Source organism: Procambarus clarkii, chromosome 31, assembly GCF_040958095.1.
Source record: "Procambarus clarkii isolate CNS0578487 chromosome 31, FALCON_Pclarkii_2.0, whole genome shotgun sequence".
Classification (NCBI taxonomy): Eukaryota; Metazoa; Arthropoda; class Malacostraca; order Decapoda; family Cambaridae; genus Procambarus; species Procambarus clarkii.
In genome coordinates, this window is record NC_091180.1 from 22,950,620 (window position 1) to 23,022,708 (window position 72,089).

The 72,089-nt window shown below is 41.6% G+C and overlaps 3 protein-coding genes across 12 annotated transcripts in view; 2 read left to right on the forward strand and 1 right to left on the reverse strand.

Moving 5' to 3' along the window:
• Positions 1–5,903: 5,903 nt before the first annotated feature.
• LOC123758732 (tyrosine-protein kinase FRK) lies at positions 5,904–17,015 on the forward strand. Of its 2 annotated transcripts, none has more exons than XR_011230084.1 (11): positions 5,904–6,681; positions 7,547–7,751; positions 9,336–9,355; positions 9,728–9,941; positions 10,247–10,368; positions 11,106–11,263; positions 11,655–11,814; positions 12,544–12,717; positions 13,482–13,660; positions 14,789–14,970; positions 15,575–17,015. XR_011230084.1 is itself a non-coding variant. In XM_045743349.2 (11 exons), the coding sequence occupies exons 1-11, from the start codon at positions 6,651–6,653 to the stop codon at positions 15,751–15,753; spliced, it is 1,599 nt and encodes a 532-aa protein (XP_045599305.2). In that variant the 5' UTR covers positions 5,905–6,650; the 3' UTR covers positions 15,754–17,015. The 2 variants fall into 2 exon arrangements, 1 of the variants encoding a protein (XP_045599305.2); XM_045743349.2 differs by having other exon boundaries at positions 5,905–6,681; positions 14,814–14,970.
• A 108-nt stretch (positions 17,016–17,123) lies between these two features.
• On the reverse strand, positions 17,124–29,001 carry LOC123758733 (tyrosine-protein kinase Src42A). Of its 5 annotated transcripts, none has more exons than XM_045743354.2 (12): positions 28,857–29,001; positions 27,162–27,352; positions 26,841–27,015; positions 25,437–25,453; positions 24,724–24,982; positions 24,448–24,566; positions 23,967–24,133; positions 22,191–22,467; positions 21,691–21,864; positions 19,410–19,588; positions 19,076–19,232; positions 17,124–18,199 (listed from the first exon to the last, which is right to left on the reverse strand). In XM_045743354.2, the coding sequence occupies exons 2-12, from the start codon at positions 27,199–27,201 to the stop codon at positions 18,015–18,017; spliced, it is 1,749 nt and encodes a 582-aa protein (XP_045599310.2). In that variant the 5' UTR covers positions 27,202–27,352; positions 28,857–29,001; the 3' UTR covers positions 17,124–18,014. The 5 variants fall into 5 exon arrangements, with proteins under 5 accessions (XP_045599310.2, XP_045599306.2, XP_045599308.2 ...); XM_045743350.2 differs by having other exon boundaries at positions 26,841–27,051; XM_045743352.2 differs by having other exon boundaries at positions 26,841–27,051; positions 27,162–27,298; positions 28,857–28,982.
• A 13,665-nt stretch (positions 29,002–42,666) lies between these two features.
• Positions 42,667–72,089, forward strand: part of LOC123758734 (broad-complex core protein isoforms 1/2/3/4/5) — a 133,679-nt gene continuing 104,256 nt past the window's right edge. The window contains exons 1-4 of one of the 5 annotated variants that reach the window (XM_045743356.2): positions 42,667–42,817; positions 46,852–46,940; positions 48,199–48,900; positions 69,421–69,510. In XM_045743356.2, coding sequence (XP_045599312.1) covers positions 46,860–46,940; positions 48,199–48,900; positions 69,421–69,510 — 873 coding nt within the window. In that variant the 5' untranslated portion in view covers positions 42,667–42,817; positions 46,852–46,859. The other 4 variants (XM_069334544.1, XM_045743355.2, XM_045743358.2 and 1 more) reach the window with 4 other exon arrangements.

The following is a 72,089-nucleotide window of genomic DNA, read 5'->3' on the forward strand; positions in this document are numbered from 1 at the left end:
TAAACTAATCATCACTGTGCAAACATCCATTCAGTCTCAATCATTCGAAATCCGTCTTGCACGAAGCTAGTGCCTCTCTCTCTCTCTCTCTCTCTCCTTCACAACACCCTTCAGCGGCTGCCAATATATGTAAATAAACTCAAATATACCAGACTGTTTCTTCCTTAGGTGGGGTTGTTTGGAGTAAAGCCTATCAACCTCTGGAGGAATATCAAGGCCGTGACAATAGCTTCTTTGACGACCAATTAGCAACTATGTTTTAGTCCTGAACAGAGTTTAAGACTAGAGTAAACTCTTAGTGTATATACACCGAGAAGCGAGGTACACTTCTCTTCCTTGAAGCTAGGCTACACCTTATACCGTCCCCGAGAAATCCCAAAAAATATTTAAATGTTCTTCCCGCGTCCTCCACTGTTTTTTGAATGTGTAAATATAGTTAGATATACGTGGATATAACCTGAATATATATATATATATATATATATATATATATATATATATATATATATATATATATATATATATATATATATATATATATACCTACCCTTCAGCGGCTGCCAATCCAGATAGCCCTAAAATGTTCTTAGATTTAAATTCTGTCACATTCGTTGCTGCTTGGTGTAAATATGCCATCCGCCATTCTTGTCCATGATGAATAACTCCACTATCATGGAAGAACTGTTGGTGTGTAACTCATACATGTCCAAGATGAGTAACTCTCCTCACTACCGCGTTCGAGAGAACAGTCTCAGTTCTCTCCAACATCAAGTGGGGGGGAAAAATAATTCGACTAACCTCAATACAATAGCCTCACAATAATAAAATTGGACATTCTTATTGGTCTATGAGGATAACGTTAAACCAGTGGACTATAAACAATAAGTCAAAGTTTGGTGTCACTGAAGCCAACTAGAGTTACTAGGATATACCTGAAACAGCAGTCTTTGAAAACACATGTTTCCATGGTAGAGCGCTTATGTTCTTCATATGTTCATTTTGTCTATAGTTCATCAACTTACATGAACCCTTTTTTTATCATACTTATGTAATAATATGTGCATAATAATTTATCGTTCGGTTCTTATACTTTAGTCAAATACATTGTCCAGGACCTAAAGTTAAACTCAAGTCAGAAGTTGGGTACAATTTTCATTCCCTGTAACCTCACTTACCTGTAACTCCCTCCTTTCCCTCATACCCCTAATCCTTTTCAAGTTTTCCTACATCCTCCCCCATTCTTCTCTTCCCGACTTACTAGTCTTGTGGTCTTGAAACTGCGAAACTGCTTCCTACTGCCTGATTGGTTTGGTGTTAGGTTTAACGCCTGTCAACCACGGGATACGTAACATCGGCACCACAATTGCTTACTGATCAATCAGAAAGCTTTAGTCACGAGAAGTATATCGCATTTTTCGATGTATATACACTGAGAGTTTACAGAGTATATACACTGAAAGTTTACAGAGTATATACACTGAGAGTTTACAGAGTATATACACTGAGAGTTTACAGAGTATATACATTGAGAGTTTACAGAGTATATACACTGAGAATTTACAGAGTATAAACACTGAGTTTATAGATTATATACACAAAGTTGTGGACTATGTTCAGGACCACGATTACTAAAGTAAACTGTGTATATACACCGAAAAATAGGGTATACTTCTCGGTATATATATATTCCTGTGGTCCTACACATTTAAAAATAGTTTGAATATTTCAAACGACTGGTGAAAAAAATGTATACATTCAATGACTATGCAATATCTTTCTTTTGTAATATTATCAATAATTTTGACCATCATAATAATATTAACTTTGTAAGCTGTTTATTATATAATTTTCCTTGTTACTGTTGAGTTACAATAGCGTGTATTCCTTCATGACAAAATGTATCAATTACCGTTTGTTCATCCTCTAACACGGCTTTTTTATGCAAACAAGTTTCAGAACTGATTCAGAATGCTTCACAAAATCAGTCGAAGTCTGGACAAATCGTATACAACGTTAGCCGGCACGTCAGCCGGCTATCAGCTTAGGTTAGACTACGTTAGGCTCAGTTGTGTTAGATTAGGCTAGGTTGGGTAAGGTTAGATAGGTTTTAAAATCGATTGGTAAACCGTCTAATTTACGATGACTTGTATCCACTCAGTCACTCCTGGTAGGGGAATGAATGGCCTGTGTTGTTACATAAACACTTGGTGGCGCTATCATTAATGGCTTTTATACTAAGACCCTGCACTAAAGTTTCAAGATCAAATAATCGGTATTAGAATCAGAAGATCAGTATTAGATTCAGAAGATTAATATTAGATTCAGAAGATCAGTATTAGATTCAAAATATTAGTATTGCATTCAGAAAAATAATATTAGATTCAGACCAGAATTAGATTTAGATTAGTATTAGGTTCAGAAGATCGGTATTAGATCTCAATGGTTCTGGCTCACGTATCTTTTGTATCACAAGGAATGAAAAGATATTTGTTACTTGCGTTTGTGTTAATAAGATCGCCATGTTTCTGATTTCTTCAAGTAAGGAAATAAGTAATGTTAATGCAGAATGATATGTCTAAATAAGTTTCGTCCTGTGACGTAGTGGTCCAGCGTCCTCAACCCCACTCTCCTAGCAACGACCAGAGTTCGAACCCTCAGTAGGGCGCGATGCCTGGCCACACTCTGTTCACTCAGTAGTAATTGAGGATCTAAGGCTAAAGAGATTATCGGATCACGTTATGGGTTAAATAAGGCAATGAATAGCTTAATCGGTCCCTGGCTTCAGGCTTAAATGCTAACATAAAAAATTTAATATATAATTTTATTTTCTCCAGGTCTCTCGAGGCATCTACCATGTAATCTTCCTCTACCGGCGTCTCCCAATTCTGGGTTTCTGTTATAATGTATTTACTATAGTTAGCCTCATTGCATTACCACTTACAATTAGTTCAATTTATTACTTTTTCATTGATTTATCCCATTTCGTGAAAGCTTCTGTGTGATCTTTTTTCTGCCATTTTTAATTACTTTGTTTAATAAACCATCTCATAATTTACGCTATCTTTCATAAGGATCTTTGCTGTTGATATTGCGTTATCTTTTATTTCCGTCCTATTATATTCTATTTATTATATATTACACGTATTCGTTGGTACAGACATAATTTGAAACCTAAAATTAAGTATATGTTTAAGACCAGAAATTATTAATCAAGAGAATAGCTAGGGAGAAATTGGTGATATTAGTTCATGTTTTTTTTTTGTTGTTGGCGTCTGTGTGTGTGATTTGTTGTGTACTTCAGGCCTGGGAGGGCTGAAGGTGGGGCTGGTTAGAGATCTCTGCCAAACTCTCTCTCTCTCTCTCTCTTTTAACTAAGACTAGGGTTCATAAAAGCTGAGATAAATGACTGTCTCTCTCTCTCTTTCCCTCCCCGTCTGAATCTCTCCCTCTCTCTGTCTATCTTTCTCACTCTGTCTCTTTCTCGCCCTCTCTCTCTCTCTTTCTCTAAAAAAATTGTATTATATATAAAATATTAAATATTGTTGTTTGTTGCTAACAATAAATGCCTCGTTTGTTCAGAGGCAAAAATGTACGGCAGTTTGCAATAAAGGTTTAAAAGCGCCATTGAAAGTGTTTGAAATCCTTATCAAACCCGACAGTACCGTAAGTCCATAGCCCGTGCTACTTGGAACTTAAGTTCTGACTTGTTGAATCTAAAACAACAACAACAACGTATTAATATCTGAATCAGAGTCACAAGATTAAATATTAGTCTTGGAAAATTCTTAATAACATTTCTCGTTGTTCTATAAATCTATCCAGCTCCGAGCCACAATCTCTTGCAAGGCATGTGTAACTCATTAAAGAACTTACAAGTTTCTCCTTCAAATTATCTTGATTCTGCATGTATGATGCAGAAAAATATAAATTTGCTAAATTTAGCAAATTTAGTCTCTTGCTAAATAGTCTTATGGTGTTGAACACCTTCTTTTGACGATTACTTATAAACAAAACAAAATCCATCTTAATGAATACACTTTTATAACTGTTACGTCTTCGTGTGGGGTATAATGGTATATTATCGTCAAGGAATTAAACTGCTAGAGTTTAATGAAATCTAGCAACTTGCCCACACATCAGTTCACACTAAAATAGTGGAAAGAGCTCTCCAATGGTACTAGTTGGAATATGAGTCCCCCACCCTGGTGGGTGCCGGCTAGGCTCCAGAATGATACCTCACAAATCTACCTGTAATTCTAAGAATGATGGCAGCCTCACCAGGCCCACAGTATAATAATTAGTAATTTAACAATAACTATTTTATTTACAAATACCGCACCCTTGTAATAAAGTTCCGACTCTCGAAGGTAACTTCATTGTCCTCTACGCCCCTTGTAATAGGAACATGGACTTACATAAGGCAATTAAATAATATTACACTGGTGCCCAACTGACCGTTACACTCTTGCAAAGCCTTTTAGAAGACACTAAATGGGTTTGCAAGTTGCATTAACAAGTACCAAAGTATATATACATAGAAAAGGTGGCAGTACTAATAGAAAAAAAAGACTTACTGACCATTAAGGTTGCAGCTCAAAGTACTGCACCTCCCACTGACCCATCTCAACTCCAATTGAGTATTTTCCCTGCTGCCCGGCAGTTTCACAAAAAAACTCTCATACTGCAAACGTCCTATTCTTTAAGTAAACTTTGCCAATTATAATATAAATATCATATAAATTAATAATCCTACTGGTAATGTAATATTTAATTACTTAACAACTATAAAGTCTAAAACATAGCCAGTAGTTCACATACTCACAAATAATCATGTTCCCGGCAGCGCCGTAACACCCAGAAGTCGCTCAACGGACAGATGAAATATTAATTTAATAGTCTCTGTTAAGGTCTGATAAAGACCTCTTGTGTCCTCTGTAATTTTATTTGCGCTACTGCCCACAGGATGAGTATGGGGTGCACAATAAACTAGCCGCCTCCGGCAACAACAATAAAAAACAATAAGTCTAAGACCCTAAAGCTAACTTACGTTAACCCTAAGAGGGTTAACCTACAAGAATAGGCCAATGGAACTAAACCTCATAACCCTAGAGTTTACAAAGAACAGAGTCGATATGATCACAACATACAAGGTAATGAGTGGAATAGATAAGGTGAACAAGGATAGCCTCTTCAAATTGAAAGAATAAGACAAGAGGACAAAGAGGAAGCTGGAAACGTAAGTAAGTGGAAGGAATGTAAGGAAGTACTCATACCCCGTATGGGTGGTCAAGTGGAATGCACTGAAAGAAGAAGTTGTGGAAACCACCTCCAGCCACAAGTTCAAGTACGTTTAATGAGACAATAAAATAAGTCTCAAAGAGATAGAGTAGCTTAGGCTATTTCTACCCTCCTCCATCCACCAATAGTTAAGTTGTAACGTAACAGGTACAACTGGGCTAATAGGCGAGGCATAAAGAGCTAGACCTCACTGCATTTTGTCAAGGAAGTGAACAAGCAAAACAAACAAATAAAGTTGGGCAGAATATTTCATAGACAGAACAAAATATACATATTACAGAACCCAAGAGTGTGGCGAAGAAGTGCACCAGCCGATATAAACTAGTGCCAGGACCCAGGAGCCGAAGCTAAGCCCCCATAAACACATATACACGAGTGCACACACGCTAGAGGTTTCAATAGAAAATTACCGTACCATCAAGTAGGCCATCTCTGTTATCTGTTCAACATTACTGATAAAAGAACCATTTAAATTCCTATGGTATTTAATATTGCCGCATATGATTCTTTTACATAAAACTACATGTTCCATGTGTTGTGGAGGCTTGTTATCGGTCTCCTTATCTTCTTATCTTAACCGATAAGGCAACCAATCACCTATGCTGGCATCGTGTCACTGCCAGACACTCTTTACAATTCGACACAGTTATTGAGTGGCCCTAGTCCCAACAGAAGGAGTTGTGTGCAGTATTTGTAGCAGTAAGAGGAAGTCAGCACACGAGGCTGAAGGCTAGCGAGTGTGGAAGGTGTTCGTGGAGGAGGACTAGGCTAGAAGGGAGCGGTGTTTCTGGAACACGGAAAACCAGGTCCCCAGGAAAGAATTTAATGACAAAAACGAATCTACAGAGTGGTGGACTTTTGTCAAGTAAAGACAGCTTAAAAGTAAGGATCAGTTGCGCAGCTGTGAGAGCTAGGCTTCGGGAATACGAACATTAGACGAATGGCAACAAAAGGAACGAAGAGGGAATTTGTTGAAGCAAAGATAGTGCTCGGAATTTAAGAACGTTCGAAGTAATAAGAGTGATTAACATTTAAGAACTCTTGAAATAATAAAAGTGATCAGCATTTAATTAAGAACTCTTGAAATAATAAAAGTGATCAGAATTTAATTAAGAACTCTTGAAATAATAAAAGTGATCAGCATTAAGAACTCTTGAAGCACTGAGAGTGATCAACGTTTAAAAGCTTATACGAAATGGACTAAACAACAAAACGCATATCGTCATGGACTGACGTACACTGTACTATAAGGAACGGAACCACTGAAGAAGGTTCTGGCAAAACGGTGAGACACAGAATCAAATCTCTTCAGAGAGGAACTGAAACCCGAGAACCTTCACTCATCCTTTATCATGAGCTATACTGGACGAGCTTATCGAACAGGTAAACTATTTACCCATAAATTATAATTACCTGATATTTATTTCGTGCACCTTTTGGTTACAGTATACCATTGTCTGGGACAAAAAAATATAGGACAACAATTTACCTTCGCCAGAATGCAACCCACAACAGTTACCTATCTCCTATTTGTACCCAATCAGTCCCACTAATGTACTTGTCCAGCTGATGTTATAGTTGTTATTACGACTTTATTTTAAGTTAAAATAATTACAGTAACTCTGTAAACTAACTCGACTGTAAATTTACAAACATTTATGAATAAAACATTTGAATTGAAAATTGAATTTAAATTTAATTAAAATTCAATTTAATTGATTTTTCTTACCTCTAGGCAAGAAAATCATCAATCATCACCTCTAGGCTTTATTCCTCTTCCTGATTCTTCCTTTTTATGTCAAACTTTGTTATCGTTTAACAGCCTCCTTTCCCTGCTGGGACCAACGCCAGATATGGCAAGGTCTGTGAAGGAACAATAGAGAAACTATGTTCATTATCTTATTTTACTCTCTCTTTGCTTTCCTTTGTTAGTAATATACCACCCTATGCTCTCTCCAACCCGTTCTCGCACTTGCTTACTGTCAATATTGGCTTATTTAATAAGTGCATATGTGACATATTAATTGATTGTGAATATTTTAGTTTACCTTGAAAAGCTTCATAGAAAACACCGACCTTACCTAACCTTCTTAGTATGTTAAGATAAGCATCTTATTGCTTCGTAATTACAAATATTACTTAACCTATTATGCTCTGTCTGTCGTGGGGTTCCCCTATCTATCACTCTTAACCATCGCCAGGATTCTTGGCAGGTGATTCTTGTTTAAATGTATTTGAATTTCGGCAGGATTCCGGCCCGCCAATGCGGAGGAGGACGAGGAGAGAATGTACCAGGCGCGCTACGACTACGAGGCGGCCAGGGAAGGAGACTTAAGCTTTACTGGAGGTGACGTACTGGAGGTGATCGGCCCTACGGTGGGCACCTGGTGGCTCGCCCGCAACACTCGCACCGGCAAGGAAGGCTATATTCCCTATAACTTTATCAAGAGGCTGTAAGTATCCCACGCTTCAAGACGACGGCTTCGATGCCGGTATCTATAGACATGTCATGGTGCGTTAGTTTAGCGTGTTTAAATGTTCGTTTCTCTGTTCGCTAAACCAGCGGTTGCCAACCTTTCGGACATTATGGACCACTAAATTCATAATTTTAAATCCCACAGACCACTAAAAGGATTTTTTTAAGATAAATACATTTGTAAAATAATGAGGAAAGCACTTCCATTTTATTAACATGAAATGCACCTATTTAATATAACAAAATTATAAATTATTATTTAATTCTAACAAAATTATAAACGCTTATTTAATCAACAAAATGTTTAAAGGTTGTTTATTTGTAACAAAATTATTAAAGTTAGTTTAATTATTACAAAATAATTGAAGCTTATTTAAGTATTACACATTTTTAGTGTGATATTTGTTCCTACTTGTTTGAAAGACGTTTATGGATCTGAAGTTCTGTCAGAAAAGAAGCCTTTAATAAGGACTTATTTCCAACAATCTTTTTTGTTAAAGCAGTTACTTGATTTTGCATATATTTGTATACATTCTTGGAAAGTATTCAAGTGGTTTCGTAGCTAAATCTGAGTGTGTTGATTGCAAGTGTCTTTCGAGATTGGAAGGTTTCTTGGCATCATTGGATAAACTCTCAGAACACAACTGGTATATATGCGGCCGTGGATGCAGCTCACTACCAGGTTCTTTAATATAACCAAATTTCAAGTACTTCGAATCATATTTTCTTGGTATTTTGAGTTTTTTCTTCTCTCCGCTTCCTGTTGGAATGTTCTTGCTAATGGCGACTGACGAGGACTGTGAAGGCTTTGAATCATTGGTCAGCTCACGGTTAAGTCAAGTACACATATTACTATTGTTACTATTAGCATTAGTTACATTATATTTTGTAGTGTTAAAGAAATGCAAAATATTCCTTTGCTTTTTTTCCTCTCATTATAGGTTTATTGCATTCGAATGTGCGGGTTTAGGGCAGAGACCGCTGCCCTAAGTTTGTTGTTCTCTTGACAGTGGTCGCTCTGTTTACCAGCCTGTCAATCACGTCACTCAACTTAGTGATAGCAAACTGTGTTGTATATTTATATTGACAAACTACTGTCAATAGCCAGTACTCGACACGTGTTAGTATGCAGATGACTATATCTTGTTATTCTATAATGTTAGATATATTTACTTTTATCCTAAACATGGTATCTGAACTCCTTAGTTTTTATCGTTATTTTAAACATGGACTAATTCTAGGCTGTTTTCATGTTTAGTCTTATGACAGCACAATGTAATTAGTGCCTCCTTGAGAGTGCCACCAACTGGGCTTTATTTGGGACAGTAATAACTTGCCCACGACGCCCCCAAAATTGCAGTCTTAAAGGTTACATTGATGTGATTTACATTTTCTTTCTTGTCCTAAAAAGTCAATTTACCATCATCTTGCTAGTCTCTATTGTTAACTTGACGATGTTGTTATTATTATTATTATTATTATTATTATTATTATTATTATTATTATTATTATTATTATTATTATTATTAATAACAACCACTTTATTTTCATTTTGTTTCAGAGCTGATAGAAGAACTTCGGGTAAGGAGAAAGAGAGAGAGAGGAGAGAGTGGAGTAGAAAGGTGAACAGGGTGGGAAAGGAGAGAAGAGGGAGGATTAGGACGAATAGAGGGAAGAGAGGTGAAATAGGGAAAGATTGGGAGAAAGAGAAAGAAATGGGAAACGGGGAAGAGAAAGTATGAGAGGGGAGGGGGAAGAGAGAGGTTGAGAATAACAGGAAAAAGGAGAGGCTGAAATTGATAGAAAATAGGAGAGGGTGAGAATGACAGAAAATGGGAGTGGTTGAGTATGACAGAAAATAGTAGTTTAATTTTGTTGTGAATAGAATAACAAGTTTTATGAATTTTATTGGAAAATTCATGATTAATTCCACTGGTTGCTGGGGCTGAGCAGCAGCGCCTCCACCCGAGACTGGCAAGGTGTTCACAGCACATCGTGACTACAAGGCCACCTTTCCCAGTGCACTTTCCATCAAGAAGAATGACAAGATCGAGGTGCTGAAGGAGAAGGACGAGATTTGGGTGTGGGGTCGCGAGTTGGTGAGCAATCTAAAGGGCTTGGTACCTCGCTCCTTCCTCATTCAGGATAACCCTATCACTGATGCATTGTGAGTCTCTCTTTATCTTTCTTTCCTGTTATATCAAACTTGTGTATGAATGATAGCAGTTTTAATAAATATCAAAGATTTTTTTTTAATGTCAAACGTTTACTGGGATGAGAGAGATAATCCCACCTTTTATATATATAAGAGCTGGTCCCACCTTTTATATATATAAGAGCATATATAAGAGGTGGTCAGAAAAAGCACTGTACTTTAAACACAATGATGGGTGTCAGGTATTATTAGTAAAAACAGTAATAGTTAAATATGAGGCAAGCAATTTAGTAACTGGGTGATGTGTGGGTTGTCAGGTGGTACTATGGCACAATCAGCAGGGAGAGAGCCGAGGCCCTCCTGCTGCTGCCACACAATCAAACTGGCGCCTTCCTCATCAGAGACTCGTCCCAGGGCTCTGCGGGATACAGTCTCTCAGGTGGGTATACTCTACTCTGGCGGGTGAGTGACTAGTCCTTTCAGGTGAGTATGGCATTACTCGCTTTCCGGTGAGTGACGTGGCAGCCCTCTCAGATGAGTGACTTGGTTGTACTCCCTCTATGTCTTGGGTAAAAGATGCCTGATAACCTATATTTACCATATGTACTAGAGAGAGTCGACTGTTGTGGGTCGCTTCCTGGTGGATGGTCAATCATTCGTTACGCGAACCTCACTGAATCAAACAAGCTTTATTATTTTTGGAGATTGTGGTAAAGTATCTCAAGGTACCATTACCGTGCCTGCCTCCTCCACCCAGTCCTGGCGGAATGTACGGCAACCCGAAGACAGAGCGGGTTGCCGTAATGGACACATGACAGTTTTACGTGAATAAGCACATCATGAAGTGAATGTTGCATATGACACCTCCTTTCAACAGTGATGTAACATAAATGTCTTTTTTTAAATAAGAGTAGGGTTCATAAGGCCAGTCAGTTGACATACCTAATGAAACTGCAAGCAAGAGCTGTTATCCTACCTCAGCTCATCTGAAGTCTGCTACTAGAGATTTGTTTATTTCATGAGAATATACATTGAAACTATCACATTGAAAACTATCATATAAGGAACCTGGTAAAACTGCAAGAAAGAGCTGTAATCTTGGTTACATAATGTTGTGCATAATGTATTTGTTCTGCTTGTTGTGTATATTGTATATATTTGATGTATATTCCACAGTGCGGTACGAAAGGGTGGTGAAGCACTATCTGATACATATGAACACAGATGGACGTATCTATATCTCACAGAATGATGTGTTCAAAACCATTACTGAACTTGTTCACTATTACCAGAGCAACAGTGGTCTCTGTACCATGCTCGGTATGCCTTGCAAGGTAGGTCTCTCTCTCTCTCTTTCTCTCTCTCTCTCTCTCTCTCTCTCTCTCTCTCTCTCTCTCTCTCTCTCTCTCTCTCTCTCTCTCTCTCTCTCTCTCTCTCTCTCTCTCTCTCTCTCTCTCTCTTCTTTTTTTAAAACTAAGATTTGGGTATATAAGGGCTGTCAAATGACATACCTAGTGAAAGTGCAAGCAAGAGCTGTTATCCTGCCTCAGCTCAATGGAAACCTGTTATTAGAGACCCATTTATTTCATGAGCATATTAGATGCATCAATAGGAATAATTGTTTAATCTCTCTCTCTTTCTCTCTTTCTCTCTCTCTCTCTCTCTCTCTCTCTCTCTCTCTCTCTCTCTCTCTCTCTCTCTCTCTCTCTCTCTCTCTCCCCACAGAACGAGCCCCCGCCGGTGGAGATGGTTGAGGGCCAGTGGGAGATTGACCGCACGCTAATAGTGCCAACAGGGGAGGTGCTTGGAGAGGGCCAGTTTGGCCAGGTCTACAAGGCCCTCTGGAAGAAGATTACCCCCGTCGCGGTGAAGGAGATGAAGCACGGTGAGTAGGGGGTTGTAGGTGGTGTCTTGTAGAGGGGGGGGACGTGGGTGGGTGGGTGGTAGAAGGTTGTAGGTGGGAGAAATAGACGAGGGGCGGTGGGTAAGAGGTTGTAGGGGAAGGTTTTAAGTGGGTGTTGTAGGTCAGGGTTGTATGTTGGGTGTAGGAGAGTGGTTGTTGGTGGGTGGTTGTAGGTGGTGGATGTAGATGGGTGAATGTAGGTGAATGATTGTAGGTGGGTGGTTGTGGGTTGGGGAATTGTGGCTTCAGGTGACGTGTAGCAGGTGGGTGACTGCACACACAGATATTAAGTGTTAGGTTAAAGCCATTAGTGAGTGCGGAAGCTGTTGACGATGCCCCAGGACCACGCTACCGAGGCCGCTACAAGCCACGACTCAACAAGTCAATAAACTATCTACCAACACTCGCTCAATGTCGGCGTTCACGACCATATTTTCTTATATGCTATCCCCCCTGCTATCTTATCTTACTCAAAGATATATATAACACCTTCACGTTCCAGTTTTTAAAACAACGTGAATTCATTGTTTTAAGAAATCTTTTTTCTGGCTGCTCTTTTTTCCATCCGGAATGACCAACAAAATAAAGGAGCGTGTCATTTTATCAACTTAAAATGGTTGATAAAGTTATCAACTATTATAATAAGTCTTGTCAAGCACCTAATCTTAACCATCTTGTAACAGCCTTGTTCTCGCTTGCTTCCTTCACCAGATTGCATGAACCTGAAAGAGTTCGAGCGCGAGGCTGAGACGATGCAGCGCCTTCGTCACCCTCGTCTGGTGAAGCTCTATGGTATATGCACCACGCCGGCCGGCCAGCCCCTCCTCATCGTCACAGAGTTCGTCCCGAACGGCTCCTTGAAAGAACTTCTTTTGAAATACAACAGTGAGTTTATAGTTAGCTCTCTCTCTCTCTCTCTCTTTCTTTCTCTTTCTTTCTCTCTTTCTCTCTTTCTCTTTCTTTCTCTCTGTCTCTCTTTCTTCCTCATACCATACCTTTCTGAACATTCAAAGTTGTCATCATCATTTCTGGGTGTGTATAAACTTAATGTACATACACCGAGACATGGGGTATATATACATCTCGGTGTATATATATATATACCTTCGACTCAAGGAGGGCAGACCCCCGGGTGAAGCTGTAAGGATAATCTTGGGCATTAGCAATTACATTATTTTCTTATGCTAGGCTCGTAGGAAAATTAGGATTTTATCGTTGTCTTTGTCTTGTCTTGAATAGCATTCATATACCTCTGACGGTTATTGTATTGGTCGTAAATGGTTCCATTTTGACAGAATAGTTTTATACAACAGCCTTTTTGATTTAGTAGTACACTACATACAATGTTTAATATATTGTTTAATTGATTTACTTTCCACCTCATGTGTTCTGTAATCCGTGGTTGTGTTATATCACGCAAGTAGTAGGCATCCATCAGTCTCAGGAGACTGGAGTTGGAGACTATGGCAAACTACCTTAGTAATTACCACCAACGATGGGCATCACTGAGAGCCTGGTAAACACAACTTGATGACAACCTTGTAAGATCTATATTACGTCGAGCTGTCTCCTCTCGTCGGTGATGGAGCCAGTCGTAACATCCTTTACAAGTTTCTGTCCTTCTCTCTCAAGTTCATGTCCCTCTGCAGGAGCCGGTACCCCGCTTGACCCTTGCACTCTGGTGTCTATGTCGGAGCTGGTGGCCTCGGGCATGTCCTACCTTGAAGGAGAGAAGGTGATCCACCGTGATCTGGCCGCCAGGAACATCTTGGCTGGGAGAGACATGCAGGTCAAGATTGCTGACTTCGGCTTGGCCAGGTTTATCAAGGTGGGTCCTCATGACGAAGGTCAGGCTTCTTAGCAGTAGCAGTTGTTGCAATAGTGGTCTTGATGTACCTATTACTGCGGCTTTAAACTTCCATGGTGGTGAATGCCGTCCTCGGAAAAACTGGGCTAAACTACAGTATATGGTATTTAGTCTAAGGTTATTAAAGGGTCATATGAATATTTCAAAGTAAAGCCATACTGTTTTATACGCATATCTCTTTTGAAAACTGACAGATGTCTCTTTCAAACCCTTGCACCCATCTCGGCCACTGTCAAGTACTCTTTCATCCAGTCCATCCTCCTGTTTTGATAGTACTTATGGAAACGATATGAACCGTCGTACATATATTGACATAATGGACACTTTGAAAATAAAATTTGGTACTATTGAATTTGGACAAACCGGAACAGATTTTGTATTTATGTTGCTAATAAAACCTAACCTATCCATCTTAGGCCTAATATAGTGCATATATGTGCTATACTACACCTAGGAATACTTAAGTTTAGTTTTTATCTTTATTTTTCCGGACTATAAAATGAAAAATACAAAATTTTACTATCTAATTGTCCATTACGTCAATATATGTCCGATGGTTCACATGGTTGCAATCAACAGGAGGATGGGTTGTAATGCTTCACTATCTGGAGCCACACCGGTGTCCGGCAACTGTCCACGAAAGTATGTATTGTACTACTGATTAGTTGTATTAGTTCCTTCTATAGTGGTTGCTGACTAGGACTGCGCTTATAATACTCTAAAATTATTGAATAACATTTAGTTATCAGCCATTTATTTCAGTTAATGAAGTTTAATTTACCGTGTATTTTTGGTTAGTAGCCTAATGTTTTACTAAAATAATGTACAGCCTAATGTACATTATTTTGCGTCGACTGATAACGTCGAAATCCTTTTGGTCTTGCAAAGTGAACATTGATCTGGTATTTGCTTGTGGAACTATCATTTAGTAGTTAATCTTGCAGGAGAGATAGAAGAACATTGTAAAATTCACACAGCCCACACGTAGCTCTTAAACTACGAATCATCACATTTTCAGGATAAAGAGGAAACACAAGACTCATTACATATACAAAAATTCGAAACAAACTGATATTTCAAAACCGACAGGCAAAAACCGACTTTTTGCCGACAGGAAGACTTCTACCTGCGCCGCTCTGATATAAAGTTCCCGGTGAAGTGGACGGCTCCCGAGGCGCTGGTCAACAACCTCTACACCACCAAGTCCGACGTGTGGTCCTTCGGCATCCTTCTCTACGAGATCTTCACGCACGGTGGCAACCCTTACCCAGGTACTGGAATTAAGTCTTGAGAAACAATTATCGTGTGAATTTAGCCTTTATACAGTTTGAGTTTCTTTAGACTTTTAGTTATGTAGGCATGGTGTACCTCCTCTTGTCTTGTAATTCTTGATAGTGTTTTTTTTCACTTTTGCACCTTGGGAGAGTTTTCTTGTTGTTCTGTACCTTGTCGATTGTCTTAGCCCAAAATGACTTTAATTATCAGTTCTTCCAATGTTCTCTCTAATTGTTCGTCAAGCAGCTTACCAGACATAATTTTCTATTAAATGTTTGTTGGAGTGTGCTTGTCCTTGTGTCCCGGCACCTTTACCATATACAGTAAGGTTCCTGTTTATTAGATTCTATACTGGGCAGCTATCACGATAAATCTATCTTACCCCAGGACAGGTATCACGGTAAATCTATCTTACCCCAGGACAGGTGTCACGATAAACCTATACTATCCTGGAGCAGGTGCCACGGTAAACCTATACAACTCCAGGACAGGTGTCACGGTAAACCAACAATAATACTATACGGCAGGTGTCTGTACTGTAAACCAACAAGACTATCCCGAGGCAGATGTCAAGGTAAATCATCCACAATATTCTGGCAGGTACGAGGGGAAAGGAAGCGAGAAACCTCATCCAGGATGGAACTCTGAACCGCCAGCCATCTGGTTGTCCGGATGAGGTCTACAACATTATGAGGAACTGCTGGCAGATGAACCCTCACAACCGGCCCAACTTCCTCGAACTTAAGAACCTGCTCAACAGGGTCAAACAACGGCTGTAGATATTATAGGACAGGCCCCGCGGACCTTTGAGACGCGACGCTCGGTTGGACCAGCAGAAGTCCGCCATATTCCAGAGCTGGGTGTCGAGGTTGGGTGTCTACATGACTCTTATCCGAGGCTTCCAATCACAATATTCTTTTTACACCATTAAAGAAGTTTACTAAAATTGTACATATAGCAAAACAACATTCAATACACTTACACTACGTAAATAAACTAGATTCGTTTAAAACATTGAATATAATATTAGTTACTTATACATGTATTAATGATGCTGTGATTCGAGGCTTCTTGCGTTTTTCATGTAGACACTGAACATAAGATTTGAACATATATGAATTGTTTATTTATCAAAAGGGATCTACATATATGTTTCTAGAAAACTTTACTGAATTTGTGAAGGGTCTCTTGAAATATTAGGATCCGATTCTCATTAGGATCAGATTCTCCTCGGGGATACTGAGATTCCCATGGGCTAAAAAATATCCAATAAAAAAATGCCAAATAATTTTGCAATTTTGTGATTCTTTTTAGTAAAGAAATTGGCCTATGACATTGGCATGTATATTATGAATATAAATTTAAAAAGGATAAAACATAGGCCTTAGTTGTAGGATGACTTAGAATAAAATCTAGAAGGTTCCTGTTCGTATGTTTAGACTAAAAGTATTTTTGCTGGTTGGTCAATGGTCAACAGGTGGCCTTAAAATAACCCTCCGCGGTTAATCGGCCTTAGGCCCAAACCTAAACAGTGTTCCCTAGCAAATTATATTTTGGAAGCAGCTGCTGCCTGAAGCCCACATAAAAAGAATTACGTCTGCCGCATACGCCAGGCTGGCTAACATCAGAACAGCCATCAGGAACCTGTGTAAGGAATTATTCAGAACCCCGTATACCACATATGTAAGACCAATCCTGGAGTATGTGGCCCCAGCATGGAGCCCGTACCTTGTCAAGCACAAGACGAAGCTGGAAAAAGTTCAGAGGTATGCCACTAGGCTAGTCCCAGAACTGAGAGGCTAAAATACAAACACAATGTTGGATTTCTAGATAGCGCTATTACATACTATGCCTAGCATAAATACGCACAGCGTTTCGGGAAAAATCTATAAGGTAGATTAATCTACAAAATAAACTAATCTATAATACTCTATAGTTATAACATACATTAAAAAACAGCTTGTATCACGGCTCCCGACGTGTGAACCTGACCGGCACCACACCCAACAATTATATATCGCGCTCAGTGATCATCTATAAAGGTTGTTATCTTTATAATTTGATCCTTTAAGTATTATCATCATCTTTTATCATTATTGCTAAATATCTAAAACAAGATTGAGTGGAAATGGAAATAAATATACAAATGTTATTTTTAATTTGAATTTATATATATATTTATCACATTTTTAGTGTGTAATGAACCTAATGACTAATTACAATTATTCCTAGAAATAAAATATGTTTTGAAAAGACTAATTTAAATAGTATGCAATAAAAGGTTAAAACAAAACAACGTTGATGAGACGCTTATTATCTACAAGGTATTGAAATTATCAGGAGAAAGCGCTAGCCCCGTAGGACTATAGCACTTTGGAAGGGATCAGGATAAGGATTTAGGAAAGAACGGAGGAAAGGAATGGTGGCCAAACACTTGGAGGGTTGGGGATTGAACGCCGACTTGCAAGAAATGAGACCACCGCTCTACCGTCCAGCCCAAGTGGTTGGGTTTATTATCTACAAATAAAAGCTTATTGTTGATCTTTGTTTTTGCTGACATAAAATACCAATATAATAAATGCACCAATATTGAGTTCAAGACAAAATAAAATGTTTGTCAATGATGCTTAAAACAGTAAATGTATGCATGTGTATGTTATGATTACTCCTGTAATCATAATTACAGGAGTAGTATACATACCAATGTAACACTCTCTCTCTCTCTAATCTCGTTGTGTTTACATTCTCAATTGCTTTATTTAGTTAATCTGTTGAGGACACTAATATCTTAAAGGAGGATTAATTTCCTTTTTACGGACTGCTATAATGTCTTTCACCTGCTGTATGAGTGATCAGCTGCCACCTGTTTCATGTCAAAACCACTATTGGAAATTTATCATCAGCAATAAAGCCAGTTTCAAAGTTTCACATTTCAATAGTTAAAAAAATTATACATGTAATACACTTAGAAAACGGGAATTTCTAGCTAGTTTGCCATTAATGGCAATGTTACAAATCTCTTGTTACTTTGCCGGCAAGATCAAGTCAATTTTTTTTTAGAAAGTTTCTCCATTTCTTTCTTCAATTCGGCAAAGTTCAAGCGAAGTTCAGGCTTATCCAACCAGCACTTAAACATGATTTCGTAGAGCGCCTGGGGACAGGACGGAGGCTTGGGCAGGCGGTAGCCCTTGTTGATCATGGTCACTGTGGTCTTGTTGTCCATCTCTGGGGTTGAAGGAGGAGGAATGGGGTTAGTGGCTGCCTGACACTGGGGCTAAAAACTGACGGATAGATGCGTTAATGGTTTTGTATACACACTGGAATGTGTTTCACCTCAAGGAGTGTATTTTCAGATTTGATGGCAGACGAAATGAAGCTTTCACATAAAAAATCTATGTAAACAAAATGTCTACACAGCCAGGTAAATTCCTATCAGCGGCGCTGACCTACGAGGACGAGTTAATCATTAATCAGTACAAGAATGTAACAACTCTTGTATATATCTCAAAACAAAAAAAAAAAAAAAATAGTCTGCCTGACCTGAACAAAGGACTCAGAATCATATATTTTGTAAGGCATAAGAGACCTCTGTGTTCGGCTAGGTATAAGAATATAAATTTTTAAAGAATATTGGGGTGCAATTTCTGAGCCTATTACATGACGGTACCCTTTCACCCACCCTCCACAGGAAGGGCATGGGGTTTTGGAGACACATGGGGTCCGCTCTGGACATAGGTTCCAGGGGGCCCAGATTCACGAAAGCACTTACGCAAGTACTTACGAACCTGTACATTTTTTCTCAGTCTTTGGCGGCTTTGTTTACAGTTATTAAACAGTTAATGAGCTCCGAAGCACCAGGGGGCTGTTTATAACAATAACAACAGCTGAATGGGAAGTTTTCATGCTTGTAAACTGTTTAATAAATGTAACCAAAGCCGTCAAAGATTGAGGAAAGATGTACACGTTCGTAAGTGCTAGCGTAAGTGTTTTCGTGAATCTGGCCCCAGGCTCGATATGGAAACAAGGATGGACACGCTCTCCAGGCCAGACAAGGACTCCAAGATGGACATGGGGGTCCCAGATGGGCCAAGATAAACTTACCCTCGTAGGGCATCTGTCCGTGAGTGACAATCTCGAAGAGAAGGATGCCGTAAGACCAAACGTCTGATTTGGAGGTGAAGTGACCGTGACTGATGGCTTCCGGGGCCGTCCACTTGTATGGGATCTTTCTCTGAGAGTTGTGTTGATAGATGTCATCCTGAGGGGAGAGAGAACACCCTCATTAGCAATGACTTTCTCTTGGTTTTGTCACTTCTTCAAAATCACAGCAAAGATTTTTCAGATTTTTAATTTGCTTATTTTAATAATTATATTGAAGGAGGATGAGTTGTAGAAGGTTATGAATATTAATTTCTCTCTCTCTCTCTCTCCTTACCTTAATTACCCTAGCTAGTCCAAAATCAGCGATCTTCACATTAATGCCGTCACCAACGAGGACGTTGCGTGCGGCCAGGTCTCTGTGTATAAACTTCTCAGCCTCGAGGTAGGCCATACCGGAGGCCACCTGTACACCCATCATGATGAGCTCTCTGGAGGGGTGCGGCCGCCTCTCCTCTGTTCGGGGGACACTACGTTAATTGTGGGTTAAGGGCATGCGGATGGCATCCATGTATGGGAAGTGTGGTATTATGTCGGTGTTAAATATATCAGCAGAAAATACAACAATAAATTCAATTGAAGCGAAATTGGATTAATTTAGATTCAGAAAAGTCCAAGTGATCATTGGTTTGGAAATAGGTGTTACGATTCACTAGTCCAGCTTAAGTCACCTCACCATATGAGTGTTTTTTCTGCCTGTACAGTCTTTTAGACTGGCACATATTATTTCTTTCTTGAGCAAGCAAGTAGGTAGTGCAAGATGAATACTTTTTATGCCCAGGTGTTTTTGGATCTAGGCCTTTTATGGAATCTTCTATAATGAGACAAGTGCTGGTGAGAGATACAAGGATGACGTCACCGGTAGCCAATGAAAAAAGTGATGGGCAGTGACGTGGGTGACGGCGGGGCCGCCATTGGCTACAACTCCACTCAACTGTCAGGCGCTGAGAGGAGAGGCCGCGTTTCGACGTACGTTGACTTTTGCAGCTGTAATTTTACCTGCACCGGCCAGGAAGAGGCCTCACACCGCGACGAGAAAACAGAGGAAGGAGAGATGTGAGGGCAGAGGTATCCACCTCCACACACCCCAGGACGGCGTGCGAGGAGGGCCAAGGGAGCCAGTGCTGACCGCCGCCGCTGGTAAGCTTGAGAAACCAAAGAGATTCTGTCCATTGAGGGAGTTTGTAAGGTAAGCCAGTGAGAGGCATACCTCTCTGCCTGTGACTAACGCCAACACATCAAGTCAGGAGAGCTGTCTGCAGGGAGAGCCAAGTGTTACATGGGCCATGGGAGGGAGTGTCCCAACATCCAGCACACGACCACCACAAGCCCCATGATATGCAGGTCTGGGTTTTCTTTTCTGTCCCTACTGTTGACGTTTCCCTATATTAACTGCCTCAGTGCTTTTGAGCAAGGTTAGCAAGGTATACATTGGTCCCAAGTGGTAAATACTGACCTTATTGAGTGACTTGTGTGTTGAGGTACAGGTCATAGGTGTACAAGACTGGAGTGTCAGTACCAAAGAGGAGGAGCAGCGTGCACCACCGCTGACCTCGCGCTAGTGACGCGCGCCTCTGGTCGCCGCGGCTAGATATAAGCTCGGTTGAGAGTTGCCGGACGCCACCAGGGAGGATATATGGGGAGTATCCTTAAACCACATTAATATATATATATTTTTTCTGTTCATGTTTCTTGTTGTAGGGAAGGGGAAAGGAATTATCAGAGGAATGCGCTAAGTCATTACGACTGTATAGCACTTGGAAGGGGTCAGAATAAGGATTTGGGGGTGAGACTGGGGAAAGGAATGGTGCCCAACTACGTGGACCGTCGGGGATTGAACGCCGACCTGCATGAAGCCAGACCGTCGCTCTACCGTCCAACCCCAGTGGTTGTAGGGAGCATTATTTAGTTTCCGGATGATGATAGGATTGAGAAATTTTTGGTGTTTTGTTGTGGTATAACAAAGCATCTGAGTGGCATCCAGCTAAAGCCATCGTGACTGTTGGGCAAAGTGCGAGAAGGTTGGTCTGATACACCGCCACACTGCAACCTGTCCGCCTAAGGTTTCCCAACGTCAAGAAACAGTCGTACTAAAGTGCCTTTGTCCTAACCCACCAGAGGACCCAAAACAGAAAACGAGACAGTATGTAAATTATGAAAGCCATTTTCTAGTACAACAAATTTTGGTCTTAGGTAAGAGTATACGTCAAAATGCGACGTTCTATTATGAGGACGGGTTGCACAGTGAGAGGTCGAGAGAGCCTAGTGGCGTGTTTATAAAGGTTATCATTGATAAAGTTATCATCCAGGTTGTTGTGCTCGAGATACATTCTGATATATTGTTATCTTGTGAACTCTTACAGTGTGTAATTTTATACAGTTTAAGAATATCAAGGTAAACTATAAAGTTAAAATGGGGTCAAGCAATGGTACACACATGACCTTACTTGGGTATAAATAGAAGCAGTCTCTCGCTTGGGCTAAAATATTCTTTGCAGTTTCCTTAATTGTTGTAATGGATGCACATGTGACCTTATACTCTCATGAGGATCACCTACGTTTTCTGTTGCGAAGGTGCTGGAGGAGGGCGCCGTTCTTGACGAGCTCTGCTACAATGAGGAGTGGTTGATCTCTGGGCGTGGTACACAGGCCGTACAGCTTCACAAGCTTGGGGTGACGCAGCTTCTGCATCACCTCCGCCTCTCTCACGAACTCCTCCAACTCCATGCAATCTGTAACAGTCGTATTATCTAATATATATATATATATATATATATATATATATATATATATATATATATATATATGTATATATATATATATATATATATATATATAATATATATATATATATATATATATATATATATATATATATAATCTCTTTGTTTTAAACTAGACTAGGGTTCATAAGGCTGTTAACTGACGTACCTAGTTAAATTGCAAGCAAGTGCTGTTATCCTACCATAGCTCATCTGCAGCCTACCCCTAGAAACTCATTTATTTCTCTCTCTCTCTCACTCCCTCCCTCCCTTCTCCCCTCCCTCCCTCTCATTACCTGACTTCATCGTCTTAACAGCAACATCCGTCTCGTTGTTCCAGCGACCCAAGAACACGTCACCGAACTGGCCACTCCCCAACTTCTTATGCATCTGGATGGTGGTGCGGTCTATCTCCCATTCGTTCTGCACACTCTTCCCTTCCTCCGCCACGTCCTTCGTCGTACTATCAGGTAGGGAAGTACCCTTTGTTTTGGTGCCCTCCGTTACGGTGACCGTTGGTTTGGTCTGGAGCGTTATGTTCCCCGGGGTTACAGGGCCTTCCGGTCCACCTCGCTGTATAGATACATTATTACAAACATTAATTATGTGTTCCATCTTCTCGTCATTGTTAACAACAGTGTGCACATTGGCTATAAACGCATATAGATAGTTCTTAAATACTGCCCCTCCATATTTCAAATCTGGGTTTTGAGGGCTTCTATAAAACACCAAGGCCCATGGGGGTTTCTAGTCTGAACTCGAATTCATAAGCTTTAAGCACCTTACATAGATCCCCGCCCCCCCCCCCCCCCCATTGGGCCGGCGGCAAACCTCTATAGCTTCTAGCTCAAGGCTCTGATCATGCCTAATTTGGTCAAATTCCTTTCAACAGTGTCTGAATGCATATGAGACATACACTCGGAGCATTAAAGCTTACAATGCATCATAAGCGACAATACCATATGTATTAGGTATTCCTGAAAGTATTTTTAAATTATCTACAATAATATATGTTTTATGATATACTATATTGGAAATCTAGAGAGGTTGTGGAATACTTGAAAGGTAGATTTGAGAGAATGATTGATGAATGAGACTTGAATATTGCAACCCTTTCTCCAGTTTAGACAGTACTTTTTGTAACTATGTGCACCATCGCACATATATTGACGTAATATATATATACCATATAATATATTTCGCGCCCGAAAATTAACATGTTGTCCCATTTTCTGTTTTGGGTCCTGTGGTAGGTTAGGATAAGGGCACTCTAGTACGACAGTTTCTCAACGTTGGGAAACCTTAGGAGGACGGGCTGGTTCATGTGTACTCTGTGGAGGCATCTGTATCGACCTGTCCTGAACTAGCAAGCCAAAATACTTATTTTAGTTAGCCTTAATGAACTGTGGGTGATATTCACGGTCCTCGGCAGTTCCTTCCCGTTTTCTCTACTCCCATGTTCTAGGTATCAGCCCAACCCGTCCTCCTTATAGCACGTTGCATTTTGATGTTGGGAAACATTAGGAGGACGGGCTGGCTGATGAGCCCGTTCTTGCCAGCGTTCCCGACGTCAAGGAACTGTCGTACTAAAGTGCCTTATCCTATCCTACAAGAGGACCCACGAACAGAAAATGGGAAATTATGTAAATTACGCGGGCCGCTACCATGTTCTTGCACGGCAGTTTTTGGTCTTAGGTAAAGTGTACGACAAAATGCGACGTACTGCTAGACGGACGGGTTGCGCGAACAATGTAAGTGAAATGTGTTAGCCTATTGCAGACTAGTCACTGGAAAATTCCACTAACGTAACGAGAGATTATATGGGCCTTGTAGTACAGTGGTCTACGCCCTTAACTCACAACGGATGATCCAGTGTTCAATCGCACAGGCGGGACAGAAGTGGTTGGGCAACTTATCCGTTCACCTGGTGCTTCTCTTCACCTAGCAGTGAAATAGATACCCGCGAGTTAGGCAACAGACACGGGTTGCATCTTGAGGAGGGTGAGTAGTTAACATAAGATGGGGAGACCTGTGGAGAAGCTCCGTGTCCCCGCCAGGAACTATACCGGCACCTTGCATGGGTGAGTGAGGCGGAGACAGAGGCCGGTGTTCTCCTGGTAGTACTCCACCAGCTCCTTGAGGGAGCCGAAGGACTTGTCGGTGGATATGAAGTAGATCCTCTTCCCCATCGACGCCTCCTCCCGCACCCTGTAGTGCTTCACCAAGCCCGAAAATAACACTGAAAATAAATTAGAACAAATAATATTAAAGAATTAATAATATAACAAGCTGGGATTTTATTTGTTTAAATGGGGGAGTTTGGTCAATGGAAGGACAAGTGTCTCGCGTCTTCCCTCCATGCTACGGTTTCCTGGAGGTGGTCAATTACTTCATTATCTCGGGAATTTATCTGAGAGAGGGGGGGGGGGGTAACTCTTCTCAGTACCATCCACTTGAGAAGTGTTTCCATCCAATAATTAGCTCACCTGAGAGGGATATTAAACCTTATAATTATCGCCTGTGAGGAAGAGTATGACCTCATAACTGCCTCACCTGAGAGGGAGAACCCGACGTCGCTTTCAGAGTTGCGGATCAAGAAGGCGCCGCTGGCGTTGAGAGGCTTCAGCAGTAGCGCCTGAGTCTCCTCCCGTGAGAGTTTCCCGAAGTACCACCTGTGAGAGACCTCTGGTTACAGTCAGTGGGATAACTATCTCAGATACTGGGAAGCCCTCCCTACATCAAGAGACCCTTAGACACACCGGGAAGCCCTCCCTACACCAAGAGACCCTTAGACACAGGAAGTAAACACGAACATAATCTGACACTCACGGTTGATCGCTGTAATCCTCTACTTTAACGATGTAGTTGGTGGGAACGTATCCTTCTGTGGCGGTTCTGCCTCTCGTCACCTTGACGTATGACCAGTGGCTGTCCGGCTGGTGCAGGAGCTCCAGCACCTCGCTCCTCCGGACAGTGATGCCATCGGTGTCAATCGCCTCGAAGTCGTAGAGAACGATGTACTTATCAGGTTTAGCGACGGGTGTGATGGCGGGTAGTGGCTGGGCGTACGTTTCCCCTCCTGGCGAGGCTGTGGACGCAGAGTAAGAGGCTGGTGTCAGAGATTGACTCCTCTTAGAGTTATTGGAGCTTATGGAAATGAGAAGTTTTTGACATTAAAGAAGATATTCAAGAAAACGTAGGGCTTAGAGCTTATCAAATGAATCACATTTATCAGTGGCTATTTTTACTTTGAACTATGGGTTTATAATACAATACAGTTATAACGAGCATATTCTCTGTTTAGGACAAAGGTTCACTTACCTGTTTAAAAATACACTATTATTGGGACCTTAATATGTGTTCAAACCATCACAATATGAGTATTTAATGATTGAGTTTATTGGGCAATTATCATAGATAATTTTTTTATTAAAATGTATACATAAAGATTCTTTATTTTCTTATTTAATTCATTATACATATCACACTAAACCGAATGTATATTTGTACTTCTGTAATAATACGTAATAAACTGCACTAACCTGAATTTTCTGCAAGACTGAAATGGGAAAAAAGTTATATTAGATATTTAGAAAAAACATAATTACTCTGTGTGTGTGTACTCGCCTAGTTGTGCTTGTGGGGGTTGAGCTTTGGCTCTTTGGTCCCACCTCTTTACTGTCAATTAACTGTTGGACATATTTTTGAGTCTATTGGGCTCTATCATATCTACATTTGAAACTGTGTATGGAGTCAGCCTCCACCACATCACAGCCTAATGCATTCCATTTGTTAACTACTCTGACACTGAAAAAATTCTGTCTAATGCCTCTGTGGCTCATTTGGGTACTTAGTTTCCACATGTGTCCCCTTGTTCGTGTTCCACCCGTGCAAAATAGTTTGTCTTTGTCCACCCTGTCAATTCCTGTAAATTGGCACTACGTCTGTCGTCTTCCTGCAGCTGGGCAATTAATGTGTTTATTTATTATATTTGTGCTTGCAGAATCGAGCTATTAGCTCTTGCACCCTGCCTTTTTAACTGATCTATTTTTCCTTATTAGATCTACTACATTTATTTCTAACACACACACACTAATACCCAGAAAGCAGCCCACAGCATCGGTCTAACTCCCAGGTATCTATTTACTGGTAGATGAACAGAAGCATCAGGTGAAAGAAACTCTGCCCATTTGTTTCTACCTCTGTCGAGGATCGAATCCGGGCCCTTAGGACTACAACCCTTGGACGCTGTCTACTTAGCCGAGAGGCTCCGTGTGTGTGTGTGTGTGTACTCACCTAGTTAAACTTCCAGGATCAAGCATTTGCTTGTTTTCTTACAAGGTTGCGAGCAGCCGCGTCCAACAGCCTGGTTGACCAGTCTAGCAACAAGGAGGCCTGGGCGATGACCGGGCCGCGAGGACGCTAAGCCCCGAAACCAACACAAGGTAACCACAAGGTAAGATATGGTAATGGATTTGCTCTGAGGACGGGCTCATAGCTCAGTCCCCTTAGCTCAGGAACGAGACTTGTTGCTTATTTTTGGACCTATTCTATTTTTTTTTTGTACTTCTTTAGGTAGGGGTTCCATGCTGGGGCAGCATATCATGCAACGGAGACGCTAAGCCCCGAAATCATCTCAAGATAACCTCAAGAAGATGGCATACCCAACAGGTCTTCCGCGCACCCATCCCACACACAGCTCCCAGGTACCCTGCACACACCTCTCCCTTCCATCCTTCCCACACACACAATTTTCCTTTGCCACCCTTCCAACACACATACACAATTCCCTCCTTCCCTTCCCACACACAATTTCCCCCTTCCTCCCATCCCACACTCACAGCTCCCCCTCTCATTCCCTTCCTACATATACTCGCCCTTTCCCACCTTCGTACGCACCTCCTACCCCACACCCACACCCACAAAACTCACATCACCCAACATACTATTTCTTGATAAAGTTGGAAGGGACGTAGCCGGTGGTTCCGGTGCGGGTGTTGGCGGCCATCCACCAGCCGTCGCCCTCCTCCGCCAGGATCTCCAGCACGTCCCCCTCGTTGATGGAGAGGTCGCCCTCCCTCGTCGCCTTGTACGAGTACAGCGCCTCGTACACCTCTGGCGCTGGAGGCACGGGCGACAGTATATCACTACTTGTAACTAGTAGTGATAGCATTGTTATTATTAGCAGTAGTAGTAATATTTATACATGCTGCAACACGGTATTGATAATTCATCCACATCAAAATGTGTTCAGAGATATGTCTTACCTCCTTTGCTCTTCCTTATATTCTTGATTTTCTTGAGCATGTTGGCGATGGGGTTGATTGACGGGTGTAGGAGCGTGAGTGTGTAGTACAGGAGTACACACGCCCCCTCTCAGTTACCCCCTCACAACCACCTTCATCTGACATAAGCACCATCCATCCTCAACTTTCAGCATCAGTAACCTAGCAACCGGCTTTTGATATAAAAATAATATGTTTTTGTATATTGATATAAATTGTTTATAAACGGGAATTATTTAACAATGATTTTATCCGAGACGTAATTAGTAAACAAAACAGCTCGGAGGCGCTTCACAGATGGTTGGTGGTGATAGCAAAACAAAACATTTTCATATTTATACAAAATAGTCAAATTTTAATTAAATAACATGTCAAGAAACAAACAATGAATGAGAACACAATTTGCATATTTATAAATAATAGTAAAACATATCAGCAATTAGATTAATAGATTGAACATAATTGATTATGGTTGAACAGAACACAAATTGTTGATGGTGATGTAATGAAACAACATTTCTTTGCAGAACAATAACAACAACAGACTTTCTTTGCAGAAAGAAGATACTTTTCTTATTTAAAAGGTCAGATATAACACAGACAAGGAGCTACGGCTTCAAGCTCAACAAGGCACAATGCAGGACTGAAAACAAAAGATGTGTTTTTCACCCTTATGAGTATAAACCCATGGAACCTCCCGTCGAAGCCGTAAAAGCCAAGACATTACATCAGTTTAAAATACAGATAGAAAAAGATAGAAAAAAAGTCCTCAGAAACAATGGTGACGGGGAGGGGAGGAGACCTTTGACAAGCCGGCGGCTTTCTGTCCCCATCGAGGCCACTAGAGATGGTGGCCGTCAAGTAAATACAGATGAATTCTCCCAGCTAGACAGAGAGCAAACAACTTCACTATCACCTGGGCTAAAGTCAACACACCAGGTGGCCACAAAACATGCTATACAACGAAGAACCTGGTGAGAAAGAGAGCTAAGGGTAACAACAGAATATAGCACAGGTCCAATGGCAGACTGAGTCAGGTGAGCGCTGGAGGCAGGTGAGCGCTGGAGGCAGGTGAGCGCTGGGGGGGGGGCGGACATTATCTCCCGCCTCGAGGCTAGACACGACCTGACCATGTCTACCAGTAATCAATGCTAGTATCCTCACTCCAATACGTCTACAATCTCACTGAGTTTTGTTTAACTTGTTTTGTTTTGTTGGCTAACCAAAACCATTGAGACTTGTAAGTGGTCTGGTCCCCACGTGCAAAAACACTCAAGAATTTTCCATTAAGTTTGTTTGACAAGATTATCGTGATTAATATCGTCTACTTGAAACAAGCTGACTAGGATCTAGCCAGGAAATATTTCAATTAACTCTGCAAGACGATCCAGAGGTCACCTGGGCTGACCTTGGGAGGAGGCTTCCCTGGGTGTAAACTCTCGAGATGGGAGGGGATGATGGCTGTTACATTTTGAACAGAGGAATACTCAGTTGTGTATACTGGACAGAGGAATGTTCAGTGATAGATATTGATCAGAGGGATACTCAGTGATGTATACCTAACATAGGGACACTCAATTGTGTATACCAAACATATGGACTCCCAGTTGTGTATACCTAATATAGGGACACTCAGTAGTGTAACTGATGTATACCAGTGGTATGCTGTATACTCACACAGCAGAGGTAGCGTGAGAATGTGAGCTGTTCTGCTGCACCTTCCAGGCTCCAGGACACAACGCAACTCTCTCACTTACAGCAGTTGCTGCCCCGCACTGTGGCATGAACGCACACTCAAGATCACCACCTTATCTTATCTTGTGATAGTGGAGGTATCAGTGCCCTTATTACGACCAGAGATAGCAACTACAGGTTAGCGTTCACTGCAGCCGCGATATATCATGTCTATTGATGCTAAATAGTGAGTTTTTTTTCTTAGTTTAGTTTATTTGATCGTAAATGGGGGTTTTCTCCTTGTTTGTTGTTTACCAAATATTATTACCAAATATTGTTTACCAAATATATATATATATATATATATATATATATATATATATATATATATATATATATATATATATATATATATATATATATATATATATATATATATATATATATATATATATATATATATATATATATATTAGGATAACTATGTGAAGAACCTGGTGGCAAAAAGCTTGTTGAAGAGACAAGTGGCTTTTTTATATTCCTTGTATTATACTGGTTTCTAAATTTACGGTGTTTTCATCTTCCAATAACTAATATATTACAGAAGGTGAGTTCAATTAGAGGGACGAGAGAGACCTCTGGTGGACACGAGCCATAACACACACCAACGGGGTGTTCGTAGCAAATTATTTGCTAATGGCATCTTTACGTTCGATTTCATAATTATTTCCAGAGATGCAATAATTTTCCATCAATCCCACGTCGTTTGAGCCTACACAACCAAATTGTTTGTTATTAGGTTTAATTATTTTTCCAAAGTGGCTGTATAGTCTCCACAAGATTTTTTGTCAAAGATCTTATCAATAACTGTTAGCAAGGTTTTTAGTCTATAGTTCACTGCTGTTGTATTACTTCTCTTTTTGTGATGATCTACTGCCGTAGCTTTTTCCAGATACAAGGATAAGTTTGCTGATCATTCTCTCCGCACGATGTCTCTGTTCACCAAATAGTAAATAGGTACTTCAGAATTAGTCAAGTGTGGTGGGTTACATTTAGGGGAATGATCAGTCGTTGGCTAGGAGGACTAATACCTGTCTCTTACCAACAGCACCTGAGAAAATGATCACGACTCTAGTAGCTGTACAGATGTTTGACCATCTGCTCCCACATCCTTTTGGACTACTATATAAGATGCGATGAAGATCAACGACATGCCTGAGCACCGCTTAACACCTCGGCCAACCTAAGGCAAGAAACTCTGTTCTTCTTTATGCCCGACTCAACCTAAAAGTTGAGTCGACTCGTCGCCCCTAAATCACCAACAACAACAAATGAAGGGGACACATGGGGTCGTTGAGAACAGGTATATGGGTCGGATAATGACATACAAAATATGGAATACCAGATGCACAAATGAATCACGGCGACTGCTAGGGACAACGCATTCACAAATCACCTAATTGTATTTGAGCGGATAGCTTTCTGGTAAATGGCGTCTCTTAAATCATTTCACACGGTTTCATCTTGGCCTATAACTCAAATACGGTACAACTAAACTTCAGTCTTCCTTGTAAATCAACATCTTCAAAGTTCCTAAAATTGATTCCCTTTATTTTCCAGTGCTCTTGTTTTTGTTCGCATTTTCAGTATTCCGTATTTTCTTTACTTCATTTTCAAACGCTTCCAACCGATCCCACTGCAATTCAATTCAATTCAATTTATGCCGCTGCGAGATTAAAAATTTCATTAGAGATTTAATAAGTTTAACAGCTGAATGAAGTGCCAATCACTTCAAAATAATATTGAAGTGATTTGCTGACTTTATTAAACCTCTCGAGTATGACAGCTCAGTATTCTGCTAGCAAAAGTTTAAAAATCTGATAGCTGTATGAGTATAGTGTTCGCTTCATAACGTGTGTCAGCCTCAGATTTTTATCTTTTGAGATTAACTTCATAGATTCTTGTGAATACTTGTAGCCAATAATATGCCAATTGCAGCAGATCTTCTGGCAGAGACCCGTGACTGCAGCTTCTAAAGCCCATTCCTTAATCCGAGCCTGTTTGTACAAGCTTGCTGTCCACAACAACGGAGATTAAACCATAAGGTGAATCATACAATTCTGCTACCACATTATATTTTCTTTAGTTCCCCCATTCCAACCGACGCCTTTTCAAAGAAAATCAAACGATTGAACCGGTGAATTAGCTTACTAAAGAAAACCAATAAGCAATAGATAACTACCTTATTCTGGCGGCAGTGTCAATGATTTTTAAGTTATAAGGTGAATTATAAGTGAACCTAAAGTATTAAAACTAGTTTACTATATTTATTAAAGCTAGTTTTCTTTACTGAGGAATATATTGGCTGAGGTGTCCACATGGTTGTGTCTATGAGGTTGTTTTCCTGTGCTTGTATCCAAAGGAGTTATGTCCATGGGGCTGTTTTGTCCATGTGGTTGAGTCCATGTTGTCATACCCATACTGCTTCCACGCATCTTGGAGATGGGCCTATCACATCACGGTGCTTCATTAAATAACCGAGAAGCATTTATGGAGATCGTGGCTCCTCAGGTATATTCACATAAATGATAAAGAATCCTTACTTGGTCATCCATCTTCCCACTGGATATAATATTAACCTAATTGACCAAGCAACGCGAACATTGTCCATAATGCAATAAACATTACCCATAATTCAATGCAGATGGATGTAAGTAAAATTATATTGAATTTTGGTTAAACGAAAGTGGGGAAAAAAGATTGTTTATGCAATACAAATTACAGTGGACAACTTTCTTTGAAAGTAATAGAAATATAATCATAGAAAACATTATATAGAGATGTGTGCCAAGAGTAACTATTATATTATTTAATATTCTGAATGGAATGGTAATGATGGGAGGTGAACAATATTTTACAGCTTTTTTCGCCTGGACAATTGGGGATCCTCCCTAATCTCCGTTTCACCCTAGAAATGAGTGAAACAGCATTGAACTTTTTGGACACACAAGTTTATCTCGACAAACACATTATGGTTCAAACAACAATCTTTTTACAAATTAACGAATAAGCATTCATAATACGTCCAATACTCATCAATCCACCCACTACCATTAAAATGATCCTTGTCATTCTCCCTGCGAATCCGACTGAAACGTATAGTCAGCGATGGGGCCTGACGGCTGAGTGGACAGCGCCCGGCATTCCTAGTCCTAAGGGTCCGGGTTCGATTCCCGGCGGAGGCGGAAATAAATGGGCAGAGTGGGGAGACACCAGGGGTGGGGGGGACCTTAAGCGTCTCGGGGAGTTTTTTACAGACACAAAGGATTTTACTCTGATCAAATCCTACAAGATGCATATAGAAAGTTAGCACAATGAACCAGATCTTCATTACTACATTACAGGCTATTCACGCCAGTGCCACCTCGTGGGTGGCTTAGTCGTCGTCAGTCATTACCACAGCAGAGGGAACAACAGCCAGCGAATGAAAGGCTAATCCTCCCGTCCCTCTATTTTCCAGGAATAACTCCGGCCGCTCCGAAGAGAACTCATTAACCTCTGGGCACATCTAACGAGTCTGCACTGAAATCACCCAGCGTGGAATAAATTCCCACAAGAAATACCCATATTAGCTTGGACACGAGGTAAATCCTTACTTGACATCTTGGTAAAAGAAAAATTTCCCTAGCAAACCCACACACCGCAGGACCAAGGAGGCTCTCCAATATAACGAGTCTGTACTCCCCTTCATATAATCTAGGGTAGCTGTACAAATGCACATGTGCCTAAATGTATTAATAAAATGCATTACTTGGTTGTTAAACTATTTGGCGAGTCGTATCCCAGGGGAAAATTACGATTAAGGACCTTCCCGAAACGCTGTGTGTGCTAGTGGCTGTACAGGAATGTAAGAAGTCTCTCTCTCTCTCTCTCTTTCTCTCTCTTATATATATATATATATATATATATATATATATATATATATATATATATATATATATATATATATATATATATATATATATATAGAGAGAGAGAGAGAGAGAGAGAGAGAGAGAAGGGGGGATGAGAAGGAGGATGTTGGAAGAAAGGGAATGAAAGAAGGAGGGAACTTGGAGAGGGTGGGAGCGGTGAAAGAGGGTGGAAAGGGAAATAGAGGGACAGAGAGGAGGTGGAGAAGAGGGATGAGGGGGCAAGGGGTTAAAAAATGGAAAGGGAGAAATGAGGTAGGGAGGAAAGTGGGAGATGAAAGGAGGAGGAAGAACCGTAGAGGAGAAAGGGAAGAGAAGGTAAGGAGAGACAGACAGATCCGGGTCATCGCTGAATGCCCCCTTCTAGTATATACTGTACTAGGCCTCCTTGTGGGACTGCATACATAAAGAAATAATCACTAGAAATACATAAACAGAGAAATGGGTAAATATTTTAGAAATAAAAAAGTCAAAATGTTAGTGTGTTGCGGTGTTGATATTAACATATGTGGGTGTATATGTATGGCCATAATCAATACGGGCCGCCTCACCCTAGCCTAGTCCAGGTGGCGGGGGAGGGAGGTCTGCTTCACCTCTTATTGTTACAAAGTTACTCATTTGTCTCTTGTTATTATCAAAGATGTATTCACTGACAGAAGTCTCACTAGTGCCACATCAACGAAGCCGTTGGAACCTAATACCAAAATAATATATACGCTGGAACCTAATAGGAGAAGTCATTCAAAACAATGACTTCTCTTCCTCTTTACTCTTGCTTCTATGTGGAGAATATGTCCTCAGGTGTAACAAAGCTTGATATGTTCTGGGTTTTGCTATTGAAAAATTATACTTTTAGACGCGTAATTGACAACTAGATATTGCAAATGAAGTCATCCTGCAACAGGCCCTTAGACTCTAAAACTAGAGAATATTTATAGCGAATTTTTAATCAAGTAATAGCGGTAAACCTTGCAGTTATTTCACTGTAGGTAATTAGGTAACGATTTAAATATGATAAAGAGTAAGTTTTAGCTTAATTAGTTTGCTATGGACCCAGTACCCATCCTGTTGGATGGGTACTGGGTCCATAGTTTCTCAATCGGAGTTTCTCAATCGGGGTTCCCCTGGGGGGGGGGATAGGTTGAGTGTTTGTTGAGGGCTATGTGTTTGACGGTTGTGTGTGTGTGTGTGTGTGTGTGTGTGTGTGTGTGTGTGTGTGTGTGTGTGTGTGTGTGTGTGTGTGTGTGTGTGTGTGTGTGTGTATTCACCTAATAGTGTTTGCGGGGGTTGAGCTCTGCTCTTTCGGCCCGCCTCTCAACTGTCAATCACTCAACAGTTTCTAACTACTAACTTTTGTTTTTCACCCACACACACACACACACACACACACACACACACACACACACACACACACACACACACACACACACACACACTTTGCGGGACCAAAGAGCCAGAGCTCAACCCCCGCAAGCACAATTAGGTAAGTACACACACACACACAACCTACCCCCCCCCATACACAAACACAAACCCCCACAAATACAACCTCAGAAAACACACACACAACCTCCTCTCCCACACAACTCTCCCTCCCTCCTAGCCTACAAGCACACGCAACAACATGAACAAAAAACTAAGAACAGTTCGATGATAACGGTAAGTCGTTGTGGCCGTTGGGAGAGGACTGGGGGTGGTGGGGAGGGGGTCCACAGACATTCGGGTCGGCGCGTTTTGCTGAACATGACGACCCGTTCCAACGGCCGCAACGCCAGAGAGAAAGTCGCTAACGGGACTCTCAAACAGGCGAAAGAGAGAGACAGAGACAGAGACAGACAGAGACACAGAAGGAAGACAGTGAAGGAAGGAGACTGAGAGAACATTTACCACGTTCCGAACAAAGAGAAAGTTCCAGCACCCGCCAGCCAGCCAGCCAGCAGTCGTAGATGAAAGTATTGTCAAGTTCACCAGCTTTCCCAGCGACGACAACACCAACAGGACATCACCAGCACCTCTCGTCAACTACACCCCGCCGGAAGTGACGGTGAAAACCCAGCCGAGGCTCCACCCAGGACAGTATGGGGGGAATATTACGGGGCCATACCCAGCACACATCACAGAACAGCTCAACAATTCGACTGCAAACTACAGAGATTATGGAAGATTAAATGCCCGGTTTGATTTGCCCGAAATGCTGTGGGTATTAGTGGCTTTAGGTATAGTATGTATTAGCTCTATCTATAACTCCAACATTATGTTTGTAACTCATCATCTATGTATGTACTTTTACCTCAATAAAAATTTGAATTTTGAATTTGAATTTGAAATGCGTGCAAGAAAGGCAAATGACCAATAGCTTTGGAGAGGAGGCTGAGAAGCTAGCGACCGGCGCTGTAAGCATATTTCAACCCATCCTCCTGTTTAGATAGTATCTATTGTGACGATCGTCAATAGTCACGAATTCGTACGTACTTACTTAGTTTGGGGGTCATTAACAGTGCCCGTGGCTAAGTGATAACACTCGCCTGGCGTTTCGCGAGCACTTTGGCCTGGGTTCGCATCCTGGCCGGGGAGTATTTACTTGGCGCCAATCGTTAACTGGTCACCCAGCAGAGAATAGGGAACCTGGTTCTTAAACAATTTGGAGGGTCGTATTCCGGGGAAAATTAGAATTAAGGACCTGCCAGAAACGCTATGCGTGCCAGTGGCTGTACAAGAATGTAAGTACTCTTGTATATACATACATATATATTAAAAAGGTGAGTGTATACACATAAATTAGCTGTGTTATGTAGACATACTGAGATAACTGAACTTAACAACACTAGAAGAGGAAAACTTGAGGGGACATGATCACAACATTCAAGATAATGAGAAGCATCGGTAAAATGCATAACGATAGTCTGCTTAACATTAATATGCAAGGAAACAGGACGAGAAGATATAAATGTAAACCGAGAAGACAAAGTGGGTCATTGGTACAGTCGTTCGAATCCTCGTCACGGCCCTTGTGGATTTGTTCATTTGATGTATCACGATATTGTGATTTCTGTGTGTAGTTCACACCATAGTTTGAAGAGCCGATATGATAAGGTAATAAAGAGGAGAAAGTAGTTATATCTGATAGGTAATTACGTTAAGGCGGAGTCCAAGCGTAAAGCTCGCCTCTTACCTAGAGAGATGTAATTACTTTATATACTCAAGTGTTCTTGATGATTTCCTCATAATTTATGCCAACTACACTGCAACACATGGCCCTGGATGACTAACATCCTGAGAGATGGGGATTTTCATTAACACAAAGCTACGCACCTCATCATGTAGTATAAAAAGGATACAAGTAGGTAATTATGTACACACACACATGTACAACGCATGCACAAGTGTGTATTTACTATTTGTGTCTGCAGGATGGAGGAGTTAGCTCTAGGACCCCGTCTCTCTTGCCGACTGTTGTCTACTGAATTGACAACTCCTGACCAATTTTTCCTCTATCATATCTATTACATATATTTCTGTCACACATACACACAAATCCCCAGAATGCGGCCCGTAGCAGCTGTCTGTCTTCCAGGTACCTATTTTCTGCTAGGTGAACAGAGGCATCAGAGGAGAGAAATTTTGTCCATTTGCGTCTGCCTTGATCAGGAATACAACCCGAACACTTTGGACTAGGACCCCCGAGCGCTGTCTATGTGTGTCCTCACACACACACACACACACACACACACACACACACACACACACACACACACACACACACACACACACACACACACACACACACACACACACACACACAGATACAAATAGTAAATACGCCTGTATACTCACCTAGTTGTGCTTGCGGGGGTTGAGCTCTGGCTCTTTGGTCCCGCCTCTCAACTGTCAATCAACAGGTGTAGAGATTCCTGAGCCTACTTGGCTCTATCATATCTACATTTGAAACTGTGTATGGAGTCAGCCTCCACCACAACACTTCTTAATGCATTCCATTTACTAACTACTCTGACACTGAAAAAGTTCTTTCTAACGTTCCTGTGGCTCATTTGGGTACTCAGCTTCCACCTGTGTTCCCTTGTGTGTGTACCATCCGCGTTAAATAATCTGTCCTTATCTACCCTGTCAATTCCCCCGGAGAATTTTATGTGGTGATCATGTCTCCCCAAACTTTTCTGTCTTCCAGCGACGTGAGGTGAAATTCACACGGCCTTTCCTTGTAACGCATGCCTCTTAGTTCTGTGACTAGTCTAGTGGCATATCTTTGAACCTTCTCCAGCTTTGTCTTGTGCTGGACAAGGTATGGACTCCATACTGAAGCCGCATACTCAAGGATTGGTCTTACATATGTGGTATGTAACAAGTATATATATATGTGTGTGTGGTTTCACAAGGGGAGGGACGGGGTCACACATGAGGAGGGACCAGGACGAGTGGTCACACATGAGGAGGGACCAGGACGAGGGGTCACACAGGAAAACTAGAGTCCCAGACTAGAGAAAACGTGGGCGTGAGGACAGTACGGGACGGTCCTGAGAGAAGAAGCACAGGTGGCGGCAAACCTCACTTTATTGGGGAGTGTTGTACATGCTGCTATGGCGGTGTGTCCACTCACAGGGTGAGTGGCGCTGCCCAATGATCTCGCCCCTCGGGGCAAAATTTAAAAAATATATACTTTTTTTTTACCCCAACCTAACCTTCCGATTTCACGCATCCCATCCCAGCCCCCCCCCCTACCCATCCCATCCCCGCCCCCTTCGCATACCATCGCCGACCCCTACCCATCCCATCCCCCAACCCCTTTGGTCAAAACTGTCGGAGCGGCCACAGCCCAGGTGGGTATGGGTATGGGTTCAGAATATAAGAAATATTGAGCACTGCAAATGGCCTACTTATCTATTCCTGTGAGGTCCTATTTAGACTCAAACATATATATGTATCTCCGTGGTGTAGTGGTAAGACACTCGCCTGGCGTTCCGCGAGCGCTATGTCATGGGTTCGTATCCTGGCCGGGGAGAATTTACTGGGCGCAATTCCTTAACTGTAGCCTCTGTTTAACACAACAGTAAAATGTGTACTTGGATGAAAAAACGATTCTTCGCGGCAGGGGATCGTATTCCAGGGACCATAGGATTAAGGACTTGCCCGAAACGCTACGCGTACTAGTGGCTGTACAAGAATGTAACAACTCTTGTATATATCTCAAAAAAAAAAAAATTGTTTAAAGAGAAAATCCATTGGGGCAGTGATGAGGGTTCGAACCTATGCGGTGGGTGTTCCAGCACACGCGTCTGGCGACTAGACCACGACATGGTAATAAAGATTGCAACCTGGAGTTTTGCTGAACACACGAGGATTTCCTGAGGCTTCTACTGAAGCCGGAACAGGATTTTCACACAATCCCCCCCCCCTCCCCATGCACTCTGGCTCTGTCATCTAGGAATGTTCTACCTCTGACGCTCTTCTTTCAATACACAGAGAGTAATCACGCTGACGTGACTGCATCAGTGAGAAAAAAATAGTCAGAGGTAGAACAAGTCCTAGATGACACAGCCGGAGTGTATATGGGGGGGGGGGATTGTGTATTATGAACACACACAAATACTGGTGTGTTCAAAAGAACTCCAGGCTACAATTCTTATTACCATGTCGTGGTCTAGTCGTCAGAAGCGTGTGCGTGGGAACACCAACCGCATAGGTTCAAATCCTCATCACTGCTCCGGATTTTTTCAGTGATGCAGTCACGTTAGTGTAACTACTCTCTGTGTATATTGTTTAAATTTACAAACTTCTTAGTTAAAGTAATGCCACCTGACTATTGAAATATTGACATTGACATTAAAATGATATTGACCTCAACGTAAGTATAGTTGACATACATGTTATAAACAATGTAACTAGTTGATGAATACGGAGCTTGCTGAGCCAAACGAATAATTGAGGCATTGAGTTGACATTGACCTGTACCTCTAACCTTGCCACCACCAGTCAAGAGATAGGTATACGGGGTGCATAATAAACTATCTTAACTGACTAAGAAATGTTAATAATGCGTTACACTAGTGCAATAATTACAAAAAGAGGCGAGAGCGGGGAGCTGGAGCTCGTTCCTGCCCGAAACGTTATGCGTGTTGATCAGCGGCTTTGCATGACTGAACCACTTTAATTAAAAAATCTGTAGTTACGAAACGCTACGGGTTTACACAAACCGAACCTTATGTATATTGATGTAATTAATATACATGTGAGAAAGGCTGCAGGAACGCGCAAGCCATAGATCACTAAATGACCAGACCAGGATATTCCAACCCGTGGCCTTTGATTAACTCTGTGCCAAGGATTCGAACCCGGGACTCCTGACTTGAGTCGAGAACGAACCCAACTGTACTACAGGGACCCGCTATATAAGAACAAAATTCTCCAGAGGGCTGTGGATGAGTTTTTCTACCACAGACGTGGCCACATATTGATAATGCTAACCACCATATATACATTTTATTCTGTCCTCGATGGACAGCGTTAGAGATCTGTTAAACATAGTTCAGTGAACAATCCACAAGGGCCGTGATGAGGGTTCAAACCTACACATGGGATGCTGAGAACATCCCGTAGGTAGGTTCGAGCCCTCATCACGGCCCCTTGGGAATTTGTGCATTTGATATATTACGATTTTGTGATTTCTGTGTGTATATATAGTTCAGTGATTTATTGAACAATCAACCACGGAAGGTGATTGTAGTACGTTTAAAAAGCTAATCTAACCTACAATCATAAATACACAGATTTACGCGTCTGTCCTACTTAAACAGTGTTCGAGGTGTCTTTTTACAGTGTTATTAACGTGCGTTTAAAAAGGTGAAATGCAATTCTGACCAGATTACATAATCCTATATACATATACATACATGAATGGAAGGCCTACTTACATATATACTTCATGGCGTACGGATTGAAAGTTACGGGCTCACCATAGCCCGTGCTACTTGGAACTTGTTCCGAGTAGCTGAATCTATAACAACAACAACGGATTGAAATATAGGCTACCTATATGACAACCTTCACCTCGGGGAAGGTTGATACATAGATAGAGGTCCTCAGCTAGAGGCTTACGGCCCACGAAGGAATATCCCTGCAAAAAAAAAAAAAATCCCCTCATGCAGTCGATTGATGGCGGAGTAGAGGAGGTGGGGGTGGGGTTGGGGGGATTACTGGTCCGGAAGTTCGCCCCCCACTAACCCAATTAGGTGAGTACATGCTCGCACACGCACACCCCCTCACAAACACCCTCTACGCCACTCGCACACACACGCACGGAATAGGTCGATATAACAGTATTAATATATATGCGCTATCAAAGTCACCCGAGACAAGGGCTGTAGTGCGAGGGGGAGCGAAAGCTAGGTATGTAGGGGGGAAGAGGGGATGGAGGGAGGAGAGATAGCGAGGGGGGAGGAAGAGAGAGTTGGAGAGAGACAAGGAGGAAAGGGGAAGGGAGGGGAGAGTGGGGGGGGTGACAGGGGGTGACTGTGGTCGGGAAGAGAGAGCGGGTGAGGCTAGGCGGATGATAGGCTAGAGCGAGAGAGAGAGAGAGAGAGAGAGAGAGAGAGAGAGAGAGAGAGAGAGAGAGAGAGAGAGAGAGAGAGAGAGAGAGAGAGAGAGAGAGAGAGAGAGAGGAGAGGAGAGGAGAGGAGAGGAGAGTGATCCCTGCACTTTAGACCTCCGCCAAATGCTTTTATGAGAAAGTTCAGAACCAGTTTAGAGTTAAGTGATAGAAAACGGTCGTAATAATAACTTTGGTGACATTGCAACCCGTCCTCTTAAAAAGAACGTCACTTTTGGCTGGTATGCGCACTATGGACATTGACCGTTTGAAGGAGGACACATTGAATTGTCATCCCCAGGTGCACACAAATGTGTCTACCCATGTATACATATAAGTGCACACAGACCTATTCTGCATACGCACATACGTATGCACATACGAATCTTTACACCATTGCTTACACCTATGCACACAGATTTACACACCTTTGCGTATATGTAGGTGCATACAGATCTATACACACATAGTTTCACGCACATGTATACACCAATGCATACACACATACGCTAATGCTCATCATGGATGAGTCGGTAAGCAAGAGTAAGGCTGGGAAGTCCAGAGAGCGGGTTCGATCCCATCCTATGACATCAATATTTGGGGGCCTGACGGCTGAGTGGACAGCGCTCGGCATTCGTAGTCCTCAGGGTCCGGGTTCGATTCCCGGCGGAGGCGGAAACAAATGGGCAGAGTTTCTTTCACCCTGATGCTTCTGTTCACCTAGCAGTAAATGCGTACCTGGGAGTTAGACAGCTGCTACGGGCTGCTTCCTGGGAGCGTGTGTGTGGAAAAAAATATCAGTTGATTGGTTGACAGTTGAGAGGCGGGCCCAAAGAGCCAGAGCTCAAGCCCCGCAAGCACAACTAGGTGAGTAAACTACGTGAGTACACAGGAGGTACACTCACAAAGGGACACAGCTGGAAGCGAGTACCCATATGAGGCACAGAGACATTAGAAATGATTTGTCAGTGTCAGAGTAGTTAGTAAATGGAGTCCTAGTGATGTGGTGTAGGTTGACTCCATACACAGTTTCAAATGTAGATAAGATAAAGCTCCAGAAGCTATAAACCAGTAGATTGACGGTTGAGAGGCGGTAACAAAGAGCCGAAGCTCAACCCCTGCAAGCACAACTAGGTGAGTACACACACACACACACACACACACATTAGGTGAGAAGGTGGTGGAGGCCAAGACCGTCAGTAGTTTCAAAGCGTTATATGGCAAAGAGCGCTGGGAAGACGGGACACCACGAGCGTAGCTCTCATCCTGTAACTACACTTAGGTAATTACTCACACACACACACACACACACACACACACACACACACACACACACACACACACACACACACACACACACACACACACACACACACACACGTATCAATAATACCATTGCAACTCTGGTATAATTGTCTCCATTAATCATTGGCAAAATATTCTTGGCATGAAGGGTAAAAGGTTATAAGCAAAACTTTCCTCAATAATTACGTAAACCTAGTCTATACCTAGTCCAGGTTAAAGGATAATTCATAAGGTTAATTTAACAAATTACGCAGCCTTCACACTACCTCCTTAGGAATAAAGGAAAATACTTGGAAATTTATAGAAAATCTAAAAAGTGTAAATAAGAACCTATATCTGCGAATCATTGATTAAGTGACTGCGAAAGTTTAATGTTTATAGATAAACATTCTAATACGACATAATAGGACAACCACTATAATAATAACAATAACAATAATAATAATAATAATAATGAGGATTCGAGGGATTATTATTAATGCCCTTGTGAATTTGTTCATTGATATATCACGTTATTGTGATTTCTCTGTGTAATAATAATAATAATAATAATAATAATGTAGAAATAGAGTAAAAATATTGTTGCAAATTGTTTTTACAACATTATTGTTGCAAAATTTTGTTGTTGTAATGGGCACAACTTCCAAGAGTAACGTTAGTTCAAAGATGAATCAACGTTGAATTGACGTTACTCTTGGATATTGGAGGTGTAGGTTGGTTGGTTGGACTGTTGAATTGATGAAGGACTCTTGGTTGATGAAGGAGATAGATAAGTGTTATCTGAAAGCGGTATGGTGTGTTTCTTAGTGGAATTACCTAAGTGTAATTACCTAAGTGTAGTTACAGGATGAGAACTACGCTGGTGGTGTCCCGTCTTCCCAGCACTCTTTGTTATATAACAAATATATATATAAGTCACATATATATATAAATGTGGTTGTCTTTGTGTGTTGAAGGTGGGTTTGAAGCGTGGCGGGCCGTGACGTCATGCGCCCACACCTGCGCGACCACGACGCCCTCTCGGCCGGCGTCAGTAAACTACGTAGTGATGTGCAGGGAGGCGTTGTGATGGGCGCGGACTGACGCAAGTAAGTCAATTCCTGCAGGATTTCGTGGCCTATGTGCCTACTTATTTGTGTGTGTGAGTGTGTGTGGCGGGTGCGTGGCCGGGGTTATGTCAGGGAGGTGGTGGTAGGAGCGGCGAGGCAGGCGAGGAGGGCGAGAGCCGCGGGGTGTGGGGGAAGCGGGCCGCGACCTGCATCATGGCGTCCCCGTCTCCATCACTTCTCCTTACACGTCTCCACAAAAATTTTTCACCCCCGTGTTTCGCTACTTTGCCCGAGGGCTGTGAGGCGTTGTGCGTCGGCTGGTGCGTCGCAAGCGGCGGGCTTGACCCGAGATGGCCTTGAAGGGTGTAAAAGAGGTCCTCTGTGGCCAGCAAGATGCCGAAAATGATTGAAAGTTTAGGAGGAGGCTGTGTTGTACGCGGAAATGGCTGCAGCTTGGCCCACTACCTGCCGCTCGCATGGCCCACTTTCCCCCCCACACACACCCCGCCTCGCCTCTCTCCTCCATCACCCCTCTCACCCATAATCTCTTATACCATTCTCCCACAAACGTGTTCTTTCTCCTGCAGCGGGTGTGGTATGGCTATAACCTTGGCGAGGTGTGGGGCGGGTCGGGGGCGAGGCGTGAGTCTCTCTGTGATGCCATTGACTTGAGTGAATGACTGACACTCATATAGGTCATTGACCCCCTGGAAAGCTGGAGCTGGTGGCACATTCCTCAGTGCTTGATGGTGTGTGAGAGAGAGAGGAGGAGGAGGCAGTGCTTCAAGAGTGTGTGTGTGTCGGGATTAACTCTTTGTGCGTCGACGTTCCCATTGATTTCTTCAGGTATGGTTAATCCTGGAAAGCTGGCTTCAGGTGTGGTTAATCCTGGAGAGCTGGATTCATGTGTGATTAATCCTGGATAGCTTGCTTCAGGTGTGATTAATCCTGGATAGCTTGCTTCAGGTATGGTTAATCCTGGAAAGCTGGCTTCAGGTGTGGTTAATCCTGGAGAGCTTGCTTCAGGTGTGGTTAATCCTGGAGAGCTGGATTTAGGTGTGGTTAATCCTGGAGAGCTGGATTCAGGTGTGGTTAATCCTGGAGAGCTGGATTCAGGTGTGATTAATCCTGGATAGCTTGCTTCAGGTGTGGTTAATCCTGGATAGCTTGCTTCAGGTGTGGTTAATCCTGGATAGCTTGCTTCAGGTGTGGTTAATCCTGGATAGCTTGCTTCAGGTGTGGTTAATCCTGGATAGCTGGCCTCAGGTGTGGTTAATCCTGGATAGCTGGCTTCAGGTGTGGTTAATCCTGAATAGCTTGCTTCAGGTGTGGTTTATCCTGAATAGCTTGCTTCAGGTGTGGTTTATCCTGAATAGCTTGCTTCAGGTGTGGTTAGTACACCAGGCTACTGTATTTGCGTGTGGCTTTTAAGTCTGCAATCGTTGTCATTTTATAGGATGACTCGAGTACCTATTTCTCATATTTCTTTTGAAAAAAGTTTAACAAATTCTTAATTTTAATTTAGATATTACAAAAATCTTAATTAAGCAAATTTTGCAGAAACAATTTGGAAATAAAATACCTGCATTTAGAAAGGCATTGTGAATGTTTCAAGCTAGCAAAAGTGAAATAGATTCTTCAGTGTGTTAATAGAAACCTAGTGTATTAATACATAGCCTAATGAATTGGAATGCATTAGAAACGTGGCTGCTGCAGTACAATATTTAGATTTAGGCCCCATGCAACAAGAACCATATCTAACACTGGTTTGGATATATATAATAATAATTTCCATTGTACGGAAAGCCTTGGGATTATTGAGGTTCTCCCTAGGCCAACTACTGACCTTTCCCAGGATGCAACCCAGAGCAATTGCCTAACTCCTGCACCTATTTTCATTATGCTTGACCAGAGGCATCAGGGGAAAGGAAATATACCCAATCATTTTTGTCCTGCCCAGGGATTGAACCCAAGTTCCCCAATTACAGAGCTGACTACATTGCTTAACCCTATGATGGGTTATAGTGAAAAATAGTTCTCTTGCAAACCAGAACCCCAGGCAAGTATAAACTCCAGTATTTGGAGCTATAAGGCTGTCCTCTACCCCAGGCATCTTCACAGTTCTCCATACCATATATTTGCTGAAGGGTGACTCATTTGAGATCATTGACAAGAACTGGGGGTTTGTAATGCCATTTATCATTCATTGACCAGATGCTTTAGTAATGGCTACTTCTGTGAGGGATTGCCGAGTGGTGGTCAGATACCCAGGGACAGATACCTGCTTGATGGGGGTCTGGGAGTTCTTCCACTTCCCAAGCCCGGCCCGAGGCCAGGCTAGACTTGCAAGCTTAATCCAACAGGCTGTTGCTTGGAGCAGCTTGCAGGCCCACATAACTACCACAGCCCGGTTGGTCCGGCACTCCTCGGAGAAAATTAACTACCTGTAGTTTTCTTTTGAAGATATCCACGGTTGTTCCGGCAATATTTCTTATACTCGCTGGGAGGATGTTGAACAACCGTGGACCTCTGGTGTTCTCTGATTGTGCCTATGGCACCCCTGCTCTTCACTGGTTCTATTCTGCATTTTCTTCCATATCGTTCAGTCCAGTATTTTATCTTACTGTGTAGATTTGGGACCTGGCCCTCGAGTATTTTCCATGTTTATATTATTTGATATCTCGACTCCTTTCTAGTGAATACTTTTCAAATGGAAAAGTACTTTCTTTCAAACTTACTCCTTTCAAATGGACAGAAAAGTACATTTTGTGCCCTGTGTGGAGAATATCTTACGTCCCTCAGATAATGCTTGGCAATGACCTGCCATTGGGTAATCCCAATCACTCCCTAGTCAACATGCTGGTTCGAAGGGTCTCCAGCAGGTGTCATATGAATGTTGGATGGAGCTGACAAGTGGTAATTTGGGTACTGAAGTAAACATGTGCTGAGGTGCAACTTTTAAAGGGTTCTTGTAGTGGACCAAGAGAGCCAAGAATGCATGAAAGAGGTCTTGAATCTGGTCATATGAGTAAATGATTTTTAAGTATTGCTGTAGAGAAAAAACCCGTTTGTTTTTGTTGGCTTCTTAATACCTGCTTGATGGGGTTCTGGGAGTTGTTCTCCCCAGTCCAGACCTGAGGCCAGGCTTGACCTGTGAGAGCTTGGTCCAACAGGCTGTTGCTTGGAGCAGCTTGCAGGCCCATATATCCTCCACAGCCAGGTTGGTCTGGCACTTCAAGAGAAAACTAGGTAGTTTTCTTCAAGAAGGTGTCCACGGTTGTTCCAGCACTATTTCTTATACTCGCTGGGAGAATATTGAAAAACCGTGGACCTCTGATGTTTTGAGTGTTCTCTGATTGTGTCTTTGGCACCGCTGCCATTGTAATACAAAATAATTAATACCAATTGCCTGGTCAAAGTTAAACTTTTATTTACATTTTATTGATGATAATCAGTTTTAATTAAAATTTTGGTATTTACACATGTAGGCTATATTGATGGCAAGTTTTTTTTATATAAATCTCTATGCTGTACTTGTCATTACCTACACTCACTCCGGTGCTATCATTCTGTAGTTCACAGCCAACCATTTCGTTTTTTTTTTTTCTTTCAGCATGCTGACCTGACACCTTGAAAAAAAATAAAATTAAACACAGAGACCTATATAATTTTTATTTTTAATTTATTTTATTACTAGCTTTAGGGGCTAGGCTTAAACTAATGTAAAGATCAGGATTCAATTAAACAGCTGATTGCTACAATCCATCCTGAATAAAATGTGGGTCACTATATACTATCTGAAATACAAAACAAATTTGTAACTTTCAAAAGGGAATTGCTGTACTGTAATTCCAAGAACATATTACTATATACTGTACTGTAATATTAATATGATAATTATAAATATCCAGCTGAAACTGTTGATTAGGTAACAGTACAGTATTTAGAAATGGGAAGATCCTTAAATTGTTGAATACTCGGTTTCAAATTAAATTTTAAGAATGTTGTGGTTAAAACATTGTGGTGGTTATATGGCATGCATGAATAATCATTTTTGTTATTGTTATTTTTAGATGCCAAAATGGATGATGGACTCTTAAGCCTCAAGTGGAACAACCACAAAATCACATTCTTTGAAATCCTCAGGGTACTTAGAGAAAAGGTGAGTTAAGAATAATCTTAAGTTTAAAATATTCAGACAAAAACATAACTAAAGCTTCATATTTGAATAATGGCAAAATCAACCTTTGAGCTTTTCACCAAGTCTTCCAGAAAACAAAATGTTCAACAGTGACAAATTTCAACTACAGTACTGTACAGTGATACACTTGGGCATGGAAAATAATATTAATTGGGTAAAGGAAACAAGCTGCAATGAGATCTTATAGAAACACTGCGTGAAATGCACCTCACGACACTGGAAGACATAAAGAGTAAGGGGAGACATGATCATTACCTACAAAATTCTCAGAGGAATTGACAGGGTAGATAGAAAAACTGTTTAACACGGGTGGTACACGAACAAGGGGACACAGGTGGAAACTGAGTACCCAAATGAGCTACAGAGATGTTAGAAAGAAGCTTTTCAGTGTCAGAGTAGTTAACAGATGGAATGCATTTGGCAGTGATGTGGTGGAGGCTGACTCCATACAGTTTCAAATGTAGATATATAATTAAGAGCCCAGTAGGTTCAGGAATCTGTACACCAGTTGATTGACAGTTGAGAAGCGGGTCCAAAGAGCCAAAGCTCAACCCCCGCAATCACAACTAGATGAGTACAAAAGCATCAGCCAGAAAATGTTAGGGTGGATTATGACCTACAAAATGAGGAGTACCATGCCAGTGGTCCTACTCAAATCACTTGGGGTATCTTGCCTAGAATAATGATCTGTGATATGTACCATACAACTCTGGCAGCCACCAGGTACTGTGTGCTTCTGAAAAGTAACACTACCTGATGACTAATCTAATTTTTAATATCTTGGCCTATCCCATGTATTATTGGGTGATGACAGTCATAAACAATGTTTTTCCAGCTGTAATGGCTGCATTGTTTTACAAACCCAGTAGATCTGAGATTGTTGATTTGTCTTAAGGTTCATTGCAATATATGTTAGTATGTGCAGCATATGTTGTGCCTAAACATTGATCACAATACAAAAAATAGATAATGTGCTTTGCATATTGTGTTGTATACAGTATAGTATAATAATCTTTGTTTATTTGTACAAGATGCACTAATGTTGCAGCTACCTTTATCTGGTATAAGAGGAATTCTGCCATTTGCTTTGTAAACATGGATGCTTATTTTTGTTGTGGGTAGCAAATTGGAAGAGAATTGGTAATATCTATCTATATATCTGTGTATATGTGAACTTATAAATGCTGTATGTTGAACTTTGGCTTTTATTTTGTTTCAGGCTAACTATACGGATGCCACTATTGCAGTGGAAGGCAAATTCTATCCAGTGCACAAACTGGTTATGAGCACATGCAGTGAATATTTTAGTGAAATATTTGAAAGAACACCATGCAAATCACCAGTGATAGTGCTCAAAGATGTGCGAAGTCAAGACATGGACGCACTTTTGGATTACATGTACTTAGGTGAAGTGAATGTGAATCAGAATGACTTAGCTTCGTTATTGAAGACAGCCGAGTGCCTCAGAATTAAAGGCTTGGCAGTCCCTGACGAGGATCCTACAAAATCGCGGAAACCACAGAGTGATGATAGGAGAGAAAGTCCACCACCAAAGAGAAGAAGACACGAAGACAATTCTGTACCACCCCCACAACAAAGGCCAGTTTCCCCAACCGTTTCTGCCTCTTTAAAAACGGCACCTCCATCTCGAACACCACCTCTTCAACATCAGACTGCCTCTCTGCCAGTTTCTCAGACCCAAGATAGTGTCCAAGACTCGGGTGTTGACCCCCCTCCCATGGTAAAAGTTGAAATGGAGGATGCCGATGACCCAGATGATGGATATAGACGGGACAATAGCTATGATGGTGGCTCTGTAAATGAGGGGGATGGGGATTTTGGTGCAGAATTATCAAAATCCGAGCATGACCCTGAAACCTACGGAAGCAGTTCCTTTCCTGGTCCCTCCATTCAGCCAGGGGTAAGTACACAGATTTTATTTTATCTTTAAAATGCATTCATGTCACCTGTATTCTGGATATAAAGAGGGGGGGGATATTCTGGATATATGAATTGGGGGGGGGGAGGACTAAATGAATTCCACAAATTACACGCTATTAAATATTACGGCAAAAAAAAACAGAAAACCCAATCAAGAGGCATTGAAATAATTAGGTAATACTATCTTTGAGGCAACTCCTGCCACATGGGTTTGCTGTATCAGACTGCTTCAGGGCGAGGATCGTGCCAGACTTCCTCGCCCTGTCACGGCCAAAATATGTCTCGTACGATTTTTTTCCCCCAGGAATTAGGGAATGCAATTTAACCAGCCTGTCCTACAAAAATGGGGAGGTAAATGTAACTGCCCCATAAGTGCAATTATATATTATGTATGTCAGTCAGGAATTGTACTTATTTTCACTTGGTAGTAAATCGTACTGGCAAATATATTGTGAAAATTTGAGTTTACCTGAAAAGCTGAATAGAAAACCACGACCTAACCTAACCGTCTTAGTTTTTGAAGATAAACATTTTATTGCTTCTTAATTACAATTACTACTTAACCTATAGCTATATTAATATTACAGTTTTATAAAACAAAACTAAATATTTCAATAAATTGCAAAGTAACGCATGATATCTTCAAATTTTGTATAAAATCTCTATTTAATAAAACTGAAAAAGAAATTCCTGATATTTAAAACTTGTGTATAACAAACTGAACTTTAAAACTTCATCCTAAAGTTGTCTTAACAGAAAACGAGGAGAATAAATGGGGAGGTAAATGTAACAGCCCCATAAGTGCAATTATGTACTATGTATGACAGTCAGGCAATGTACTTATTACATTTAATATTAAAATGTACTGTCAATTCGGAGGATGGGTTGAATTTAACAATACTATTCTGTACAGTATAAGAAGGAAAATTTAATTTTTCCTGCACACAGCGGTGTTGTCAGCTATTATTAATAGTGGTGTACCACAAATGTTAAGCCCTCGTAAAAAAATTATGATGCGTAATGTTTGTGATATTGATCTATAATTTTTAGCGTCTACTTTTTCTGCCCTCCTTGTGGAGTGGAGTGATCTGTTTTAGCTGTCAGGAATGGCATTAGTATTTAGATACCATCTATATTCTGGTTAAGAGCTGTGCTTGTGGGGGTTGAGTTTTGAGACTGTATCAATAATCGGTAATCACTGCTAGAATGTAATTAATCAGTAATCACTGCTGTAATATAATTAGTTTGTTTGTTAAATCTGCAGAAATATTTATGCTTTGATTATGATTGCTATAATTGAGTTACTAAATTATTGTACCTGTATTTAAATCTTGGGGTTTTCTAACCTCGAGATCACGAAGTGTTGTGTTTAAGTTTTAATATCCTTCAAAATAGTTGAAATTGAAATGTCGTCTTTTTGTAGTATCAAAGTACTGTATAGTATAGCATCTCTTATATAGTATTGCAGTCTTGATATTGGATAAAAAGGTGGTAAGAATACAAATTTTGGTATCGGTACACTGTTTGAAATGTCGAAGCATTAGAGAAAGACAGTGAGGTGTACTTGACCTTTTAGGAACTTTATAAAAGCATTTGATAAGGCAAATAGAAAAGTACTTTGAATAGTGATGAGCATTCATGGAGTTACAGGCTGAGAAAAGTTTGTGTACAAATTGGTGCTTGTTTGAGTTAATGGTTGTAGTGAGTGGTTTAATATTAATGTATGTACAGTATATGTCAGGATTGTGATATGTATCACCTTGAATGTTTTAACACAAACCTTTTGACCTTTGCGAAAAGGTGGATGGGTGGATGAGGTGGTGGGAGGGTGGTTGGACGGATGAGGTGGTGGCAGGGTGGTTGGACGGATGAGGTGGTGGCAGGGTGGTTGGACGGACGAGGTGGCGGCAGGGTGGTTGGAGAACCCGTCCTCCTATTAGCACGTCTCATTTTGACATACTTAAGGCTAAAAACTGTCGTTCTGTACTAGAAAGTGGTAGTGGTTTGTGAAATTGACATGTCCCATTTTCTGTCTGTGAGCCGTCTGGTAGGTTAGGATAAGGCACTTTAGTATGACAGCTTCTTGGCGTTTGAAATGCCTGAGAGCGGACTTAGTTGAACGGATGAAGAAGCGGCAACTTCCCTTTTCCCATCATTTCTCTTCCCCCGTCAGCCCGTCCTCATCAATAAATGGCAAATGCTCAATAGTCCAGGGACCAAACCCGGTTTATGAATGAAAAAACAGCTTACGACTCCCAACTATTGATGCACTGTATATACCGTTCTCGAACAGTGCTTTATTCACAACTTTTTCCAGAATTGGACCTCTGTGAATGCTTCACTCATGTACTGCAAACACAAATAAGCACCAACAGAACCTAAATATTTAATCTAAGCCTAACTCTACATAGAATTTTAATGTACATTATAATAATAATTTATATCTGAGAACTAATATTAGACAGGATGCTAAAATTGTTCTATGCATTTTGGGGAGATGGCCATAGCTCTAACGAGCCTGACCTGAGGACAAGTTGCAAAGATTATAGGGAAGAAATGACACCACAAGCAGAGCCAACAGACTTTGATTACATAGTGTACATGGAGAGGGTTCCGGGAGTTGTTCTACTCCCCGAACCCAGCCTGAGGCAACACTTGGGTAACTAACTGCCCAGGCCCTCCCCAAACATTCAATCGACCCACATCTGTCTCATTCCCCAAAGTAACCCCCCTAACCCACACCCCCTTGTCCGTATTAACCCTCAACCCCCACCCCATTCTCAACACCTTCCCCCTCTCCTATCCACACATCAACCCTCCAATTTCACACAAGAGCACATTCACCTTTCTATGAAACCCCTTAGTAGTTTCCACACGTGAAACCACCACCGCCTTCCAGTTTCCACACGTGAAACCACCACCGCCTTCCAGTTTCCACACGTGAAAGCACCACCGCCTTCCAGTTTCCACACGTGAAACCACCACCGCCTTCCAGTTTCCGCACGTGAAACCACCACCGCCTTCCAGTTTCCACACGGGAAACCGCCACGGCCCTGCTGCAGGTTTCCACGCGGGAAGCCGCCACGTCCCCCTGCAGGTTTCCACGCGGGAAGCCGCCACGTCCCCCTGCAGGTTTCCACGCGGGAAGCCGCCACGTCCCCCTGCAGGTTTCCAGGCGGGAAGCCGCCACGTCCCCCTGCAGGTTTCCAGGCGGGAAGCCGCCACGTCCCCCTGCAGGTTTCCAGGCGGGAAGCCGCCACGTCCCCCTGCAGGTTTCCAGGCGGGAAGCCGCCACGTCCCCCTGCAGGTTTCCAGGCGGGAAGCCGCCACGTCCCCCTGCAGGTTTCCACGCGGGAAGCCGCCACGTCCCCCTGCAGGTTTCCACGCGGGAAGCCGCCACGTCCCCCTGCAGGTTTCCACGCGGGAAGCCGCCACGTCCCCCTGCAGGTTTCCACGCGGGAAGCCGCCACGTCCCCCTGCAGGTTTCCACGCGGGAAGCCGCCACGTCCCCCTGCAGGTTTCCACGCGGGAAGCCGCCACGTCCCCCTGCAGGTTTCCACGCGGGAAGCCGCCACGTGTGTTTTCACGTGGGGGGGTTTCCCCACGTGAAAAACTCCCCTCCAAGGAGGTGGGGTTCCACACGTGGAACCCCCCCTCCTTGGAGTTTCCACACATGAAACCTTTCCCCCCTCAGTTTCCAAAAGTGAAACCACCACCCCTCACAGTTTTTACAAGTAAACCCCCCCCCCCCATCAGTTTCCCACAGGTGAAACCCCCCCTCAGTTTCCACACGTGAAACCCCTCCATCGTAGTTTCCACACGTGAAAACTATTCCCTCGCAGTTTCCACACGTGAAACCCCCCCTCACATTTTTCATATGTGAAACCCCCCTCGCAGTTTTCACGTGAAACCACCCCCTTTCGGTTTCCATGTGAAACTGCCATCCTTAGTTTCCACATGTGAACCCCCCCCCCTCGCAGTTTCCGCATGTGAAACCCCCCCCCCCTCGCAGTTTCCGCATGTGAAACCCCCCCCCCCCCTCGCAGTTTCCGCATGTGAAACCCCCCCCCCCTCGCAGTTTCCGCATGTGAACCCCCCCTCGCAGTTTCCGCATGTGAACCCCCCCCCCTCGCAGTTTCCGCATGTGAACCCCCCCCCTCGCAGTTTCCGCATGTGAACCCCCCCTCGCAGTTTCCGCATGTGAAACCCCCCCCCCCTCGCAGTTCCCGCATGTGGAAACCCCCCTCGCAGTTCCCGCATGTGGAAACCCCCCTCGCAGTTTCCGCATGTGGAAACCCCCTTCGCAGCTTCCGCATGTGAAAACCCCCCCTCGCAGTTTCCGCATGTGGAAACCCCCCCTCGCAGTTTCTGCATGTGGAAACCCCCCCTCGCAGTTTCCGCATGTGGAAACCCCCCCTCGCAGTTTCTGCATGTGGAAACCCCCCCTCGCAGTTTCCGCATGTGGAAACCCCCCCTCGCAGTTTCCGCATGTGGAAACCCCCCCTCGCAGTTTCCGCATGTGGAAACCCCCCCTCGCAGTTTCCGCATGTGGAAACCCCCCCTCGCAGTTTCTGCATGTGGAAACCCCCCCTCGCAGTTTCTGCATGTGGAAACCCCCCCTCGCAGTTTCCGCATGTGGAAACCCCCCCTCGCAGTTTCCGCATGTGAAACCCCCCCCCTTGCGGTTTTTGCATGTGAAACCCCCCCCCCCCCCCCTTGCGGTTTCCGCACGTGAAACCCCCCCCCTTGCGGTTTCCGCACGTGAAACCCCCCCCCCCTCGCGGTTTCCGCACGTGAACCCCCCCCCCCCCCTCGCGGTTTCTGCACGTGAAACCCCCCCCCCCCCCTCGCGGTTTCCGCACGTGAAACCCCCCCCCTCGCGGTTTCCGCACGTGAAAACCCCCCCCCTCGCGGTTTCCGCACGTGATTCCCCCCCCCCTCGCGGTTTCTGCCCGTGATACCCCCCCCTCGCGGTTCCCGCACGTGATACCCCCCTTGCAGTTTCCACCCGTGAAACCCCCCTTGCAGTTTCCACCCGTGAAGTTTCCACACGTGAAAACCCCCCCCCCCACCTTGCAGTTTCCACACGTGAAACCCCCGCCATTTCCACACGTGAAACCCCAGGTCTCTGTTTCCTCTCCTGAATCCTCGCAGTTTCCACACATGGATACACATGGCAAGCTCCCCCTCACAGTTTCACACTTGAACACACTTCACACACACATGACACGCAAAGACGTGATAAAGCACCTAAATTATTGGGATCACGTGAAACCATCCCTCCTTGCAGTTTCCACACGTGAAACCATCCCTCCTTGCAGTTTCCACACGTGAAACCATCCCTCCTTGCATTTTCCACACGTGAAACCATCCCTCCTTGCAGTTTCCACACTGAAACCGCCCCCCCCCCCCCCATCCCCTTGCTCACAATACCTCCACCCCCCCCCCCCCCCCCTCTCACAACTTTTATCACGCGATATCTTTAAACTCGAAACTCCTGTTGTTGTGTATTGGGGATCATGCCCATGCTCTTAGCACCAGGCCAAGACCCTGGCATTCTATATTCACCAAGCAGTGCAAAAATTCACTTTATCACAGGCCCTAAACATAATTTGGAGATATCATGTCTAGATACTGTTGTTATACCCGACATTTAATACAGCAGAGATTGCATCACGTCACGGAGAAGGAAGCAAAGCAGATGCAAAAATATTATAGACCATAATGAATTATAATGAATAATAAATTTAAAACTGGCACCCCCCCCCCCCCAGACTAATTAGTTTTACATATTGAATGTTCTAATACTACACAATTGCAAGGTTGGATAACAAGTACAAGAGCTTGTCATTCACACAAAACAGTGCATTTGGCAACTGTGGGGGGAACTACCTTCCAAAAGTTAGACAAACAACAGCAAACTAGGCAAAATGGCAATAAACAAACTAACTTGGGGTCACAGCAACAAAACCTTAAAGACCAAAACAATGGGAATTAGATGTTACATATGTTAGAGTAGATTTCACTTGGCTTTTACAGAGGTAAACACCACCATGGCCCTGAAAGCTGGCCATTTACTCTGGGTATGTAACAATGATTTGGCAGCTTGGAATATATTAAAAACAACTAGATACCATGACTCATGACTGAAAAATTTCATTCATTGAAAGCCTATCGGCCATCTGGGAAGAGTGGGGAAACAAATAATAATGGAAAAGGGGCCAAGACTAAGTTGTAAATTCTGATTCGGTATGTTTGGATAAAATGACAGTAGACTAGGTGTAACAGGACAGCATTGACAGTTCGATATATGCAGACACTACAACAGTCCCTGATAAAGAGGGGCAGACATGTGCAAATTTTATGTAAAAGGTGTTTCTGGAAATAGAAGGGGATTAGAATGCAGCTACCATCATCCCAGAAAATATTTAACTATGCGTAGGAAAGGAAAATGACGATTTGGATCAACAAAATGAAGAATAGCCTCAATAATTTGGCAAAGCCAATACCTGATATTATCTTCCTAGGAAACTTCAACCTGCCTAGTCTAAGATGGAGAATAGTGGACAATAATATTATACCAGGAAATCTATCTTGACATAGATTTAGATAGAAGGGCGCCTGACAGCTGAGTGGACAGTGCTTCAGATTCGTAGTGCTGAGGTTCCGGGTTTGATCCCCGGTGGAGGCGGAGACAAATGAGCAAAATGTTTCTTTCACCCTGATGTGCTGTTCACCTAGCAGTAAATAGGTACCTGGAAGTTAGACGGCTGCTTCCTGGGGGGGTTAAACAAAAAAAAGAGGCTTGGTCGAGGACGGGGCCGCAGGGACGCCAAGCCCAAAATCATCTCGATAACCTCAAGATAACATAACCAATTGGGTACATATTAGAAAACTACTTAGATTGTGACACATTTTCACTCAACCAGCAGATAACAGAGCCAACTAGGAACAAAAATATTCTGGAACTTGACAATGAAGACACGGACATTACGATCTCGGATACCACATACTCGGATAACACACTCATTAAAGTGCAGACTAACATAAATGCTCATAATAGACCCAAAACAATGATCAAGCAAGAGGGGTTATTCAGTAAATTCAATTTCAATAATAAAAGGATAGACTGGGAAAAAGAAACAGGGTACTAACTAAATTTTTTAATGGGAAATTGTGTTATAAGTAATAAAAATTCCTCGCAAGGAATAGAACTGACTTCTGAAGCATATAAAAGTCTGTCTGAAATATGTTCCTTTGTGGAAAGCCAGAAAGAGGTCCAAAGTAGAAAGAGAATGCAAACGACACAACGAAAGAAAGAAAAAAAAAATAGTGGAAGTGCTTAAGCAGACACGATTTCCTCTTCAAAGAAGGAATAATTTAAACAGGGAGATTGAAGAAATTGAGCAGAGACTGAAGCCTTCGTATCAAATTGAAGAAATGCAACTGGAACAAAAAGCAGTACAATAAAGAAAAACCAAAAATATTTCTTCACGTGCAAACTCGAAAGCAAAAACCACTGCCAGTATTAGACCTACTTGCACAAGTGAAGGTTCATATACATTGGATGACAAAGATAATAGTAAAACCCTAAGAAAACACTATGAACACATATTTAGCACTCCAATAAAAAGCAAGTTATCAACATGAGCATGGCAGATTTTGAAAGAGAAATTTACAATATGCCCATGCACTCAGCCCCGGGTCCAGACTCGTGGAATTCAATATTTATAAAGAAATGCAAAGTGCCAGTAGCAGAGGCACTCGGTGTAGTGTGGAGGAACAGCTTGAATACGGGAGAGATATTAGATGCTCTTAAATCGGCAGACATAGGTTCTCTACACAAGGGAGGGAGCAAAGCATTGGCCAAGAATTATAGACCAGTTGCACTAACGTCCAACATAAAAGTATTTGAGGGTGACCAGGAGTCGGGTCACCAGCTTCATAGAGACCAATGACCACAACCCAAACCAATATGGATTTAGAGTGGAAAAATAATGCCTAGCAGCTATTTGACCACTATGTCAAAATCACTGAAGTCTTAAAAGAAAAACAAAATGCAGATGTGGTATACACTGACTTTGCATAAGCATCTGATAAATGTGACCATGGAGTGATAGCACACAGTGTGCTATCAGTGAACAGCACCACTATCACAGATAGGACAGTGGATATTCAATTTTCTGTCGAACAGAACACAGAGTAACAGTAAACCAAATAAAATAGTCCAAGCACAGTTAAAAGTTTTGTACCACTGGGTACAGTCTTTGCACCATTCCCTTTCCTTATTCTCATATCAGATACCTGTATAGACAAAAATACAAGTCTCAGCTTTGTATCATCCTTTGCAGATGACACACAAATCGGCACGAGACTTACCTCTGCTGAAGACTGAAAAACTAACAAGCAGATATTAATAAAGTTTTCAACTGGGCACCAGAAAATAACGTGATGTTTAACAGTGATAAATTCTGGGTACTCAGGTATGGTAAAAATAAGGACCTTAAACATAATACAGGATACAAAACCCAATCAAATGTGTTCATAGTAGGAGAACAGCATTATAAAGGATCTGAGAATAATGTTTGATGACCTAACATTTAGGGAGCATAACCAAGCAAATATTGCGTCGGCCAGAAAAATGATAGGATGGATCACGAGAACTTTCAAATCCACCGATCCCGTCGTAATGGTCATACTATTCAAATCACTCGTGTTCTGTCTTGAGTACTGTTCAATACTGTACTCACTTCCCCCTTCAGAGCAAGAGAGAGATTGCTAAAATAGAGGGAATACAGAGAACATGTGCGGGCATACATGCACGATAAAGCACCTAAATTGTTGGGATTATCTCGGTGCTCTCCAAAAGTATTCATTTAAAAGGAGACAAGAGATATCAAATAATATACACATGGAAAACACTGAAGGGCCTGGACCCAAATCTGTAAAATAACAACATACTGGAGTGAACGATATGGAAGAAAATGTAGAATAGAACTAGTGAAGAGATAGGATGCCATAGGCACAATCTGAGAACACTGTATAAACATCAGAGATCCATGGTTGTTCAACATACTCTCGGCTAGTATATGAAATATTGTTGGAACAACTGTGGACATCAAGAGAAAACTAGATATTGTATCTTCAAAAAGTGCCAGACCAACCGGGCTGTGGTGGATATGTTGGCCTGTGGGCAGCTCCAAGCAACAGCCTGTTGGACCAAGCTCTCAAGTCGAGCCTGGCCTCGGGCCGGGCTAGGGAGTAGAAGAACCCTGAGAACCCCATCAAGCAGGTATCGAGCAGACCAGTTGCACTAACATCACACACACACTAAAAGTTTTTAAAAAGAGTGATTATGAATCATTTTCAGTTTTATGGAAAATAATGACCTTCTCAGCCCAGGACAACATGGATTTAGAGCGGTAAGACCCTTTCTGTCAATTGCTCAACCACTATGACATCACAGAAGCTTTAGAAGAAAAGCAAAATGCAGATGTTTTATACACTGACTTTGCAAAGGCATTCAACAAATGTGACCGTGGAGTGATAGCCCATAAAATGAGAAGTAGGAATAACGGGTTAAGTTGGGCGTTGGGTTTTAGACTTTGTCAAACAGAATGCAGAGAGTGATCAATCAAATAAGATAATGTCCAAGTGCAGTGAAAAGCTCTGTACCCCAGGGCGTAGTCCTTGCACCACTGCTATTTCTCATCCTTATCTTGGATATAAACAAAAATCAAAGTCACAGCTTCGTGTCATCCTTTGCAGATGATGCAAAAAATCAACCTGAAAATTGCCTCAGAAGCAACTGAAAAATTATAGGCAAATATTAATAAAGTTTTTGATTGGGCAACTGAATATAACATGATGTTTAATGGTGATAAGTTCTAGGTAATTAGGTATAGTGGAAACGAGGCACTTAAACAAGACACAGGGTACAAGACACAATCAGACCTTCTTATAGAAGGAAAGCAACATGTAAAAGATCCGGGAATTATGATGACTGACGACCTGACATATAGTGAACATAACCAAGCAAATATAACAACAGCCAGGAAAATGAGATAGATTATGAGAACGTTCAAATCCAGAGATCCCACAGCAATGCTAATACTATTTAAATCACTGGTGCTGTCCCATTTTGATATTGGTCAGTACTCACTCCTCGTTTTAGAGCAGGAGAGATCTCTGAACTAGAAGGAATACAGAGAACTTATACGGCACTCATAGAAATGACGATAAAACTAGATTATTGGGATTGTCTCAAGCTCTCAAAATGTACTCTCTGGAAAGGAGATGAGAAAGGTATAAAATAATATATACATGGAAGATACTGGAAGGTCAGGTCCCAAATTTGCACAGTAGAATAACATACTGGAGCAAAAGATAAGGAAGGATATGCACAGTAGAATAACATACTGGAGCAAAAGATAAGGAAGGATATGCAGAATAGAACTAACAAGGAGTAGAGGTGCCATAGGCACCATCAGAGAGCACTGTCTTATCAGGCGGGCCACATCTGTTCAACAACCTCACAGAAAGCATTAGAAATATTGCCAGAGCAAAGGTGGATGTATTCAAGAGGCACTTAAGACAAGTTCTTGCAAGAAGTTCTGGACCAACCAGACTGTAGTGGATATGTGGGCCTGTGGGCAGTTCCGAGCAACAGCCTGTTGGACCGAGTTATCGCAAGTTTAGCCTGGCCTCAGGCTGGGTTCGGGGAGTAGAACTACTCCGAGACCCCCTCCAGGTATCCTCCAGGTAATCAGGCTGTAAAATGTTGCTGCTTGCAATTTACTGCAAGAATCAGTCCTTGTGATTCAAGGGTTGTGTTCAGGTATTCCTTGGAAGCGTTTATCAAGTTCTCTTTTGAACGCAGAGAAGACTCGTGGAGTTATTTGTGTGTGCTAATTTGGAACCAGTCCCTCTAATATTCTCCAGTTGTAAATTATAATGTATCTTCTGCCTGTGTTCTAAAGAATAGTTAGAGAAATTTGAAGTGTTCCCAGTAGTTTGGATAATTTTTTGAATGGATTTGGGCACTTAGGGTGCCCAAGGTGAATGCTCTCCAGGTTAGCAATTTCTCCAGCTTTGAATGGGACAGTTAGTGTGCAACAACATTCCACCCTAGATAGCACTAATGTCTTGAAAATGACAATCATCATTGTTTTGGGATTTTTTAAAACGGTAGCTTGTGTCATTTACATAAGTGGACAGTACATCAGAAGAGTACATCATACCAATAGTTTTAACATCATACATAAAAAATCTCTGGAAGTGTACTAAGAATTTAGATCAACATTAAACACATGTCTACATAATCCTGCCCTACATTGATTTAGAGTAGAATGTTCCTTCTTCAAACAGTTGTAGGAATGACTAGCTAAGCAAGGTGAAACTATAATGTCTTAATAGCAGAATGAAAAAGATATATACGTTATAGTATTGGGGAAAATAAATACAACTTACAAACATTCAAGGCGGGAAACTGTTCTAAGTACAGTAATATAAATCTTGTGCAAGGAATAGAACAACCGACTGCTGAAGCATATAAAGTCTTGAAATATTTTCCTTTGAAAAACACATTGAGAACCAGCTTTAAAGGAGAAGGCAAGCAGCACTGCAGAAGGAAAAATTAACAAATGCTTAAGCAGACATGACTCTCCCTACAAAGAAAGAACAATTGATACAGAAATTGAAGAAATAGAACACTGTTATATCAGATTGAAGAAATGCAGTTTGAACAGAAAGCAATGCAAGAGATAGAAAAATCCAAAACATATTTTCACATTTGCGAAATAGAAATCAAGATGCCTGTGTCAGACCTATAATTTCAAGTGAAGGTTGATACTCAAAAGACAAAGAAATTTGTGAAATAAAAAAATAGTATGAAGACATGTTTAGCACCCCCAATAAACAGCATGAAAGTGGAAGGTCTTGACAGCTTTTTTATGCATATCCAAACCCCTGAAAATATAACAGATATCAACACAAACTGCCAATTTTGAAAGAAATTGACATTCCCATGTGCTCAGCCAAGGATCCAGACTCCTGGAATTAAATATTTATAGGTGCAACGTGCCAATAGTACAAGCACTCAGTGTAGTGTGGAGAAAAAGCTTGGGCACGGAGGAGATACCAGAAGTGCTTCAATAAGCACATAATAGCTTCCATACACGAGGGCGGGAGCAAAGCATTGGCTAAGAATTAATAGACCAATTGTACTAACGTCCCACATAAAAGTATTCGAGAGAGTGATCAGGAGTCAGATAATGGAACATTAGTGCACTAATGTTCCAAATTATAAAAGTTTGAGCAGGTGATCAGGGATCAGATCTCCAGTTTTATGGAGATTAATGACCTCCACAGCTCGGGTCAACGTGGATTTAGGGCAGGAACATCATGACTTGCAGCTACTCTGACCACTGTGACATTATTTTGCAGCTACTCTGACCACTGTGACAGTATCTGATGCATTAGAAAATACAGAATGAAGATGTGATATACACAGACATTGCAAAGGCATCTGATGGATATAGCCATGGAGTGATAGTCTACAAAAGTCACTAGAAATAAGAGTTAAAGTAGGGGTGTTGGATATTAAATTTTTGTCAAACAGAATGCAAAGAGTCAGTCAGTCAAATCAAGTAGTCCAAGCACAGTGAAATGCCGTGTACCTCAGGGCAGTTTTTACACCACAGCTTTTCCCTACTCATATCAGATATACAGTGGAACCTCGAGTGACAAGCGACTCCAGTTACAAGCATTTCGAGTAACGAGCAAGTCGCTCCCAGAAAATTTGTCTTGACTGACAAGCTTTTGCTTGATTAACGAGCAAACCACATGGTGCTTCCTAGCGTTCCCACTGGTTCTCGGACGCCTCTGAAGACATTGTTGTTGTTTCGCAAGATGAGCGTTCACATGACAAGCTTGGTGCCGGAACGGATTAAATTCGTTAATCGAGGCACCCCTGTAGATAAAAATACAAGTCACAGCTTTGAGTCGCCTTATACAGATGACCAAAAAATCTGCTTGAAAATTATTGTATGTGCCGGCGTACAAGTCAATCCGGTGCATAGGTCGACTCCAAAAATTTAGAGGTGTAATTCAGGTTTAGGCCTGAATATAGTTGTCAGGTAGACCTTATACGCATGTAAAATGCGTTCAAAAAGAATTACCAGAAAAATTTGCAGAGATCTACAATTTCCTGACTAACAGAACCCAATGTGTAATAGTTAATAAAATAAAATCCTGTCCATCAACAGTGAAGAGCTCAGTCCCCCAGGATACTGTACTTGCTTCAGTACTTTTTCTCATCCTTATATCGGACATAGACTAGGACACAATCTCCAGTACTGTATCATCATTTGCAGATGACACTAGGATTTTTATGAGAGTAGACAACATAGAGGACACGGCAAACCTCCAATCAGATGTAAATCAAGTCTTTCCTTGGGCTACAGAAAATAATATGGGGTTTAACGAAGACAAGTTCCAGCTCATGCGCTACGGAAAAAATGAAAATATAAAAACGGAAACCACATTCGAAACTCGGTCAAATCATAACAGAACGAAAAGGCAATGTAAAAGATTTAGGTGTACTCATGTCGGAAGATCTTACCTTCAAAGAACACAATAAAGTAGCCATCAAAACTGCAAGAAAAATGACAGGTTAGATAACAAGAACCTTTCACACTAGAGATGCTATACCGAAGATGATACTTTTCAAGAGGCTAGTGCTTTCTAGAGTGGAGTACTGCTGCACAATGACAGCCCCTTTCACAGCTGGAGAAATTGCCAACCTGGAGAGCGTGCAGAGATCCTTTACTGCTAGAATCCACCCGGTAAAACATCTAAACTACTGGGACCAAATAAAGAGCCTAAATCTGTATTATCTTAGAGATACATAATAATCTATACTTGGAAAATATTAGAGGGGCTGGTCCCAAACCTGCACACAGAAATAACATCACATGAGACCAGGAGGCATGGCAGGATGTGTAGAATACCCCTGTTGAAAAGCAGATGTGCAACAGGTACTCTGAGAGAGAACTTATCTACATCAGAGGCTGTTGTCAACATGTCAGACTGTTCAACACGCTTCCACTTCACATAAGGGGCATAACTGGCCGGCCCCTCTCAGTGTTCGAGAGAACTGGATAAGCACCTCCAAAGGATACCTGATCAACCAGGCTGTGATTCGTACGTCAGGCTGAGAGCAGCCGCTTCCAACAGCCTGGTTGACCAGTCCAGCAACCAGGAGACCTGGTCGACGACTGGGCCGCGGGGACGCTAAGCCCCGGAAACACCTCAAGGTGAGTCCAGACCAGTCCTGTGGAGCAGGATGACTCATGGAACTCCATCCAGGTACAATCCAGGCACCCATTTTTGTTTCTGGGACTTTGTCCCTGTGGCCTGGTCTCTGACCAGGCCTCTTAGTTGGTCCTGTCAACCAGGCTGTTTGCATTCTGACATGAATCATAGCCAGGTTGATCAGGTATCCTTTGGAAATATAGTACTGGTATATATCAGGTTCTCTTTTGAACACCATGAGAGATCTGCTGGTTATTTCCCTTATGTTTAGGATAAGAGTGTTGGAAAGTCTTGGTTCCTTATGTTGATAGAATTTTCTTGGCATTCCTTTTGCACCTCTTTCATTGGGGCTATTTTGCACATTCTGTCATGGCTCCTGGTTTCATCTGGTGTCATTTCTGTGTGCAAATTTGGAACCAGTCCCCCAAATATTTACTGTGCTCTTAATACATTATTTATAATAATGGAGGAGCTCAATAATCAGTCTCCGTGGCGTAGTGGTAAGACGCTCGCCTGGCGTTCCGCGAGCACTTTGTCCTGGGTTCGTATCCTGGCCGGGGAGGATTTACTAGGCGCAAATCCTTAACTGTATCCTCTGTTTAAGTCGACAGTAAAATGGATACTTGTAAAAACGATTATTTGCGGGGGGCCGTATTCCAAGGAACATAGGATTAAGGACTTGCCCGAGATGCTACGCGTACTAGTGGCTATACAAGAATGTAATAATTCTTATATATATAATATAATATAAATATATAAATAATGTATTTAGAGATTATTGAGATTATCTAGAGAATATAGAGATTAATTTTTTTTAAATGATCCCAATAATTTAATTGTTGAATGGATTTGGGCAGTAGAAGACCTGTACTTTCTAAGTAATCTCTTAATCTCGTATCGTAAATAAACAAAGACACAAACTATAGTAGTTATACTCTTTGCAGATGATGGTAGGATTTTTTTTTAGCAACTCCAGAAGATACACTGAATCTCGAACCTGATGTAAAGTTGGTATTTTTGAAGCAATCAAAATGGGAATATTTTAATAAAGCCTATACAATAAAATTGTTGTAACAACTGCAAGAAAAATTACCGTCTTGTTCAAATGCAGTGCCTTGTGAAAGGAACAATAACAAGTAGATTGTAATTTTCTTTGGCTGTGGAGGAGCTCAGAAAGCTTGTCATGTCACAAATTGGGCTGCACTCCCAATGTGCAAGAAAAAATAAGATTCCAGCCATCTTTTTTCTTTCTAAGTTTGCTAAAAATGCATTCCTTGACCATGGGGAAAAACAGTTGTATGCAATTTACCTTGACCATGATGGAATGGGCAAGCCTCGTGATTCATGAGAGTTCAGAAAGAGTTTTTGTCTCGAGTTGGTTGCCTGGGGTCAGGCATGGGGCTGGAGTTGCTGCAAAGATTTTTTTTTAGATATTTGTTTCTATTTCTCAAAGTGAATTGTTTTTTCTCGCAGTTTTATTCCATAATGTGCAGTGTGGTAAATTTATATAATAGTATGTGGAACATTGGAACACTGAAATATATTTGTCACTAACATGTGCACAGTATTATTTTCATAGAGCAGTAAAACATAGTTTTTGGTATTACACAGTATACATAAGTCTACAGTTTCATGCACCATTATGAACTACCTTGTGATAATTCTGAGGATCAACATCCAACTACCTTGTGATAATTCTGAGGATCAACATCCCTTTGGCCCAGTCTCTGACCAAGCCTTCTGGTTACTGGTCTGATCTGCTGCTCACAGCATGGTTGATCAGGTATCCTTTGAAGGTGATTGTTGAGCACTCTTTTTGAGCTCTGCAAGAGGTTGGCCAGTTAGGCCAAGTATGTGTAGGGTGAGTGTGTTGAAATGTCTTGGGATGTGGCTGTTTATAAAGTTCTCTCAGCATTCCTATTGTTCCTCTGCTTTTCAGTGGGGCTATTTTGCACATTGTCATGCCTTCTGGTCTCATGTAATTACCGAAGTGTAGCTACAGGATGAGAGCTACACTCTTGGTGTCCTGTCTTCCCAGCATTCTGTCATATATTGCTTTGAAATTACTGACGGTTTTGCCCTCCACCACCTCACCTAATTTGTTCCAACCATCTACCACTGTTTGCGAAAAAGAATTTTCTAATTTCTTCGACAGCTTTGTTATATGATGTGAATGTAAATGTGTTATTTCTGTGTGTAGATTTGGAATTGGTCCTCCTAATATTGACATGTGTAAATTATTATGTATCTCCAGCCTATGCTCTAGGGAATACAGATTCAAAGTTTTTAGGCGGTCCCAGTAATTTAGATGTTTTATTGTGTGGATTCTAGCAGTGAAAGCTCTTTGCACTCTCTCCAGATCAGCAATTTCTCCAGTTTTGAATGAGGCTGTAAGTGTGCAAGAATATTCCACTCTAGAGCACTAGTGTATCATTATTGGCATGGCATCTCTTGTTTGAAGGTTCCTGTTATCCAACCTATTCCTTTCTTACAGTCGTGACAGCAACTTTGTTGTGTTCTTTAAAAGTAAGGTCTTCCAACATGATTACTCCTAAATCTAATTTCTAAATCTCCTAAATTATCATCTGCAAATGATACGGTACTATAGTTTGTAACTTTGTCTGATGTGAGGATGATGAAAAGTACCGGAGCAAGCACAGTACCTTGGGGGAATGAGTTTTTCACATTAGATGATTCAGATTTTATTTTGTTGATTCACTGGGTTCTGTTTGTTAGGAGGTTAAAGATCCATCTCCCTACTTTGCCAGTAATTCCTTTGTGTGCAATAATAACATTGTCACACTTGTCTAAAGCTTTTGCAAAATCTGTGTATATAGTATTACATAGTGTGTTTTTTTTTTTCCATGGCATCCAAAGAAGCCATGTCATAAGTCTTAGCAATTGAGTGGCAGGAGCTCACTGTTCTGAACCCATGTTTGCCATGTGTTTTGTGGAGGTTTCAATTCCCTCTTTATTCAACGTATTAACAAATTAGCATCAGAGATCACGACAATCATATATGCATATACCAGGGATCACGACAATCATATATGCTGTTGACATTCTTAGCAGCATTCTGACATTCTTATTCAAGCAACTTCTGCTAACAATTCAAACTGCTATTAATTAACATTCTTGGAGCAACCTGTGACAAGCTTGGTTATAAATGCAGAAAAAAACTAATATAAATCAAAGAAACAAAAAAGTATAAAACTAAATGGCAAGGAACTGAGCCGTGTTCAGAAGTATATGTATCTGGGCATATATGTTGGATACACATGCAAAGGTAAAAATGCTGAAATAAATTATATCAGCCCCTTATGTAAAGCTTGACTGCATTCTCTAATGGTGCTAGCATTTCCTGGTAAAGCTGTTGGAGTATCTATCTTGCAGATGCTATACATAAGCACTATTCGATTTCTGATAGACTATGCAGTGCCTGTTTTGTCTTGTACAGGGTATTGTCTTATACTAGAGCTGATTCAGAATGAAACCATGAGGCTTATTCTTCTTGAGGTTATCTTGAGATGATTTCGGGGCTTAGCGTCCCCGTGGCCCGGTCCTCGACCAAACCTTTTTGTTACCCCCCCCCCCAAGAAGCAGCCTGTAGCAGCTGTCTAACTCCCATATACTTATTCAACCCGTTCTCGCAAATTTAATAAGTCAATATTGACTTATTAGTTGCGTGCATAGGTGACATACTAAACATAATAGTTTCCCTTGAAAAGCTTCATAGAAAACACCGACCTTACCTAACCTACTTAGTATGTTAAGATAAGCATCTTATAGCTTCGTAATTACAATTGTTACTTAACCTATTATAGGTATAGGTTAGGTAATAATTGTAATTACGAAGCAATAAGATGCTTATCTTAACATACTAAGTAGGTTAGGTAAGGTCGGTGTTTTCTATGAAGCTTTTCAAGGGAAACTATTATGTTTAGTATGTCACCTATGCACTTATTTAATAAGTCAATATTGACTATACGAATTTGTGAGAACGGGTTGCTATCTTGAGGTTGATGATGATGAACATCATCAACCAAGCATTTTCCCTACATTTTAACACTTGTCTGTAGTAAGACATCACATTGTCATTTAAAAGGTTAATGCAACAGCCAGCTACAGCTTTATCTGGGTATTTGCCATTTTTTCAAGTGCAATGATGCATTATTAGGCTGTCAGTAATGTATTACAGAACATGTAGAACATAGATATGCACAGATATATTTGTCACCAATGTGCACACATGATATTCTTTCAACAATAAACCATCAAAATCAGTTTTATTACATAGCAACAGATTTTGCTGCTATAACATGATATATATATACACTTGTCATATATATGACTGTACAGTATTTCGATACACCACGATGAACGACTAAGAACTTACAGTGGGTATGGTAATTACCAAGGACAGCGTAGTGCCACATGCTTCCAGCAGACAATGCCACCTGGCACAGCAAAATACCTCTAGTATCACTAAATCTAGACAGAACACTGGTATTATCAGATTCCTGAAACTAACTCATGAATATGACTCATTTTCCACAAGTATGTTTTCTAAAGGAATATGAGGTCCCGTTACATGATGCATAGGTGGATGAAACCATGGCTGATTTTGTCTGCCTTGTGATGTGTTCATCATAGCCAGCATTGCGTTCACTGATACCTGAACGTTGTACATAATCTTTTTCACATTTTGGACCTTCTATGACAATCGCCACAAAGTAATTGCAGTTATTTATTTACCTTGTCATTATTAAGTAATGCTGTTAGTACAATCTGCATGGTGGTGCCGAGAGCTGCAGTCTCTCACCCACGATTTTTTCCTAGATGGTGTCTGTTTACTGGATGCTTGAGGAAGCAGATGAGACCCATGTACCTGCTGGCGTTTCAAATCTCACACTGTACTTAAAAAACTGTGTCACTCAGCTTACGGGTTTACTGAGAACATCTCTTGTTTTACGCAGTGGAAGAGTAAAGACTAACACGGTGGAATATTATTGCACATACCAGCTCTATTCGAAGCTGGAAAAGTTACTGACAGAGAATGTAAAAGAAATTTTGCTGCTTAAATGTATTCGGCAAAACTTTAGAATTATTGACCCTTTTAAATCCCTCAAACATCTTGGAACCTACCTTGTGTAGCTTCTGGGGATCAATGGCCCTGTGGTCCGGTCTCCGACCAGGCTTCCCGATTGTGGTCGTCTGGTCAAGCCGGCTGTTGGACGCAGCTGCTTGCAGCCTCGCATATGAATCACAGCCTGGTTGATCAGTTATTCTTTGGAGGTGTTTGTCAAGTTCTCTCTCGAACACTGTGAGAGGACGGCCAGTTATGCTCCTTGCGTGTAGCATGAGTGTTGAAAAGTCTTGGACCCTTCATGTTGATGGAGTTCTCCCTCAGCATACCTATTGCACTCTGCTTTTCAATGGGGCTATTTTGCACATCCTGCCATGCCTACTGATTTCATGTGATGTAATCTGTGTTCAGATTTGGAACCATTCCCTGTAATGTCTTCCACATGTAGATTATTGTGTATCTCGCCTGCGCTCTAGGGAATACAGATTATGAGTTTTTAATCAGTCCCAATAATTAAGATGTTTTATAGAGTGGATTCTAATGGTAAAGGTCATTCTTTCCTCTCATTTTTCGTCCAGTCATTACAGCTACTTTATTGTGTAAGATCTTCCAACATGATTACTCCCAGATCCTTTACATTGCTTTTTTGTTCTATATTGTGATTTTATTCCGTTTTATGTATGGTTTCAGTTTTTACTTTTTTTTCCCTAGTGCAAGAGCTGGAACTTATTTTCATTAAACATCATATTATCTGTGGCCCATTGAAAGATTCAATTTACATCTGATTGGGGAGCTTATGAAGTTTCTAATGTGGGCGCTAACATGAACCGACACCACATAAAACGTATAGATTATCCATCAACTTACATTCAACCCTGCATAATGCAAAAAATTAGATAATCTTTTCAAAAGGTGAAATGAAAACTCCAATCTAAAACTGCTTTATCCAAAGCCACATAAATTGTCGGTCACTTGCAGGCTGTCTCAAAACACATCCTCTACCATAAAAAAAGTTTATTATTTGTAGGAATTTTAGAAAGAAAGAAAGACAAATTTATATTTTTATATATGGCTTACAAAGAATACTTTTGTTTCTTCTAGGGAGATCTCCCATGGGATGAGGGAGACTCTAGCAGTTTCCCTCCAGAAGGCTTCTCTGGAGATTTACCAGCTGGTCAGCAACCTCAAGGGGTGAGTGTGTAATCAGTGTTTTACTCAGAAAGCTCCTCATTATTGCATGGTCACCTAAAATGAAGATCTTTGTTTTCTGGTAATGTGACCTTTGATGGTTTCTTACTTTTTAATCAGTTGTCATTTTTTTTAACTTGTGATGCTATTTCCAGGTATTTTCAGTACTCGAGATTCAGTTTGGTCCACTAAAGAGGAGCTTTCTTTGTTTTGTCCATGAGTGAAAACAAGAACTTCTTTTTTCTTGCACTTTGAGATTCTATTTGATTAAATATGTAAAGATTTTTTGAAGCTCTTGTTTGCATTCATTGTATTTCTACACTTAGTGATTTCTCCTTATAACATTTATACTCTAATCATCTGAAAGTTACATAATTGGCTTTAGTTCAGTACTACATTTTTAATAAAAAAAAATTGTCGTTATAAGGAGTTTTGACAGTTTCCTTTATCTATTTCATTTATGCCATATTCATTGGAGTTACTAATAATGTCATTTTGTCTTGATGTAGAGAAGCTGTTATTGGCTTTCATTATAATTTATCTTGTAAAATTGACATTAATAGTACTCTTATAATTTAGAATCTTCAAAATGCTGTGTGCACTAAGCTTGGCAGTTTGTAAAGTCACATTACGATAAGCATTAATCAATCAGTGATTGCAGTTCACAGGGGAATATATTTTTGAATAAAATTAATTTATGGGGTTTATTGCTTGTCATTACTAACATGACAATGCCAGGAAGACTGGTGTGTGACAGACTGGCAAGTATGAGCACGGGTGTGGTGTGGGGTGCTTCCCGTCTGTTCTGTCCTGTGGTCCCTTGTGGGCCTCTGTGGGTGGCGGCTCTCTGTACTGTAGTCTCTCCCTACCGTGTTACCAGCTCTACGCAATGCTCCACCTCAAGTTGTGGAAACTTAATTTAACCAGTGTCCTATTTAATTGGTTGTTAGAGAGTCAGCAGTGTAACTTGACTGACTTTCTACTTTGGGAGAAATTTGTTAAATAAAAACTAACTAAGACTTGAGCATAGATTTTGTACCAAGTCAGACAGAACAGGAAAATTGAGGGAGATGGTGCGAGCGTCAATGACAGGGAAAGTTTTAAGTGATGGGCGTTGTTTGGTTGTAAAGGTTAGTTTCTGTATTGGTCATTGGTTTTCTTTAGCTTTTTGTATTTTGGATTGTTATTCTACTGGAAAATAAGAAGAAAAAACACTCGTATGTGGTCTGGACATGCAAAACATATCTGGATTTTTTCTATGTATCCTGCAGTGTTCTCAATTATTGTAATATTCATGGATAAAAATGAAAATGCATGAAGCAGTGGTTATACGATAGGATCAGACCCATTTGTCAAGACATGTGACGATAACGTGTGGCTACGTTGAATGGTGCTGAGACTGCGGTTTTCTCTGCAGGATGTTTGGCCCAAGTGGGGTTTGCAAGATGATGGCAGAGACTTGAGTCTTGTGGCTTTGCGACACCAGTGCATCGTGTGTCTGAAGCGTTTCCGCAGCCAAGCAGATTTGGGTCGGCATACGCGGACCCACACGGGCGAGAAGCCTTACAAATGCCCCTATTGTGAGCGCTGCATGGCACAAAAAGGAAATCTCAAGGCCCATATCAAGAATGTCCACAATGACAAGCTATGCCCTATATAACAAAAGAATTGAGGTGACTGCTGATCACAATACAGGCTCTCGTCATTTCTACTTAACGGTTTCAAAGATGCATTGTTGCACCAATAGCATCAGACAAAGAGAGTGACTGGCTTTGTTCTCTTCTGTAGGGGCTCTCAGGAATGATGTGTGGGCAGCTGCTGCAGATTCTGGAGGGCACTGGCGGATGCTCGGAGGAACTGCTAGAGCCATCGGCTACAAACAACGCTTCTCAGGTTCTCCCGTTGCACAGCTCAGGGATGAGTGGCCTGACTCAGTCATCATCTGTACCTGGTCAGCTGGATGGCTCAGCAATGCCTCTTCCTTCCATGGCTCAGAGCATTCGAGCCCCAGTGCGCTTCTTCTGTCCAGTCTGTCCAAAGGGTTTTCGAAGCAAGCTTGATATGGAACGACATTTGCGAACTCATACTGGGGAGAAACCTTTTAATTGTCCATACTGTCCACATCGTTCAGCAACTAAAGGCAATCTGAAAGCTCATATGCGGCACATTCACATGGATGTTCGCCTTCCATTTTAAACATGCCTCTGCGTCTATTTCATAAGTGAAAATTATATGTGAAACAAGTGTCAAACTGAAGACCAAAATGATTTGGTAAAAAGTTTATCTTGAAATGCTACATAAAGTGCAAGAAGTATACGTTCTAATGCCATACCTCTTAACCTTTCAATTCTATTTTTCTCTCATTTAAGCATATTACAATTCAAAACTCTAATATGTACTTTGGTTTAAAATGCTTGAAGTTGGGGAAATATTGAGGCTATATGATGGGATAAAACCCACATTCCCAGGCACTACACACTACCAACTAAATCATGAGTTCAAAATAGCTTGATTAGAAGTACTGTACTACCAGGCTTTAGTTGTACAAGACGTCTGCCAACACTTGATAGTCGGCAAAACTC

Excerpts from the sequence above, each read along its gene's own strand:
- LOC123758732 (XM_045743349.2), top strand. The coding sequence starts at position 6,651 with ATGAGCTATACTGGACGAGCTTATCGAACAG. Across the intron at positions 9,942-10,246 it reads AACCCTATCACTGATGCATT|GTGGTACTATGGCACAATCA; the intron begins GTGAGTCTCTCT and ends GTGGGTTGTCAG. Across the intron at positions 11,264-11,654 it reads TGCTCGGTATGCCTTGCAAG|AACGAGCCCCCGCCGGTGGA; the intron begins GTAGGTCTCTCT and ends CTCTCCCCACAG.
- LOC123758733 (XM_045743350.2), bottom strand. The coding sequence starts at position 27,201 with ATGCTCAAGAAAATCAAGAATATAAGGAAGAGCAAAGGAG. Across the intron at positions 21,865-22,190 it reads TGTTAAGACGATGAAGTCAG|ATTGCATGGAGTTGGAGGAG; the intron begins GTAATGAGAGGG and ends CGACTGTTACAG. Across the intron at positions 19,233-19,409 it reads GACTAGCTAGGGTAATTAAG|GATGACATCTATCAACACAA; the intron begins GTAAGGAGAGAG and ends CTCTCCCCTCAG.